The sequence below is a fragment of the Salvia splendens genome, chromosome 3 (genome assembly GCF_004379255.2).
Source record: "Salvia splendens isolate huo1 chromosome 3, SspV2, whole genome shotgun sequence".
In the NCBI taxonomy this organism is placed as follows: domain Eukaryota; kingdom Viridiplantae; phylum Streptophyta; class Magnoliopsida; order Lamiales; family Lamiaceae; genus Salvia; species Salvia splendens.
The window spans coordinates 22,019,673-22,091,761 of record NC_056034.1 but is presented as its reverse complement, the minus strand read 5'-3'; the positions used below and the strand labels follow the sequence as shown (position 1 = coordinate 22,091,761).

General features: G+C 37.9%; 5 protein-coding genes and 4 long non-coding RNA genes across 10 annotated transcripts; 2 read left to right on the top strand and 7 right to left on the bottom strand.

The window, feature by feature from the left end:
* Positions 1-19,542: 19,542 nt before the first annotated feature.
* Positions 19,543-21,519, bottom strand: LOC121795470 (purine-uracil permease NCS1). The gene has a single exon (XM_042194009.1). It carries the CDS (start codon positions 21,248-21,250, stop codon positions 19,604-19,606), a length of 1,647 nt encoding a protein of 548 aa, XP_042049943.1. The 5' UTR covers positions 21,251-21,519; the 3' UTR covers positions 19,543-19,603.
* A 91-nt stretch (positions 21,520-21,610) lies between these two features.
* On the bottom strand, positions 21,611-23,522 carry LOC121795471. The gene is made up of 2 exons (XR_006049471.1): positions 22,641-23,522; positions 21,611-21,986 (listed from the first exon to the last, which is right to left on the bottom strand). It is a non-coding gene; the product is annotated as an uncharacterized LOC121795471 (long non-coding RNA).
* Positions 23,523-25,668: 2,146 nt separating this feature from the next.
* Positions 25,669-26,947, bottom strand: LOC121793679 (protein RGF1 INDUCIBLE TRANSCRIPTION FACTOR 1-like). 2 transcript variants are annotated; one of them, XM_042191718.1, is made up of 3 exons: positions 26,636-26,947; positions 26,322-26,537; positions 25,669-26,151 (listed from the first exon to the last, which is right to left on the bottom strand). In XM_042191718.1, exons 1-3 carry the CDS (start codon positions 26,807-26,809, stop codon positions 25,960-25,962), a joined length of 582 nt encoding a protein of 193 aa, XP_042047652.1. In that variant the 5' UTR covers positions 26,810-26,947; the 3' UTR covers positions 25,669-25,959. The 2 variants fall into 2 exon arrangements, with proteins under 2 accessions (XP_042047652.1, XP_042047653.1); XM_042191719.1 differs by having other exon boundaries at positions 25,669-26,136.
* Positions 26,948-35,783: 8,836 nt separating this feature from the next.
* LOC121796741 lies at positions 35,784-37,001 on the bottom strand. The gene has a single exon (XM_042195528.1). It carries the CDS (start codon positions 36,999-37,001, stop codon positions 35,784-35,786), a length of 1,218 nt encoding a protein of 405 aa, XP_042051462.1.
* A 7,220-nt stretch (positions 37,002-44,221) lies between these two features.
* Positions 44,222-45,365, top strand: LOC121793758. Its single transcript, XR_006049160.1, has 2 exons — positions 44,222-44,322; positions 44,947-45,365. It is a non-coding gene; the product is annotated as an uncharacterized LOC121793758 (long non-coding RNA).
* Positions 45,366-45,497: 132 nt separating this feature from the next.
* LOC121793757 (pistil-specific extensin-like protein) lies at positions 45,498-46,915 on the bottom strand. Its single transcript, XM_042191790.1, has 2 exons — positions 46,601-46,915; positions 45,498-46,463 (listed from the first exon to the last, which is right to left on the bottom strand). Exons 1-2 carry the CDS (start codon positions 46,755-46,757, stop codon positions 46,117-46,119), a joined length of 504 nt encoding a protein of 167 aa, XP_042047724.1. The 5' UTR covers positions 46,758-46,915; the 3' UTR covers positions 45,498-46,116.
* Positions 46,916-47,426: 511 nt separating this feature from the next.
* LOC121797256 (DEAD-box ATP-dependent RNA helicase 38-like) lies at positions 47,427-51,078 on the bottom strand. The gene is made up of 8 exons (XM_042196016.1): positions 50,840-51,078; positions 50,421-50,714; positions 49,871-50,098; positions 49,292-49,357; positions 48,436-48,852; positions 48,211-48,322; positions 47,807-47,892; positions 47,427-47,704 (listed from the first exon to the last, which is right to left on the bottom strand). The coding sequence occupies exons 1-8, from the start codon at positions 51,029-51,031 to the stop codon at positions 47,642-47,644; spliced, it is 1,458 nt and encodes a 485-aa protein (XP_042051950.1). The 5' UTR covers positions 51,032-51,078; the 3' UTR covers positions 47,427-47,641.
* Positions 51,079-54,292: 3,214 nt separating this feature from the next.
* LOC121795391 lies at positions 54,293-55,908 on the top strand. Its single transcript, XR_006049463.1, has 3 exons — positions 54,293-55,077; positions 55,526-55,698; positions 55,787-55,908. It is a non-coding gene; the product is annotated as an uncharacterized LOC121795391 (long non-coding RNA).
* Positions 55,909-58,665: 2,757 nt separating this feature from the next.
* On the bottom strand, positions 58,666-60,479 carry LOC121793617. The gene is made up of 2 exons (XR_006049134.1): positions 60,242-60,479; positions 58,666-59,348 (listed from the first exon to the last, which is right to left on the bottom strand). It is a non-coding gene; the product is annotated as an uncharacterized LOC121793617 (long non-coding RNA).
* Positions 60,480-72,089: the final 11,610 nt, after the last annotated feature.

The following is a 72,089-nucleotide window of genomic DNA, read 5'->3' as shown; positions in this document are numbered from 1 at the left end:
CTCTTTGCCTTTCTTTCAGCAGTTCGGCAGTCCAACCCTTAACTGTCGGATAGCATCTTGGCACCATTTTTTTTTGAAACACAATTCTGTCGACGTAACAGGCCTACATTAACAAAAACTAAATATTAGTTTTTCTGTAAATAGATTCATAGACAATGGAAAAAAAATATATTCTTACCACTACAAAGATGACTGGTCCGGTAAATATCTTTCTTGTGTTATTTTTCCATCGCTTTTGTGTTTCAAGCAATTTGGATATGACATAGCCACACCAATTGTATTCTTTGATCTTCTCCACATCAGCTTTGTAATAAAAAACTTGTGGGCTCAGATTTCCATCAGCAGGGGTATTGATCAAGGCATACTCAACCAGAATCATAAAATTCAATTTGAACCAGTCACCATCTTCTTCGTCTTTCATCATCTGTCCTACAACATAATCTGGAACCATATTTTTTTCTCCACCTTTACAGAATCTAGCAATTTCACTTTTAATGTTGATATTTTTCTGAAATTTGTTCCTACTCATAAGTAAAGGTCCAATGGGGAACCCAAGAGTAATATGAACATCTTCATCATATAAAAATAGTGATTCCCCGCTGTTCAATTTAATTGAACAACTATTATGGTTAAAGTTGTAAATTAGATAATAAGCCAATGATCTTAGGAAACTTCTTATTTTGAAGTGTAGGAGTGCTACAAACCCAATCTCTCTAACAGCTCTTCTTTGATTCTTATTTAGAGAATCGAGCATGTTAACGAAGAAGTCAGTATTCCTTCTTCCTGCCAAGGTCGGTGAGTCAATGGCTGTATCATCTTGAAGAACTATTTTCTTTGCAGCTGCCTTCTTCTTACTTGCATCATCATTCTTTCTTTTCTTGTTATTTTTTATACTTTCTATTTCATCAGCCAATATTCTATCATCATCATCAGCAGCATCACCTAATACACAAAAGATTTCAGTGTGTTAAACAGTTTATGTCATTATATTAAGTCAAAGTTTCATTTTATCCCCAGAAACTATAATTTTACCCCCTGAAACTATCATTTTATCAAGTGCAACTAGTAAGTTTATCATTTTACCTACTGAAACTATCATTTTATTTCAAGAAACTATCATTTTATCATTTTATGCAAAAGTATCATTTTATCACTGAACCTATCATTTTACACACTGAAACTGTCATTTTATCCCCTGAAACAATAATTTTATCCCCTGAAACTATCATTTTATTAAGTGCAACTATCATTTTACCTTCTGAAACTATCATTTTCAATGTAGAGATTTATCATTAATAAACAAAAGATTTATCATTTTACCTTCTGAAACCATCACTACTTGTCTATCATCATGATCAGCACCAGCATCAGGAAAGTTTGTTCCTAATACACAAAAGATTTCAGTGTGTTAAACGATTTATGTCATTATATAAAGTAAAAGTATCATTTTATCCACTGAAACTATCATTTTATCCCCTGAAACCATCATTTTATGAAGTGCAACTATAATTTTATCAAGTGCAACTAGTAAGTTTATTATTTTACCAACTAAAACTATCATTTTATTCCCAGAAACTATCATTTTATCATTTGAAAAGTATCATTTTATCACCGAACCTATCATTTTATCCCCTTCATTTTATCCCCTGAAACCATCATTTTATCCCCTGAAACTATCATTTTCAATTTAGAGATTTATCATTAATACACAAAAGATTTATCATTTTACCTTCTGAAATCATCATTAAGAGTGTAACATCATCATCAGCAACAGCATCAGGAATGTTGTTTCCTAATACACAAAAGATTTCAGCGTGTTAAATGATTTATGTCATTATATAAAGTCAAAGTATCATTTTAGCACCTGAAACTATGATTTATCACATTAAACTATCATTTTATCACCTGAAAATATCATTTTATCACCAGAAAATATCATTTTATCACCTGAAAATATAATTTTATCTTCTGAAACTATCATTTTATCACCTAAATTTCAATGACTTCAAAACAGGAGAGAGAGCAAAACTTGTCACTTAAGGTCAGGAGGTTAGAACAAAACACTACTCACAAAATCAGTACTCATATAAACTTCTTCGAATCTGCATTACTGCTGCATACATTGTTTTAAACTAAAGCGTTTTAATGAGGTCATGAGGTTAGGATATGGCTGCAGATACTGATAAACTAAAGGATCTCAACTATTCGCTTTATCAATATGAGTTTTGCCGATATAGTCACACATTTGCTATAGACACTGATAAACTTCTTCGAATAAACCGCTGATTTAGAATGTAAAAACCGCTGAGTTAGGATATAGAACAAGGTATGAAGTAAATTCGAAGTAATTTCATCATGATGTCATATGTAACTCTAAATCTACACTAAAAAACTATAGAATCTAAAAAAAAGGAGAATCGCAGGCAAAATGATAAAATTGAGCAAAAACAAAAGTAAAATAAGCAAAAAACTTCATCCAACCTTTCTTCGTTGATGCTTGAGCGTTTTCCGACGTCATTTTACAGAATTTGGATGGATTTACCTTCGAAACTGAAGAAACTACGGTTTGAATGCGATCGGAGAGTTTGGAAGCGATTCGGAGGGTTTGTAAGCGATTCGAAGGGTTTGAGTGTCAGAGAAATCAAATTTAGCGTCTAGTTAACGTTTTCTATCAACGCGCCAATTTGAAAACGAAATGACAATTTTGCCCTCATATATTTCTATCAGCTGCAAGTATCATTTTATCATTTTATAGGTTAGAAATATGATTTTAACTTATGCAAGTAACTTTTATCATTTTATAAACTCAGAGTATCATTCTATCCGTCAAAACTATCATTTTATACAGTAAACATAAAATACCATTTCTTCAGCTTATATATCATTTTATAAGGTTGCTGTCATTTTATCAGCTTATATTATCATTTTATCATGTTAAAGTATCATTTTATCGGTTGTAAGTATCATTTTTTTCATTTTATAGGATAGAAATATCCTTTTATCTGCTGCGAGTAACATTTATCATTTTATAAACTCAGAGTATCATTCTATCCGGCAAAACTATCATTTTGTCAACTCAGAGTATCATTCTATCGGCAAAAGTATCATTTTATCAACTCAGAGTATCATTCTATCAAGCAAAACTATCATTTTACCTATCATTTTATTGGCTGAAAGTATCATTTTATCGGCTGAAAGTATCATTTTATATCAAATGGCTTCAATCTGTCTTCTCATTGACTCTACCACAATTTCTTGAATCATGACGACCCATCTCATGACATTTACCACACCGTCGTAGAGGCTTATTTGTTTTCCTTATTGCCCTCTCCCTCTTTGATTCTTTGTCACTAGCTGATCCTTTGGTTCTAACAACGTCTGGAGGATGTACATCAATTACATCAGGTACTGCCATTCCATAAAATTCCTCAACCATCTTTTTCTTTTCAATGACTGAAGGTATTGCACAATTTCCAAATATATGCTCTCCAAATCATCAAGACCAGCACATAACAAAGACAGATGATCCATACTTCCCTCAGACTTTTGGACTAATCAATAAAAGTTGGAGAACAACTTTTTCTTAACTTCCTGCTTTTCATCCAAATTTGCAAGGTAAAAGATAACATTATTACAATAAATACTATCATTTCTCTGACTGAAAAAATAGAGTTTTTACAAATAAGGTTAAAAATGGAACACACGTTCAAATGGTTGTATCTGCTCAGATGGTAGACCATGTGCTGCCTTTAGTAAAGAACTCTTCAACCACCTTCGACCAAAATATTTCTCAGGAATGAGATTAGCAGACTTATTCTTCAACAAACAAAATATATGACAGCATAACAAACCAATTCTGGAAAACTTCTTACAACTACAGTCGAATGTGTCTTGCTTACAATCATACTTAACATCCCATGTTCTACCATATTGGTCCTTGACCTTATGCATCTTGATGTTATCCTCAACAGTTATCGAAACAATCTCACATACCATACTTATTTCCTGTTGTACATGTTTGAAAATATTATCAGTGTAGATTGTAGATGCATGCTTCTCAATAGGCAATTGGGTTGACAAATCAGGAATAGTTGAGTAATCCAAGTAGTTCAATCTTGAATTGGCATTCCTTTGATCTCCAACAGCACAGTTAAAAAATTCATGAACTGTACAAGATTTGCACGAGGCTTTGTGTAGTCTTTAAAAAAGATATTCTCTGATTCAGACATCGATGTAGTCCTAAGAAGTGACCCCATGGGAAAATCTCAAAAATAAGTAGGAACCCAGAATTCTCTATCTTCAAACATCGATCCAAACCAGTGGACGTCTTATAATCCATACCGTTCCATAATATCATTCCTTATTATATCAAACTCATCAGGCTCTAACAAATCAGACCAAACACATGCATTAAACTCTTTTTTGAAATATTCACTACCAAGCAGGGATTTGAGCAATTTATCTGACGCCTTAACCATAATATGCCACATGCACCATCGGTGCCTTATTTGTAAAAGTACTTGTTGAACAGCAAGTTTCATCCCCCAATCTTGATCAGTGATAATCATTTTGGGTGCAACCCCCATACATCGAACAAAACAGCCAAACAACCAACAATATGAGTCTCTGCCTTCACTTGATAACAATCTAGCTCCAAATGTAACTGCTCTGGAATGGTTATCTTTTCCAGTGAATGGAGCGAAAATCATGCAATACCTTCAAAACATAACATAAAACTGAGTTATATTTTCATGCATACAGAAAAGTATCAGTTTATTAGCTATGACTATCATTTTATCAGCAAAAAGTATCATTGTACTGAAATATAATTGTATTAGCAAAAAGTATCATTGTATCAGCAAAAAGTATCATTTTAGGTCTTTTAGCAACAAAAGTAATATACCTGTTAGTGTTGTATGTTGAATCAAATGAAATTACATCTCCAAACATATGATAATTTCGTCTTGAAATAGCATCAGCCCAGAAGAGTTTAGTTAACTTTCCATGAGATCCTACCTCAATTTCATAATAGAAGGCATCAGATAATTCCTTTTGAGAACGCATATAATCAAAAATCATTTGAGCATCTGAACCATCAATATTGGATATAATATCACGATAACCATTTCTAATATCAATAATATCACATCCAACATTTTCAGGTCCACCCATTATCTCCTTCAAAAGTTTGAATGTTTGAGTGGGACCAATATTACACCTGCCACAATCCTCCATAAAACTTCGATGGATAGGATCCAGACTGCGATTGGCCGTCATAAAATGCCTATGCTCATCCGAAACCATTAAGTGATTATGATACTCAACAAACTGATAAACCTCATACCCGCTGCTAATACCATCTGAAAAATATCTCAAGTTGAGCTTAGCAAGACATTCACACCTAAACGACCGACACCTACGCCTCTTAACAGACACTTCAGTTGATTTGGATGCATGACCAGGTATAAAACTCTTAGAGCCTTGTCTGCTGCAAGCCAAGTACTGCCACTTAATAATACCATGAACTGATTTGTTGCCCAGTTTACGAATGCCAAAACCAACTGAATGGGCATAGTGTTCATAGAAACCAGATGTTTCTACTAATGTATTGAATTTCATACGAATCATTGGCTTCAAAGCATCATCACAAACAGGAATGTACAAACCTACAAATCAGTAAAAGTATCATTTTATCAACTCATAGTATTATTTTATCAGGAAAATCTATCATCAAAAACTATCATTTTATCAGTTTTATGTCATTTTGTCAGTTTTATATCATTTTGTCACGTTAAAGTATCATTTTATCAGCTTATATGCAATTTCTCAGCTAAACTATCATTTTTATAAGCTTACTGTCATTTTATCGACTTAGATTATCATTTTATCAGGTAAAAATATCATTTTATTAAACAAAAATGTCATTTTATACACCAAAAATACCTATAATTCTATCGGCTAAAACTATCATTCTATCGGCTGAAAGTATCATTCTATCCGGAAAAACTATCATTTTATCAGTTTTATGTCATTTTGTCACGTTAAAGTATCATTTTATCAGCTTATATGCAATTTCTTCAGCTAAACTATCATTTTTATAAGCTTACTGTCATTTTATCCGCTTAGATTATCATTTTATCAGGTAAAAGTATCATTTTATTAAATAAAAATGTCATTTTATACACCAAAAATACCTATCATTCTATCGGCTGAAAGTATCATTCTACCCGGCAAAACTATCATTCTGTCGGTTGAAAGTATCATTCTATCCGGAAAAACTATCATTTTATCAGTTTTATGTCATTTTGTCACGTTAAAGTATCATTTATCAGCTTATATGCAATTTCTTCAGCTAAACTATCATTTTTATAAGCTTACTGTCATTTTATCCGCTTAGATTATCATTTTATCAGGTAAAGTATCATTTTATTAAAAAAAATGTCATTTTATACACCAAAAACTATCAACTCAGAATATCATTGTATCCGGCAAAACTATCATTTTATGATGCAAACCTAAAATTTATAAGCCAAAACTATCATCTTAACACAGAAACGGCAATACATAATTTAATTAAATAAGAATTTCAGTACATCAGAAACATAAACTAATCGACAGCTAATATTCATCAAAAATCAAATTCAATACATAAATCAAAACAATCAATAAAATAAAATATGAACACAATCAATAAGCTAAATAATATATAATGATTGTTACCTTCGTTATTTGCTACGTTCTCCATCGAAGCAAATTCTGACAACTATTGAACAGATAATCAATGAAAATCTGGAGATTATGGAATAATGAACCAAATCGGAAGGAAATCCAGAGTCTATTGAAATAATCGGAAGGAAATCTCTATGAAAATAATCGGAAGGAAATCTGGAGTCTATGGAAATAATCGGAAGGAAATCTGGAGATTATGGAAATCTGGAGATTATGGAAATCAGAAACCAAATCGCGGAGAATAGAAAAGAATCGAACTGAGAAAGAGAGAAAGAATGGAGCGAAATTCAGAAATTTAAATGAGCGAAATGACATATTTACCCCCGCGCTTTTTTTTATGAAGTAAATCTAAATTTGAATCTCAACCACAAGATTCGAAAATGTGTGGTTCAGATTTGGTTATAGGGTTATTACGATATTTACGGTTATCATATGATCACAACTATATATATATATATATATAGGTATATATATGATAACCCATGTTTATGGTGATAACCTAATAACCTATCATTCTATGGACGAAATATATCATTTTATAAAATAGAATATCATTTTATGGATTAAAAGTATCATTCTATGCATGCTGAAAAAATATCATTTTATAGTGTATAAATATCATTTTTAGTAAAAATGATATTTTTGACCCATAAATGACAGGTTATTAGGTTATCACCATAAATATGGTTATCATTTTAACGCACCCCTATATATATATATATATATATATATATGGATATATTCAGGTCATTACACTAAATATTTGTAAAACAGAAAACTAATTACAGCCATAAGATCTTGTTTATCTAATGGCCGAAATATATGCCACATGTAACTATATTATATGGTTTCTTTTCCTTAATTAAATTGGCATTCTCTTTCATGTATACAGTTATTCTTCTTAAAATTTCTTTTTTATTATGCAAATTTTTTTAGGAAATTGGGAATTTGCAGCTCGTAATGTACGAATTTATTGTTTCTTCATTGTGTAAACAGTAGTGTTTGTTATTTTTTATAATGTACAATTTTTTTTTGTTTAATGTACGTAAATATCGTCAGTCATGGAAACATGATAAGTTCGCAGTGTCTAATGTAAGAATTTCGTTGTATAATGTACATTTACTTTATTTTAATATACGAATATAGTCGTTTAAATGTATCTGTCTCTTACTGAGTAATGTAGATTTTTATTTGTTCGCTAAGGGCCAAAAGTTATCCATTCCCCAAGGGTTTAGCAGTCCATGGGGCTAGGGTGTAGTAGACTGCTTCGAAAGTGTAGGACATGTGGTACGATGTGCCATCATGATTCGAGATCATGTCAAGAAAAAGATACGGATATGGCAAGGAGAAGCGTAAGGGGAAGAAGAAATCTTGATTTTTTTTGGTTTGTTTTCCAAACATATTGTTTCTAATAGTTGATTTGAGATCGACATTATTTACTACTAAATGATTACATTATTAATAAGTTTTCGTACATTATTCACTAGTGAATGACTACATTAGTTATGTATTTTATGTACATCATTCGTTTAAGCAGTAAATGACTACATGATGTAATAATATGGCTTCGTAATGTACGAACGACTTAGTTTAATGTCTTGCAGCATGTTGCATCCATACCCTTTGGGTTTAGCAATCCATCGGGCTAGGTTGTAGTACCGACAGACTAACGAAAACATCACCAACTGCAGGGAGATAAATCTTTTCCCCTAGGGTTTAGCAATCTATTTGGCTAAGGCATATTACCAACACTTTCCTATAATTTCTATTTTTATCCTTCGGTTTTGGTTTCATACAGAACCTGGTGTACGAATATGGTTTTGTAATGTACGAAAGAATTAGTTTAATATTGATGTTAATGTATGAAAATGGTATTTGAAAGTATGAATCCCAGACATTAATGTAATTAAATTACTGAATAATGTATGTACATATATAGCTACATCTTATCGCAGTGAATGATATTTTAAAGTCATGTACAATTATGCACGTATAATGTATCATGGGTTGGGAAAGGTTGCATGTCCTCCTCAAAGTCCTCATCAATAAGATTTTTTGGGCGCTTTGTACCTATTCAAAAAATATTGACATTGAGGAGATTAGACTATAAGCAACATTAAACAAAAGTACATCAGACAATAATGTAGATAATAAACTATACGTAATGTACAGAACATGTTCATCAATGTAACTCAAACTACCATAGCACATATTAATGTAGAAGATATCAAAGACTAATCTAATGTTTTCCATCAATGTACTTCTGAAAACTATCCACATAATAATGTACAAGTTCAGAGGTAAATAATGTACATCTGGGATTGTATAATGTAGCATCCTATATCAAAATAATGAACAACAAGGTTTTGTTAGTGAGTCGGTTCTATACCCTAACCCCATGGATTGCTAAACCCTTAGGTGGATGGATTTAACTTTCGCAACACATTAAACCCATTATAATCTATATTAATAAGAATGTGACACATACATTAAACAATCATAATCGTACATTAAATTCACAGTAGTATTCACGGTGATTGTTTGATAATCGTACATTGAATAACCATAATCGTACATTACCGAATTAATGTACCAATTTGTTTGAATAATGTACACGATATTTACAGTTTACAGATTCAATTTTGTACATGCATTCACAGAACCAACAACCAATCCAAACAAGTACATCCGACTCAATAAAGACGAGGGCAGATAAAATAGTTTATAGTATGAAAACACAATCGACGCCCAACTATAAAACACCTACATTTTCTGGGAAAAATCGACGACTCAATCTCGTAGAAATCAAATTTACAATTAAAATGAAAAAAAGGAAACTTCCTTTGTTATAATGTAATCACTAAATGAAAATCAATTTTGTCGTTTTCAACACACAACGTAGTGAATCGCGTCAAAAAATTACCTTTGTTTCAAAGCTAAAACCGTCAATCGAGTTCAGAAACAGCCGATTCAAGATGGGGGCTTCGTTTTCACAACCTCAATCGATGTTGATTTGTGATTTTTCTTCAAATCTCAGACGGCTATGGTTTCAGTTTTGTGGGAAGGAAGTGGAGGAGTGATCGACGAAAATGGGGAAAGTGATGGAGAGAGAGATTTGAATATTGATTGAAAATAAAATCATAATCGTTGTCCAAAAATTACGTTGATTTTATGGAACTTCCATTTTGTAATGTAGATAGTAGTGTTTTTTTCCAGTTATACCCTTATGATATACCAAATGGCCCTAATAATGTATTGCTGATAACAACCTCGGCTTTTAACCTAATCCGTCTATAAAGATACGGATATAGACCTATTTCCACTGTTATTGTTTTCTGGTTTGTTTGTTGTTATTTAAAAAATGTTAATCCATTGTAGATTCATTATACTACTTTCATTTCATATGCTAGGGTTTAACAAATAGAAATTGATATACATGACTCATGCTTGTTTTGTATTGTTACTTTTCCCTTTGTCCCAGCCTAAGTAACATATTTTTCTTTTTGGGATGACACCTTAAATGACACATTTCTTAATATAGAAACACCATTTTCTCTACTTTTTCTCACTTTTACTTTTTTTTCTTATCTTAACACACAAAACAACACTAAATAAAATCTCATGCTGAAAAGAAAATGCTCCACTTAGGGTGGGACGAAGGGAGGTTGTTGATAATAATTAGTGATGTGATGATCGCATTTTGTGCACTTTGGTTCATGTGAAATGAGGAAAGAAATGAATGACAACAAAAGACCATTCATCGAACTGATGATTCATCGTAATGATCAATAAGTTCCATGACTTCCATCACGTACTAATAATGTTTTCACATGTAATCCTCCAAAGGATCGACGTGGCTTGCTCATTCTCCACGTGGAAAATCTTGACTCAACCTCAGATCTTCTAATATATTCTCTTGCTCTTGATTAGCCATTTGCGTGGGAAAATTTTGGTTAATCACAATAAATCTGGATGTTGATGAAGACAAATGCTCTAGTGATTTGAAGAACTAGGAGAATTGGGTCTAGATCTACACAAAAGAGAACTAGAAAAAATCTTCTCTCTTCTCACACAATGTAGGCGCCGAGTTCTAGCTATGAAGGCTAGGGTTAGGTTTTTATCTTCATTCTGTCTCTGTTTTTAGAGCTATGTATGTGTGGGCAAGGTTAGATATCGATGAATAAATTAAATTGGGCCAAATCATGTTAATTCCTTACCAAGTCAATACTACTGAAGAACAAATTCCTACTTGCATCCCTTACTACCAACTTTTTCTGCGTCCGCCCCTAAATCCGATTCAACCGGTAATTGAATCGTTTAACCAGTTATATCATGAATCAATAATTTCGTCAATTTACTTAGACTCTTAGAGGTCCACTTTTTTAAAATATTAACTAAAAGTAAAAGTAATCACTAATGTAAGTCAACACTAACTAAAAACATAATCTTAAATTGGTTCCCGTGTAATACCGTATTCTAATATAGTAGAGTAGTATATTATTGTGGCCGCAAAAGTGATACAATTTGTTTTAACATGTGTGGGGATGGTGAGTGACTGAGTGGTGACCTATAAAAAACAATTACTAATGATGAAAATATTAAGTATATATGGTTAGCCAAACATTTTTTAGCATGGATTTTATAGCAAAGTCGTGAACGGAATGCGTTAATTAAACAATGTCAACGGTTTCGGATAATATGAATAAATAGAAGATCCATATCTGCAAATTGCATAAAATATTATGACTGATCTTCGATGCAACAATCCTAGTGGATCAATAAAAACTAATTTTAATATTTTAAATTTCACCTTTTGACCAAAATTTTTATTCCTTTGGTTCACCAATTATTGTCCACATATAACTTGGTAAAGATTCAACTTTTATATATTAATTTTATAATAAGATATGAGTGTAATGAATTAGTGGAAAATAGAGTCATTAACCAAAAAACAAAAAAAATAAAGCAAAATAGATAATATTTTATAAACGGACCAAAATGACAAAAGTGGACAATATTTGGTGGACAGAGGAAGTAGTATCTACATGATATTAGGAAGATGCTTCAAATTATTTATTAATTATAAAATATTAACTTTAAAAGGACCAATTTGATAAGGCTAAAGTGCATAATTTCAAATTTGTTGAAAATATTTTTAAGGATATGTAGAGACGCAATAACTTGCGTCGAAAAGATTTTTAAAATAACAACAATTAAGGACGAAAAAAAACGTTCTTAAATTAATAATAAATTAACTTAATCTGTACTTTTTTTAAAACGCTTTTATTTGCATCCTCTAATTTTAGTTGGGACACCAACAATAAATACGTTTTTTGAAGCATTGCTAGTATATTTAGAAATACAAATTAGCGTTCTTTATACATTAAAAAATATTTTTAAAGGACCAAATTCGTATTTATTGATAATCACATCTCACTTCCTCATTATATTCTTCCCTTTAACTTGAAAAAATAATAAAATTGATCAGTTCCACACAATCGCTTGAAACGATAATCACATCTCACTTCCTCATTATATTTCACGTCAATTGGAACGACATACAATTATGTATTTATAGATGGTGTTCGATTTTCAAAATAAAATAATACCAAGATACAATCTAGGATTGAATTGTGAGATTATTTTAGTAATAGGGAGTTAGCTATGACTAATTATCTCATGATTATCTATCTAGGATTGAGTTGTGGGATTGAATCTCATGAACCAAACACGATACAAATTTAATCCCGGAAACAATCTTGCAAACCGAACACCCCATAGACAATAATGCCATATAAATTTTAATGTATAGAGTTAAGGGCATGATAAATATACATGTATTTATATGATACCCTGAAAAAAAGTCAACCTAGACCCTACATTTCAATTTAATTTTCTTGGTTTATTACTGAATCTAGCTCAACTAAATTAATACTATAAACCTAACAAGTGACTCCCAACTAATATCCGAGTATTAAATTTCCAATTTATTTTCTGTTTATTTAAATAACTATCTTTGTAATGTTGCAAGAAAATGGTTACATTCCATGAACCGAAAATAAAAAAATCGTTTTATAAGAGGCACGAGAAACAAATTAGATACCGCCACATTCAATTAATTTATTTGAAAAGAAAAGCTCAAAGTCAACCAATTAGCAGTAAAGGAGATATCGCCCCATCCATATATATCGATAGCGAGTGGTTTAATTGAAAACTACGAGAACTTAGAGAACTTATTAGTTGGTAGTATAAAACATATTTTTTCTATTTATGATTAGAAGTTTTATTTTTCTATTTTGGTCTGTTTACCAATAAGAATCTCAATTTACTTTTACTGTACATGTTTAATAAGTTAGTAATGCCTAGATATAAATACTTATATACTATTTTCAAGTATTTGGTAACATAGTTAACATATCATATAAGTCTGTGTTATCCTCTATGGGCCATCCAAGTCTGCAGTTTTTTCCTTAAAATTCAAGGATATGTATCTCACAAATTTGGTGGGATAACATTTCTGCCTCATTTCTTGTCTATCAAATATCAACGAAAAAAAATTATCATCTAGGCTTATCTTAACACGAAACCCACATTTCTTATCTTAGTTTGCAAATCTTCTTATATCTCATTTTTCTTATCAAACGAACCCTTTAAATGTTATGTATGTTTCACATTCCACTAATTTTTCTACTCACATTTAATTATAAAATTAACGTATAAAAGTGAGACTCACATTCTACTATCTTTTTATACCTATTTTTCTTTATATTTCTTAAAATCTGGGGAAACCAGATTAATTATACCTATGTTTATACCTAATTAATTAATCAATGGTCTTTTTGAAGTCTTAAATCACTATTCCTTTTATTATAGAAAGTGGGGGAAACCTCACTTTCTACTATTACTATAGTATTTTATTCTTTATTTACACACATGAGTTCGTAAGCACTAAACTAAGTCAAATCTAAAACTCGTAGAGCACTGATACTTAAATTAATTATATGAATGAAAGCCAATAAATTTGAAGAAATTGATGAGAGTGATGTGTAACATGTGTTGATGGGGTAGAATAGGTGTTTGCTGATGCATTCTTGTTACGTTGGGTGTTTTTTTGTTTGTTCTTCTCAATACATTGCATCTTTATTATCTACCTCTTTTTCCTAATATTCAATTTTTAGCCTTAGGTAACCAGCTATTTTGTTTCCAAGGAAATTTCTAGCTAACAAGGTATAGAATTGATCAAATGCATTTTCAATATACTATTAGAGCACTCTCAGAGCAACATGAAAAGGGGCAGGACCGCAAGCACGGCCCAAACAGAAAGATTGCGAGGGAGCCGCGACAGAGGCGTGAGACACGACCCAAGCCCCACCTGCCGATGTCCCCCTTAGTAATGGAACCAGAAATTTGAATAAGGTGGTGTTGAAAATTTGAAATAATAATAATACTAATTTAAAATTATTCAAATTTTACTTATAATCGAACACTATAGAAAGAAATTTGATTTGCATAACATAGAAAAGGTATATCTTCTATTTACCCTTTCAAAAAGGAAAATATACTCTTTTAAAAAATAACATATTCCAAAGAGAAAAGATATATAAAAAGATAAATTATTTTTCTAAAATAAAAAATAGTATAAGATGCATTTCAAAACATAAAGGTATAATACCTTTTCATTTGGAGAATGATTTTTCATGAAAGAATGTAAATATGACAGTTATAAGATTTTACCTTTTCATTGATGGAGAGGTACAAATACCTCTGCAAAATGGGAAAATATATAATACATTCTCAAATATCTTTCCCTCTAAAGGATAATTTCTCATGAAAAGAAGACAATATGATAGTTAAAATACTTTACGATCTCCCCTTGGAGATGCTCTAACGCATTGTCTTTGCAAAACCTACTATTACAAATTAGGAGTAGCCACACATGGCTAACATGACAAACCTAAAATAAAATACTTATTGTGGACAATTTTTTTTGGGTAGAACAATTTTTTTGGGTAGATGATGTTGATAGTCAATTACAAATAATATTTTTCTTGCCGTGAAAAATTTTTTATATCCTCAATAATTTTCTCTCCAAGAGGCATGATGCCTTAAATATGAGACATGTCCTTTTATAGTGTGGAATGGCTTGAATAGCTTATGATTGATTAAACAGAAAAAAAGACCAAAAATATCATAAACCAAAATCTGACATAACACCCTGAATCCAAAAGCTTTCTTGTATTGTTGCGGTTAATGCCATATATTCTGCATCTGTTGTTGATAGAGCAACAACACTCTGTAAGCCTGACTTCCAACTGACCACTGTACCAAACATAGTGAACAAATAACTAGTTTGAAACTTTCTGTTATCTAGATTTGTAGCATAATCTGCATCACAGTAGCCCACCACTACTTCCTCACCCTCCTTATCACAACCATTGAACACAATACACCAGCTACTAGTGCTCTTCATATACCTCAGAATCCACTTAAGAGCATTCCAATGCTCTTTCCCAGGATCAACCATATATCTGCTAGTAACTGAGATAGTATGGGCCAGGTCTGGCCTAGTACAGATCATAGTGTACATTACACTTCCAACCACACTAGCATAAGGAATAGACCCCATCTCTTGTGCCTCTTGCTTAGATTTAGGAGCATACTCCTTAGATAGTTTAAAACTCTGTGATAGAGGTGTTGTAGCAGCTTTAGCATTATCCATGTTGAACTTTTTCAGAACTTTCTTAATATAATCAGACTGAAACAGCCACAACCTCTTACATCTTCTGTCTCTCTGAATATTGATGCCAAGGATCTTCTTTGCCTCACCCAGATCCTTCATTTCAAAGCTAGACTTTAAATCTACCTTGACTTTCTGTATCTCAACCATAAATGGTCCAGCAAGGAGCATATCATCTGCATAAAGCAATAGATAGGCTACTGGAGTGTTGCCTTTCTTTTTTATGTAGATGCGATCATCAAACTTAGATCTTGTGAAACCAATCTTCATCATCTGCTCATCAAACTTCCTGTTGCACTGTCTAGGACTTTGTTTTAGCCCATAAAGGCTCTTTTTTCAATAAGCAGACCTTGCCTTCATCTCCAATTTTCACATATCCCTCAGGCTGATCCATGAAAATAGTTTCCTCAAGGTCTCCATTGAGAAAAGCAGTCTTGCCATCAAGCTGCTGCAATTCCCAATCCAATTGATTCACCACAGCAAGTAAAATTCTGATAGAAGTGTGCTTCACAACATGGGAAACATCTCATTGAAGTCCACACCTTCTTGCTGTGTAAACTCCCTAGCCACCAAACGAGCTTTGAACATGATTCTGTCTTTATCAGTAGTTTCAACCTTTTTCTTGAACATTCATTTGCAGCTTACTAACCTCCTTTCCTTCCCATCAGATTTCAACTGAGATTTGTCCACCAAAGCCAAGGTTTTATTCTTGAGTAAAGACTCAATTTTTTCATGTATAGCTTCTATCCATTTTTCTCTGTCCTTATTTCTCATAGCTTTCTTATAAGTAAGAGGATCAATGAGCTCAATATTTTCAACAACACATAGGGCATAGTAGACAACATCAGAGAACTTCTCATGAGGTCTCACATTTCTTCTACCTCTATCTCTAACAATCTGATATTCTCTGGTTATCTCTGATGTGCCTCCACCTTGAATAGAAACACCTTCATTTTCAGCCTCTGACTCACTCTCAGAGTCACTAACTCCACCTACACCTTGGCTCATAGCACCTAACTCCACCTTAAAGAAGTCACTGTCTGCTTCATCAGGAATAGCATCCTTTCTTAGATATGGCATTTGAGTTTCAGTGAACACCACATCCTTGCTAATGATCACCTTCTGGTTACCAAGCTCAATACACCATAGCCTATACCCCTTAACACCCCGCTGATAGCCAAGCATTATACATTTCAGAGCCTTGGCTCCAAGCTTACTTTGTCTAACATGTACATATGCTGCACAACCAAACACCTTGTACTTTGAAAATTCACTATGAGCTCCATACCACATGTAATCTGGAGTTTTTGACTTTAGAACTGTAGCTGGGCACTTGTTGATTAGAAAGGCAGCAGTATACACTGCCTCTCCACATAACTTGTTGTTCAAACCAGAGCTTAGAAGTAGGCATCTCACCCTTTCCAGAATAGTTCAGTTCATCCTCTCTGCAACCCCATTTTGTTGATGGTTGCAAGGGACTGTCATATGCCTCTTCATGCCCTTCACTTTGCAAAACACATCACACTCAGTAGAGAGATATTCTAGGCCATTATCAGTCCTAAGGCATTTCATACTCCTGCCTTTCTCTAACTCCACCTCCTTGCAACACATTTTAAACTTTGCATATGTTTCTGACTTCTCTCTCAGAATATAAACCCACAACTTTCTAGTATAATCATCAATAATAGACAAATAGTACCTTCATCCACCAACAGAATTAATAGGAGAAGGACCCCATAGATCACTGTGTATGTAGTCAAGAGGGGATGTAGATGAGTGTATACCTGTAGGATATGGGGCTTTCTTTGCTTTCCCCAGAATACATTGCTCACAGGGATCCAACTTGATGCTGATATCTCATGGGATCAAACCCTTTTTCATCAATTCTTTCATGTTTCCCTCAGCTGGATGGGCCAATCTCATGTGCCATAGCTTCATATTTTCAGTAGAGATGGAGTAGCTTTCTCCATCAACAGCTTCAGCAGTTAGGTAGTAGAGTGTATGCTCTCTTTCAGCCACCATAACTAATTGATTCCCTGATTGCACCAGAATTTTTCCCTGACTCATCAAGATATTAAATCCCTTATGTTCCAGTATCCCCAAAGAGATCAGATTTCTCTTAACTTCAGGAATAAATCTCACTTCTGTCAAGATCTTGATAGAAACATCTTGAAGCCTCAGCTTCACCTTCCCAACTCCTCTGATCTTGCAGATGTGATTGTTTCCAAGAAGAACTGATCAATCTGCCACGTTGAGATCATGAAACCAGCTCCTATTGGGGCACATGTGAAAACTGCACCCAGAACCCATGATCCATTTCTAACTTACCCTATTTTTTAACACATTCAGAAGCTGGGCTGGTGGATCTACACACTCTACACAATCTAGAGGTGTTCTTCCCTTTGCCCTCAGAGGCCTACTTCCTCTTCCATGCAAAGCAATCTTTCTTTAGATGCCCAGGCTTCTTGCATCAGTGGCATGGCCAGGTTTCTTTTGGGGTATCAGAGGTAGATCCCTTGGAATTTTCTTCATACTTCTTCTTGAACTTATGCTTCTTGAATTTCTTCACATTTAGAGCCTTTGGGGCTTGTAGATCATACCCCTTGCTGTTATTTCTCTGTAGCTCTTTAGCCATCAGAGTTGAATAAACCTTTGTGTAAGTAATAGGCTTGTCTCTGCCATAGATGATGGCATCACTCAATTGATCATTGGAACTAGGCAGAGCATTGAGTGTCAAGATAGCCTTATCTTCATCAGAAATCTTGACATCCACATAGCCAAGATAATCAATAATCTTGTTGAACTCCTTCAGCTTCTCTATGATGGATCTGTCAGTAGCAAAACTATAGGAGTAGAGCCTCTTCTTCAGGTAAAGTCTATTTTCTAGAATTAGCCAAATTGACTTCATTCAATTTCTCCAGAATCTCCATTGCTGTATTGGCTTCTTGCACATCTCTCAGAACTTTGTCTCCCAAACACAAGATGTCTGCACTGTGGGCCTTGAGCTGCATTTCATCAAGCTTGACTTGGGATTTCTCATCAAGAGCTGGAGCTTTCCCTTTCTCACTTAGAGTAGCAAGAACTGCTGCCAAACCTTGCTGGATCAAAAATGCCTTCATCTTCATCTTCCACAGGCCATAATCATTTTTGCCTGTGAACTTCTATGCATCTAGCCTTGCTGCCATCTCTGAAACCGTCTAAACTTCTGCAAACCTGCTTCAATTTCCCACCGGAAGGCGCCACTTGTTAACTCAGCACACAAGGCTCACACACTCTTTGGTATTCTCTATGTAATTCACACAGAACACACATACACACCGAGCACACAGAGACACACACTAATCTTGATGAAGAAAGGATAGTTTCTTGGAGAAAAGGAAATCTCTTTTTATTGATTGACTCACTAACTAACTAGATACAAGAAAATGAGCTATATATGTAGCTCACACAATCTGGAAACCGCCACTAACAGAAAAGAATTAAGAAACAAGAAACAAGAGCTTCCAACGGCTCTTTGCTAACCAACTAACTCACCCTAACTGTTAGTTCCTACTTGCTTCTTCCTTTCCTCTTTAGCCTTTATATCTTCAAGATTAAGAGCTGAATGTGGACTCACTTCTTACACACTATTTTCAAACTTCGTCATGAAAACAAATGCCTAAATTAACAAGGAATATATTATTGGGCAAAAGTCAAAACTTCGGTATGCCACTAAAATAGGCAGAAATAAGTGGGCTTTACAAATCACGATCCAAACGTGAAAGCCGGCTTAATTGGAGTTGTACAAGAGAGCCAGCTTAATTGGAATTCTACAAGAGTTAAGCCCAATATATGTTGAGCATTGCCTCATTGGCGAATTGCTCTCCCATTTTACGAGCAATAACATAATTTACTAAAAAACAAAATATGCTCCTGATTATATTCTGCAAGCAGCATAAATTAATTTTTATTGATTTTCCTGTACAACGATATGTAAGCCATGATTTTTAAGTATTCAACAATCACATTTTTTCTTGTTATCTTTAAATAGATTCTTTATCAATTTTTTATATTGAAATGTATAAAATTAGAGCAGATTTGTAGAAAAATGATACTCCCTCCACATAGGTTTTATTTAGAAACAGAAATGTGTGAGAATTAGGCAGCTGTGAGTCTGATCATCAGCCAGTACACAAAGGCAGCTAAGAAGAAGCTAATGAACCAAGCATTGTTGTAAATGAGCACAAACGGTTGAGGAACGGATTTCAGCATTCCAAGCTTATTCAAGAAACCAGGAACCACAGGCAAAACCCCAACCACCAACGCCCCAATCGCAGCCACATTGAAGCCACCAGAGTAGTAGTAAGCCCCTTTCGGGCTCATAGTGTACAAATCCCCCACGCTCAACTCAGCACCCTTGATCAAATAATAATCCACCAGAATCACCCCCGCGATGGGCCCCAGAAACGCCGAGTATCCCACAAGCCACGTGTACACGAAGCTCTCACTGGACTGCAGCAGCCTCCACGGCTGGAACGCTATCCCCAGCAGCGCCGTCAGCAGGGCCCCCCTCCGGAACGTGAAGGCGGAAGGGCTCAGATTGACGAGCGCGTTCGCTGGGGCGACCACGTTGGCTGCCACGTTGGTGGTGATGATGGCCAGGCTTATGCCTAATATAGCTAAGATCTTGGTCCAAATCCCACCTATTCTTCCAAGAAGCTGGATTGGGCTGGAAATGACTTCTCCGAATATGACTTTGGTGGATGAAGTCACTGCCAGCCCCACAAATGTGAATGCTCCCATGAACAAGGGGAGACCGGCTTGGCCTATGATTTGATCATTCTGGCTCTTGGCGTAGCGAGTGAAGTCAGGGATGTTTAGCGCTAGAGTAGCCCAGAAACTGATGTTTGCTGTCAGTGAAGGGAAGAACAGAGCCCAGAATTCGGAATTCGAAAGCTTTGATGAGAGGGAGAGCATGTGGCCGAAGCCGCCAGCTCGAACATACGACCACATGAGGAGGGAAAGAGTGAGCAGGCTAAGTACCGGAGCTGCGTATTTCTCAATCTGTTGGATTCCTTCGATCCCGTTCCAGAATGTTCCCAGCTGCAGGAGCCAGAACACGATGAAGCACCCGAACGCCAGCGGTGAAGTTCCAAGCCAGTTTACTGGCAATGCAAGGGATGACGCTTTCACGCTTTCTGGAAGGAGGAGGAGGATTGCTTCGCCGCCGATCCATGACTCGATCCCGTACCAGCCGCACCCTACCAGGGCTCTCAAGAGAGTGGGGATATGAGCGCCTCGGATTCCGAAGGAGGATCTGGCTAGGACTGGGAAGGAGATTCCGTATTTGGTGCCCGGGTGGCCGGTTAGGACGAGTGGAAATAGCAGGATTACGTTGGCGGCCACCACGGTGGCGATGCCCTGCCACCAGGCCATGCCAAGGTCGACTAGGCTGCCGGCTAGGTAGTATGATGGCACCCCCACCACCAGCCCTACCCACAGGCTAGCCATATCCACCCCAGACAGAGTCCGGTGGGCCGGCGGCGTCGGCTTTAGATCATCGTTTATGAGGGTGGGGTCCGGCTCCGTGTCTCTGAACTGGGAGAGTAATTGAGATTGATTTGATGATGATGTCATTGAGGGATCGGGGTAGCGTTTTTTGTGGAGGGGGGAGGATTTTCTAGTTAAGTTGGTTGGGTATATCGATGATTTCTTCAAGAGGTAGTTGGGTTTGGGGTTTGAGAAGAGAAGATTTTGGCGGTGGGGGTGGAGATGGAGATTGAAGCTCAAAATTGTGGACACCATGGGATTCTTGGAGTTTGAGATGTGTGGTATCTCAGAGTGTGGCGATGATTTGGTGATGAAATATGAATGGTGGAATTAAAGTTGCACGTCGCATCAATAACAACTTATTTTATGAAATAAGTTTGAATCATTTTTCCAATGTAGAAGCTGACCAATGAGAGGGGTTTCTCACTTTAGTATCTTATTGTGTCACTTTTGACAGATCGGATAACAGCTGGACTAGAATCAGATAAGTCTGGCTCAGATCTGATTGCTATACTATATTATGAATTTATGATTGTTTGATTCCCCACATGCTGCACATGCAACAAGAATATTCAAATCAAAATGAATCATGGTATTTGGATAACTCAAAGGAAGTGGCAATCAATAATACTAACAGCATCATTTCATTTTTTCTATTCTCCATTTAAAGATGAAAAATAAAAAGAGACAACTCGGTAAAAGAAGAGGATTTATTACAAGAAAAAGCAATTTCAATGGATGATTTTCTATTTACTAGTAATTTTATAAATAAGGAGAAGGAGCAGACCTTTTTTCCTGCTTTGGCTGCCATAGTCTATTGGGTTGGGTGTATCCATGTTGGCCTAATACTAAATCTTTTGAAAAAGGTTATGATAATGATTAACCCAATTTTCAATTAACAGCAATTGAAATAGTGGTGGCAGCCCATTTGTTTTGTATATTTCCACTGTCTCTCTCTTTCTCTAAGATAAACTAAGCTCGATCGATGGATCTGCAATATATTTTAGAAAATAAACAAGTATAACCAATCACATGTAATTAATCCAAATAAAATTATTTTTACAATCATTAATGATTTTTTTAGTTCCACAATGATTGAAGGAAAAAATCTTGGTTTATTCAAAATTCCGATATGCCAACCATGCATGCAGATTAGCAGAAACCAAATGTAAAGATGTTATAAAGTTTTTCGGGACTAGTTCAAGTCTACAGTAATTAACGATTAGTATAATCTAGTAACTTAGAGGAGCAAGCAACATCACATGACAAATCATCCATCCACGATTAACCATATCATAAATTGCACCAAACTCTCAACAACTTAATCGCCTTATCACCCTATATATTCAACTTTTTTAAACACACTTTTTCGACTAAATTACTGAATCAACGCCGTAGCCCAATTCCTCCTCCCACTTGTCGCACTACCAACCCTACTTCTCTCGCCCTTCCTCTATTTTTGTAACAACATTTGCCTCTTTCAAAGAGCTCCAAAATGTAGGTGAATATACATCATTTTTCATTTGGATAATAGTATTAGCACCTTATATATATATATATATACACATTGATTGAGTTGATAGTAGTAGCATCTGCTTCTTTCAAATACACAATCAACCGTTAATCCAGAGAAGAGAAAACATACCTGGACTGGAAATTTCCGTACAGTACATGTGATGAACGATGGAGGGCTTGAGCTCACCGTCTACGGTACAAAGTGCCACTAACGCTTCTTTCTTCAATCCCTTACTCATATCTATGCTCGGCATAGTTGCCACAGTTATCGCTATAATGACCTACCATCTCTTGCTCGTCAACTACTGCATAAAGCGCCGCGCCGGCACAACCGCCGCCTCCGACCGGCGTCGACGAGAAATTCGTCAAATCGATTCCGATCCTCGCCTTCTCCGTATGGAAGCGCCGCCGCGGCGTCAATCAGGGAGGAGAATGCGTGGTGTGCTTGGGGGAATTTGAGGACGAGGACTCCGTGCGTCTGCTGCCTAAATGCACACACGCCTTCCATGTTTCCTGCATCGACCAGTGGTTCGCGACGCACACCAGCTGTCCGCTCTGCCGGATGCGGGTGCTCCGCCAGGAAACAGATTCGGCACCGGCATCTCCAGATCTAGCCGTGGATCCAATTAATCGTGGCGAGAGCAGTAGCGTTGAGCCGTTTTCGGTGGGGCAATCGGTTTGTTTGCTCCGTAATTGCGCGTCGTTGATGAAGCCGATGGAGCGGAGGTCGTCATCGGCGCGGCTGAAGCGGTCGCTGTCGATGGATCCGTCGGTTGTGGTGATTGTTCTGCAGATGACTAATTGTTCGGGTGCGACGTCGTTTTCATCTTCCTCCACAGATATTACTATAAGGAGGAGTGGGTCGTTGAGCCACTTCGATCACAAGTGGCTCAAGTCCATCTCATGCTTGCGGACTAATCACACAAATTCAATTCTGCCATTCTAAATTAATTATTCATTAATATTAATTATTAGTGTGAGGAAAGCTTAGGATGATGTTCAGTAATTTCGAATATCCTAACTTTATTAACTCTGTTGGATTTTAAAAAGAAATAACTACTGTATTTCAAATTTGAACCATAAAAAAATGCATTTTGCACCTTTTTAGATCTTCGAATTAATATCAAAATATTGAATATTATTTGAAGTCATTTTTTTCATAATAATTATTGTTAATTTTATAACTCCGACCATAATATAATTTATATAAATAGAATAAATCTGAACCATAATAATTTAGGGTTTGCGGGTACCTAATTAGTCGGGTTTGGGTATCCGAATTCACATACGGGTTTGACATTAGGTATAATATTTTAAAGATTTCGGGTTCGCGTATCCGAATTTGCAGGCCGAATCCTATTGTTGCTCATTTTCAAGCGAATTCACCGTGAAGTTAAACGTAGTCCATCTTTGGGCTTGTAGCTCTTGATTTACTCTTGTTACATATATTCAGAATTTCTGATGCTCATTGAGTCCGTTTTGTTTAAAGTAGATGATCTACATCTGTCTGTCTATACTACATTTCTTGGAGCACTGTAAAACAATCCACGATCTCTCGTCCTAGCTGTGTATCCAGCTCTTGCAAATGCACCATGCGACGACGGCACACGCGTGACAACAAGGGATCAAATTTGGAATTAATACAACACACTTCTCTGGGCCTCAAAATTTGAAAATTAAATTTGACATCCCCCTAAAGCCTGCTAATAATGGGCCCACATTTTATATGTCTGACTATTGACTGGCGAATTGATCTAAAATTGGGCCTAAATAGTAGAGTCATATTATTAATATTGAAACAAATTTTATCTGTCATTTCTTCATAATTCAAATATTATAACTCCAAACTAATCTTTTTATCCAGTCAAATCAGTTGTTTGAAAAATATATAAAATGATTGATGGCGCTATGCAGCTACTATATTCTACTTAAATAAAGAGATGATACATAATAAATAGGATCACGATGGGCAGGCACATGGGCAATGCATCATTGCCAAAATAACTGGTCCTAATTAAATACGATAACATGATATTGATATAAAGAAATTTAAACTAACATGATTCAAACAGTTATGGAAAAACCAAACTACCATCATGCATCACAAACCTTAATTATTCACCAAATTCAATCGAATTTGGTATATATTCAAGTCAAAATAGCACATTTTCCCCTTTTAGATGTCGCTCTTGAAATAAAGTATTTCTAAAAAAGAAATTCTAATTTTTCTATTTTATTTTGTCTTATAAATAGAGGTTGTTAGATGGATTGATGGATATAGCAAGCAAATGTGCCAGAAGTGGATTCGCCTCCTATAAAATCAATAAACGGATTGAATAAATAGAGGTTGTTAGTCAATTTGATATCAGCACAAAGGAGTTGTAAAATCAAAAGATATACTAGTAAATGATAATTTTAATTAAGTGATTAATAGAGAGAGCATTCAATTGACAACTAAAGCCAATAGAAGTGCATTCGTCCATTAAATACTACTCTCTACGCATGTCTAATAAACGCACTATTTACGGCCTATTTTCCACAAATTCATTATCAAATTAAACGTAAAAATTCAACCACCTATATCAATTCTATATTTCACTTAGGACCATACATGTTGCTGGCCTATGTATGTAGTATTTATATTCAAAGAGTGGCCCCCATGGCCCTAGTGAGATTAATACGTTTGAATTTATCAATGCTACTTAAAGGATTAATTAGTTGGCTAATCATAATTGCTACTAATTAATTGATTGGTTGAAGGGAGTATTCATTGCTTCAAACCACGATAAAACGAACCTTCTCCCTACCTGTTAAATTCATAATTTAATCCTTCAAAACTCATTTTAAATTAACAATAATCTGTCGGATGAATAAAAGAATTGCTCTCTTCGTCTAAAAAGACTAAACATCAAACCTCGATTTCTTCGAATAGAACTTTCCTTACTTCAGATTGTTGAAATATAAAGACTAAAATTTTGCTTATATTTAGAGATTAAGTAAAGGGCAGGAGAGAAAATATCCAAATCGAGTAACGATAAAAGAAAGGTTATTTGCCTCATTGCATGTTATAATGTTAATAATCAGAAAATAAAGGGTGTTTAATGAAGCATGTGAGTTGATGACCCCATGAAAACTATAGTATATGAAACGGGACGGACTTTTAAATGGCCAACTTTACTTCTGTAAATAAATTTCTTTGTTAATTACAATAATGTACATAATACACCCTTGCAAACAAATTCCAATAACAATTCTTTTGCATTATTAATCATCAATATCATCAACACATTTTGTTCTCTTTTTTTTTATTTTTATTTTGTGTGAATTAAATATTGGTACGTACAATTGCTTTTTTATGGAGGGGGACAATGACCCCAAAATGTGAGTTGTATAAAGTAGTGTAGGAGTAATTATCTTAATTAAATTTGTAAATAGGAAAAAAGAAAGAATTATGACCTAAAAGGTGCCCTTTGAGGAATGCCTTTTCTTCTTGATCTTGGAGGTGGAGGGGGCGTGGGCGGGTATATGTCTTGTTGTGACCCCTCACGCAATTCTTCCTCCTCTTGATTTGATGATGATGATGACGCCGATATTCCATGGATAATAAAGCTTCCATCCCCATTTCCCTTTATTCCAACAAGCTAACATTCATATAATATATACATTCCAATGTCAATTTTGAATTATTATAACAATAAATTAATTAGTAGAATTGCGAATTGTGATTATTGATGAGCATAGTCGTCATCTCATTAATCATCTATCTTGGTTAAGATAATTGAGTAATTAAGTAGAGAGAGAGAGAATCAACCTTGCATCCGAGAGAACAGAAGCGGAATGTGTCCAAGAGGTTTCTCCCACAGATTTGGCAGAGATGAGAGACGGCTTTCCCACCTTTAGGCTGAGGCCGCTCGTTGAGGAACAAAACCCTTGCGCTGTTAATCACATACGTCTGGACTCCGCTTATATCCAAAACCTTCTGAATCTCGGAAACCCTCACCACATCATGATACGAAGATCTCCGTATCTGCAACTCAAAATTAACAATCGGTGGAGAAACACAAGAAAGCTCTCAAGCCCCCATCTCAATTAACGTAACGTACGCTACAATCAAATTGGAAAAACCTGAATAACTTGATGATCCTCGTGTTTGGAGGAGCGGCAGTAGAAGCAGAAGGCGTCGGCATTGCAATCCAAGCAGAACATATTGCATTCGCTCCGGGCGGCGTCGCTGTGGCTGCGGCAGATGTTGAAAAAAGAGGTGCTTAGAAGCCTCTCTAGCCATGGAGGAGCCAGCATTGTGCCCAATCAAATTCACTGTATTTAATTTAGAGAGAGATTGTGTGCCATTCTCAAATTTGGATTCCGAGAGGGAAATTTTTTGCAGAGAGAGAAAGAGAAGGGAGGAGAGAGAGGAAGCCTACCAGCAACTTAAAAATCAACAACTACACTACAACAAAGCAAAGCAAGGGACAAAAGCCTAATGTTATGAAGAATCAAGGGCCAGGATTGCGAGGGGCGGCTCATGATTTCCTTGGGCCGTTGGATGGGTTTGGCGTTTGGCGCAATATTTTGGATCTTCATTGCGTTTGGACGTACAAGTTCGGCCAGCTACGATGTCGTTTAGTTTGCTTGAGTGATCTACTCTAAGTTCCGATTTGTCCGAAATACCCTCGAGATCTCCCATTATTCACGCTCCCCCTTCACTTCTTCTAATTAAAAGAGTGAGATTTAGGCAATATGTCACGTCCGGAATAATCAAACATAAGCTACGGAATTTTATTTTATTTTTTCACGATGTCACGATTTTGATATCTGACTGCTTTTTTTTTGGATAAATTACATTAAAGATAACCACTTCAATACTAATATTATACTATTCCCTCCCGTCCACATTAAATATCCTATATTTGATCGGTGCAAATTTTAATAAATTTTTTGACTTTGCGAAGAAGAGCAAGTGAAAAAAGTTAGTAGAATGTGAATTTCACTTTGATATGAATATTAATTTTGAAATAATTTATAGGTGTAATCAGTTAGTAAAATATGTGAAGCACTCACTAAAAATAATAAAAGTGAAAATAAATATTTATTGGAGACCATCCAAATAAGGAAATATGTTTAATTATATACAGCTATTCTTGATTTACAGAACTGCTAGAAAAATATTTTAATTATTAGGATAATGATCACATTTCTTCCGAAATTATTTAATTTATATTGACCAACTGAGATATGGGCATAATTTCGCCATAGTATTTTTTAAAATATAACATTAATACTTTAACGAATATGATACCGAATTTTTTAGTTGTTACTAGACTACATCAAAAATTATGAATAGCTGCACATATATGTGGTAGAGTTTGGGTACAATTATTCTCCATAACAAATTAATTTAGAAAATATAGTTTATATAACAACCATGATAAATCCAAATTAAATTTGCAATTAAATAATATATCAGGTGAATGTAATTTCCACCATATCCAACGAGTGTTTCAATGCTCTAAATTTGTTCCAATATTCGTTCTATTACGTGTGAAAGTCAACGTAAATCTAAGTGTACACGATTTACATATTTTCGGGCCAACCCTATTCGGGTTGCAGGTTAATCGGGTGCGGACTAATCGGGTTGTATTTTTTTGGGTTATAAAAGTTCAATCCTAACACTAAAAGGTCGGGTTGCTACCGATAAAATTAACATGCGATCAATCCAATAAATAATGGTGAAAATTAGTTATATTTATAAAATGTAAAATATTTAATTATGATAAATTTGAGATATATGCTTAAACTCAAGCATAAACATGATCAAATACTAATATTTGAGATTTATGCAAAATAAAACATAAACATCAAGAAATTTTAAAGCATGTTTAGAAATTTAAATATATTTTTTTAGTGAATTTTAAATTTCTAATTCATTTATCTATTATTATATTAATAAAAACTTAATATATAATTTATATATTTAATATATAAAATGGAAAGTTATTTTTTCAGTAATCTATATTATAAAATAATCAATGAAGTGTCGAATTAGAATTAAACAAATAGAATAATATAAATTTTATCGAGTTTTCGGGTCTGGCCCTAACGGGTTGCAGGTTAATCGGGTGCGGGCTAATCGGACTGTAATTTTATCGGGCTGAAAATTTTCAGCCCTAACCCTATAAATTTGGCGGGCTATTCGGGTCACCCCACACGTTGAGGGCTAAATTGGCATCCCTAATTAGTATCCAAACAAAGTTTGTGAATCTCAAACAATTTGTATTAAATACTATGCATTAGATATTTGAAATTGAACTAATCTTAATGACGAAGAGAGAAGACATTAATTATTTCGCACTAAAGATTTGAGGATGAAAAGAAAAGGATAAAAGGAATCTATTTGATTAAATTCAAGAAACAAGGAGTATGAAGTAATGAATAGGAAAGAATACATCTTTATTGCTGGCGGAACAATCAAGTTTGGCACAAAACTAAGACCATTGCGATTAACAATCTATAAACAAGTAGAGAATATTAATAAGCGCACACTTGAATCTTCACCTATAGCGATCTTCACTCATCACTATGCCTTATATGTTAATTAATTACTGAAAAATTATGTTTTATTATGCCACTCCTGGTATAGGGCAAGACTATAAGAGACATACTTCCCAATGTGGAAGATAGCTTTGTATTTTGTTTTCAATGGAGTATAATCATGGGAGGAGCCACATGAAGCATTGGTGGGGCAAATGCCCCTCCTAAAAAATTTATAACCATGCTATTTTTTATCAAATTTACAAATTTATTTGAATTTCTCATTTAAATGCCCTTTCTCAATACTTCAAATTTTTGTTTATAATATATTTTGCCCCTTCTCATATCAATTCCTGGATCCGCCCCTGAGTACAATATTTGTGGTGGTATATTATTGTTACTAGTAATTTATCGCGTTTGTTTCTTCGTCTTCAATGGTAATATTGTGCATATATGCAAACATGATGTCGGTGATGACGTCCATAAACCAAGAATGACTCAATGCTTTGACAACCGCTAAGAATATGCACTCTTTCATTTTTAGCTTGTCCCACAAGAATATGCACTTTATAATTTTGAAACTCTTTTCATGAATAATAAAATTGAATTTCTAAACAGAACCACTCTTAGTAAAAGATACTCACTTCGTCCCTAAAAATAGACATTATTTGAAATGACATAAGTCTTAATTATCAATTAGTAAAGTAGAGAGAGAGAGAGTTAAAACAAGTGATTAGAGTATTGTTAGTAGAAAATGAGACCCCCTCGTTATTTGAAATGACATAAGTCTTAATTATCAATTGGTAAAGTAGAGAGAGAGATAAAATAAGTGATTAGAGTATTGTTAGTAGAAAATGAGACCCCCCTCATTAGAGAGAAAAATGTTTCCTTAAATAGAATTGGTCTATTTTTAAAGAACGTCTCAAAATGACAAATGTGGTATATTTTTAAGGGACAGATGGAGTGTTAATTAATATAAGTCTGATAGCAGACTCGAGTATTAATTAATGAATATTTCTATCTTTAACACATGAAATGCTATAATTAAAGAGGAAGTCCCACATTATGATTCACTTTGACTTTTCTACACTCATTTTATAAAAATGATACTCCCTCCCTCTCACTTTAGCAGCCCCGTTGACTTTTCTGCACTCATTTTATAAAAACGATAATAAATAATTAAGTGAACTACATAAATGATACTTGTTCTTTCACTTTCGCACATAAATGATACATGATCTTTATTTTATACTCCCTCTGTCTGCGAGTAGGAGTCCCGTTTTTCCATTTTGGTCCGTCTGCGAATAGGAGTCTCGGTACATAATTACTATAAATGGTAAAGAGGCATCACATTCCATTAATTTACTCCACTCACATATCATTTAAAACTAGTATATACAAGTGACAACCCTGTCATATAAAATTGACGGTCAATGACTGGATTAGGAATTTTGACTGAATTATGGTTTTAAATTAAAATATTTAACTTTTTTCTTATATTTTAAAGACATTAATTTTTACTCTCTGTCACAACACTCTCGTCTCTCCTTCTCTATCTCTACTAGAAGCAAAGCGCTGCACCTTCAATCCACCCTCCCACCGCTCTTGGCTGCCATCGAGTCCCCCTTCTGCCACGCCCACCAAAACTTGCCTGGAGTCCACGCAATTTTCATCCTCTTCAACTCCCTCACCGGTCAGCCCCTCTTGCCTCCATGGACGCCATCGCTCTCACCCTCTACCGCACCACATGCGCCTCTGTCCTCGCCTCATCGTATCTATCGAGAGAGGACGCCGAGATTCTCGTCATGGTCGGCGCCGGATCCATGGCTCCTCACTTAATCAAGGCTCGTTTAACCGTCAGATCCAAATTAAAAAGGGTGATAGTGTGGAATCGAATTGTTGAAAAGGCGAGGAATCTAGTTGATGAAGAGACTGGTTTTGAACGGGTGTGTTTTGAGGCGTATTAGTGTTTGACGATAAGCTGCGCCACGAATTCGGAGGTGGCGTTTGTGAAGGGGGCGGAGGTGAAGGCGGGGGCGAATCTGGATCTGGCAGGGTCGTTCAAGCCGTCGATGAGAGAGTTCGACAAGGAGGAGGTGAGTGTGAACTCAATTTTATGATTTTTTTTTACCGGAAATATCTGGATTCCGAGGCCAAAATTTAAGTTTTTCTCTTCTCTTTTGAAGAGACAAGAAGATGCAACCTATCAGACCATTCGAGATGTTGGACGCTACTGTAACCTTCAATATTACTCCTATTTCCTTCATTCGTGTATCTCTACTTTTCCAAGGAAGAGGAAAGCGTTGTCGTGATTAAGAGAGAGAGAATTTTGTCCGTTTTAAAATAAGGAAAAAAAACAAAATATTTTAGTCTAGAGTAAATGTCAATTTTGGTTTAATACATACGACAAAAATACGAATTTGGTCCAAAACATTCATTTTTTGAAAAAATAGGTCCATAACAAATGAAATCTTTATCGGAGTGGTCCTTTATTGACAGTTCTATCAAAAAACTAACTGTCATATCACTGTGCAATTAACATTGACCATTAATTTTTCGACGGAATCGTAAAAAAAAGGACTACTTCGTCGATATTTACATTTGTTATGGACTTGTTTTTTAATTAGTAAATATTTTTTAAAAAGTAAATGATTTGGAAAACCCTAATCATTTTGGAAAGCTAAATCACGGGACGAGGTGATGCGACGTCACGCATAGGGAAACCCTAATCTTGCGTCGTCGTACTCCCACTGAAATCTGCACCTCCTGCTGCCCGGAACTCCACCGAAACTGCATGTCGGACAGCGCCGCTGTTGCTGCATCTCTGCAGCACACACACCGGCGCGTCGAGCTGCCCGTTGGACCGACGTTGCTGCTTTTGCTCCGTCGCCGTCGCTGCTGCGATGTCGACTTCGCAGCAGCTGCTGCACCGCTGTTTCTGCCGCCGCCAGCGTTGCTGCGTCGTAGTCACTTGTGCGACGTCGTCTCTGCAGCCGCCTTGCTGCAGCGTTGCTGTCCGTCTGCTGATCTCCGATGCCGTTCTTGTCCCCGCTGGATCGCCGCTGCTTCTGCCTCGGTGTAGTCGCTGCATCAGCGACGTTGTCACCGCAGAAAGACCAGCCGAATTCTCAACCATGAACAGCCATCAAAGACAGCCGCCGCCATCGCGAATTAACCAAGTGGTCGGTAATTGATGCAATGTGACGATTTGATTCTCCATGAACAGATTCTTAATATCAAGTGCATGTCGCCGACTCATTCAATCAGCCAAAGTGATCATTCCAAGTAATGATTACAAACTAAAATGATAAGAATAGATTCTGGAGAATTAATTCTCCCAATTCGATGAATCAAGGCAGATCACAAGAGTACGCAGAACTAGGGTTTTCGAAGTTTACATGTTCTAAAACAATCATACCACGAAAACACATTTGGTCATGCATTCAAGCAATTTACATAACATGAAATTAATCCACATAATCAGAGCCAAAAATTGGCCCTGATACCAATTGTTGGGGTTTGGTGCCCCTTGTACAGCGGAAGTCATGCATTCACAAATAAATCATACATATGGATCTACTTGACAGATTATGAGATCAATTTATCACTTGTTAAACAATCAATTGCATGCTAGAACGCAAATAATTCATGTAAAAGGAATTAAAACCTAAAACATGAATTTCCTACGGTTTAGAATTACCGATCTGATTCTCCAAAGAATCGACGATTGCTTGCGCCTTCTCCACGTGATGTTCTTCGTACTCAACCACGAATCCTCTAATATGTACCCCGAACTCAGAATCTGACCTTTGGGTGGGCAAAGCTCGTCAGAATCAAAAGGACTTGATTAGAGAAGGAGACAAAAAATCAGTTCTGGAGAGAACTGAAAAACACATTCAATCTGTGAGAGGAGAGAATAAAATTAATTAATTTGTCTTCTCCCTAATCTCCTTTATATATAGAGTTATGATGGGCCAGATTAGGGATCCAAGGAGGTAGGACTTGGGCCAAACCTGTTGAACTTTTACTAATTAAATTGAGACCCCAATTTAATACAAGTCTAACAGAATATTATTATCAGCCACTACAGTAAAATAATATTGATTGGGGTGGTAAGGCGTGGACAGTCGGTGGCGTCTTGAGGATGCCCAGAGCGCGTCCTCCAATCGACAGCTCCAATCCTTCCTTGTGGGGTTCGCCGTCTTCTCCAACATCACCTTGATCTCATGGTTAGACACCTCAGCTTGGCCATTTGATTGGGGGTGGTAAGGCGTGGACAGTCGGTGGTGGACGCCGTATCTTCTCATTAAAGCTTCAATGGTCCGGTTGACGAAGTGAGTTCCTTGATCAGAGATGATTGCTTGTGGCACCCCGTACCGGGTAAAGATATTTTATTTTAAAAATCTTGCCACCTCCTTGGACTCACACGTCCTTGTCGCCTTAGACTCTATCCACTTGGACACGTAGTCCACTGCCACCAGAATAAAAAGATTCCCTTCCGACGATGGGAAGGGTCCCATGAAATCCACCCCCCACACATCCAAGATTTCACACACTATTACGGGGATCTGTGGCATCTCATCTCTAGCAGAAATCCCTCCAGTCCGTTGGTATCGTGGGCATCTCTTGCAAAACTCATAGGCGTTTTTATGAAGGGGGCCAGTAAAACTCGTTGTCAAGCACTTTCCTCGCTGTCTTCTTCGGACCGAAATGACCGCCACAAGCTAGTGTGTGGCAGTGGACCAATACGTCCTCTAGCTCCCACTCGGGTATACAACGGCGGATGACTTGATCGGCTCCCATCTTCCACAAATAACGGTCATCCCAGCAGAAATAGCGGGACTCGCTCTTGAGTTTCTATTTTTGCGCCCTTGTGACTTCATCATTCCTGGGTAGCTCGCCCGTCACCAGATTGTTGGCCATGCCAGCAAACCATGGCTCCTTCTGCCTGTGGATCTCTCTCCATTGCTCAACTTGATTTATCCTCTCAACTTGGTTAATAGACTGCAGACTGGACGTAGACCTGATCAGGTACAAATGCTCTTCGGGAAAGGCCTCGGAAATGGCTTCCCCATTTTCCTCTTGTATGATTCGGCTTAAGTGATCAGCCACTCTATTCTCACTGCCCTTCTTGTCGACTGCCTCCCAGTCAAACTCTTGTAGCAGGAGTACCCACCTGATCAAGCGCGACTTCGACTCTTTCTTCGCCATAAGGTATTTGATAGCCGCGTGATCGGTATAGACAATCACTTTCGAGCCCAACAGGTAGGGTCTGAACTTCTCGAAGGCATAGACTACTGAAAGCATCTCCTTCTCTGTCGTATCATAATTCTTCTGCACTTGATTGAGAGTCTTTGAAGCGTAGAAGATAACATAGCTTTTCCCATCGATCTTTAGACCCAGGACCGCCCCTACTGCATAATCGCTTGCATCGAACATCACCTCGAAAGGGTGACTCCAGTTGGGGGCGTGGATGATCGGAGAACTGATCAGTCTGTCCATCAATAGCTGGAAAGCGGCCTTGCAGGCATCGAAAAATTCGAACTCCATGTCATTCTGGAGTAGCCTCGTCAAGGGCTGGGCTATCTTCGCAAAAACTTTGATAAACCGCCTGTAAAAGCCCGCATGACCCAAGAAGGCCCTGATCCCCTTTTGATTTGTTGGGTACGAGAGTTTTGCAATAATGGCCACCTTTGATCAACATCTATCGCTCTGCTTGACACCACGTGGCCCAGGACAATGCCTTCAGTGACCATGAAATGACACTTCTCGAAGTTTAAGACCAGGTCCTTCTGCCGACACCTCTCCAGCACTCTGTTTAGGCTATGTAGCCCTTGATCAAATGTGTCCCCATAGACGGTAAAATCGTCCATGAAGATCTCTATACAATCCTCCAACAAATCAGAGAAAATGCTCATCATGCATCTTTGGAAGGTGCCTGGGGCGTTGCAGAGGCCAAATGACATTCTTCTGTAGGCGTAGGTGCTAAAGGGGCATGTGAAGGTGGTCTTTTCTTGATCCTCGGGATTCACTGCAATCTGAAAATAACCACTGTATCCATCGAGAAAACTAAAGTATTATTTCTCGGCTAACCTCTCAAGCATCTGGTCAATGAATGGCAACCGAAAATGATCTTTCTTTGTGGCCCGTTCAGCTTCCTATAATCAATACACATCCTCCACCCAGTGACGGGCCGTGTTGGGATCAACTCATTCTTCTCGTTCTTTACCACCTGGATTCTGCCCTTCTTCGGCACCATATGAACTGGACTGACCCAGTTGCTATCAGGAATGGAGTAGATAATTTCTATGGAGACCAGTTTGACTATCTCCTTGAGTACCTCTTCCCTCATGTTGGGGTTGAGTTTGCGTTGCTGGTCACGGTGTGATTTAGCTCCTTCTTCCAACCTGATATGGTGCATGCATAAATCTGGGCTGATGCCCACCAGATCTGTCAGCTTCCACCCGATGGCCTTTTGATTTTGCCTCAGTACTTCCAGCAATTTATCTTCATGCCCCTGGGTCAATTGACTGTTGATGATAACTAGCATTGTTTCGTCTTCCCCCAGATAGGCGTACTTCAAATGTGCTGGAAGGGGCTTTAACTCCTTTGCGGGTGTCGGCACTTCAGTAGGCATATGGTTTTCTTCAGTTTCTCTTCTCAGTAGCGTGCCTTGATCAGGTAGCTTCTCGAGGCTAGACACTTGAGCGATCTCGCTTGACCCAGCTGGCCAAGGTCGCTCTCAGAAATCCATCACTGCCTTCGCTATGGCTTGATCATCCATTTCACCCACTTTCATTGCCTCATACCAGTCTGCGATTTCTCTCTCAACTCCCTTGTCCGCGGCGGAGTCTGTGAACTGCCTTTGTAGGAACTCCTGCACCAGCGGCTCGGTCACATCCACCAAATACACGTTTTCACTGTCTGCTGGTCTCTTCATTGCTTTGTCAATATTGAATGTAAACTGTTCTCCATTGAAATCCAAACTGATCGTCCCATTACGGATGTCGATTATAGTGCTGGCCGTAGACAGGAACGGTCTTCCCAACAGGACTCCACTAGACTCTTTCGCCGCTGGTTTTGTCATTTTTATGACGAAGAAGTCGGCTAGGTATAGAAAATCATTCACCTTCACTATTACATCTTCCAGAATTCCCTCCGGGTGAATGCAAGACCTGTCAGCCAGCTGTATTAAGATGTCAGTATCGACGAGCTTGGCCTCTCCCAGCTTCTTATTAATGGAATACGGCAGAACATTGATAGACGCCCCCAAATCACACATTGAGTGCTCCACTTGAATCTCTCCGATCGAAATTGGGAGTGTGAACATCCCTGGGTCGGTCTTCTTTGATGGGAGGTCGCTCCGCTGGATCACTGCAGAGACATTTTCCTCTGTGATCATTCTCCCTTCTTCATTGACCTTCCCCGCCAGATAGTCCTTTATAAACTTGCTGATTGGGAGCATCTTTAATGCCGTCAAGAGTGGCACCTTGACTTCCACATCCTTGAACAGAATGGCCACATTGATCATGGCGTCTCTCTTCCTGGTGACCATTCCACGATATGGGTAGGGCTTGACCTTCTCAGCTTCTTCTCCTTGACTTTCTCCTAAGGTCTCGCCGCCCATTTTCGCTTTGCATTTGTCTCTTCCTTTGGCTTGATCAGGGGGACTGGACTCTCCTTCTTCTTCTTGGATTGATCCAGGCATAGATACTGGGGGTACCGCAGGTGAGCTGGGGCTCTGGTATACCTTCCCTGATCTCAGGGAGACTTCGCTTATGTTCTCCCGCCCAGGTGGTTGCACCGTGGCATGGATCTTCCCTTCATTTCCTCTCAGCTCTCCCAGCGACATGGCGACCTGAGATAATTTCTTTGTAAGCATGTCCAGTGCTGCCCTATGCTCCTTCTGAGCCTCCTGAATCTCACGCATCGCATCATTAGAATGGTGCGAAACCATCATTTCTCCCGGACCTTCATTAGGTTACCGGTTATATCTTTGATTCGAAGGCCCTCCACCGTGGTTAGGGTGAGGGTAGTTAGATGTCCCATAGTGCTCTGGCTGATACTGTGGCTGATGATGCTGTTGATTCCCTTGGGAGTATTGTTGGTTCCCCTGGTGCTGTTGGTTGCCTCTTTGATGCGGCGGGACATAGCTCACCACCTGATTATTGGGTTGACTTGCGGTGTTGCTCGACTAGGGGCTTTGATGTCAGTAATCCCAGTTTCCTTCCTGCTGTGTGCCTGATCAGTTAGGCTGTCCTCCACTAGACCAGTTGCCCTAGTTACCCCTTGACCAATTGCCTTGTGGTCAGCCTGACCAGTTCGCTTGACCACCTTGCATCCTGTTTCCTCAATTATGTGGTCTCTCATGATTTCGAGCGGGCTAATTGGGCTGCCCCTCGGAGGGTTGTATTTGTTGTGTGGATGGTTGAGGCGGTTGGCCTTGGCTCTGGTCACTCCACCTGAAATTGGGATGGTCTCTCCACAGAGCATCCCTCTGCTTTCCCTAGATCCAGTTGCCATTTGGGTTCCAATGGCCGACGACATTCACCTGAGTTTGCGGCTCTGCTTCAGGAGGGAACTCGCAATAATAGTAATTGTGCTCCTCCGGCAGTGGTGGCACATATGGCTTCTCCTTAGGAGCAGGAGGTTGAGGCGCTCTGGATTTCTCCACTACCTCTAGCAGCTTCTTTGCTATCTGCTCGAATCGAGCCTCCAGTTTCTCGTCACTACGTGCCTCTGCTGCGTGCGCTGCTCCTCGTCTGTATTGGCCGCGAGAGGTCTCATACGATCTCTTTGCTTTGATTAGCCTTTCCAGAATACTCTTCACTTGACTGAATGGGGTTTTTAAGAAATCCCCTTGGGTTGCTAGGTTGAGATCATTCTTGCTATCCACTGTCAATCCACCATAAAAGGTTGAATAGACCTCCCGCTCTCCCATCTTGTGATTCGGACACGTTTGAAGCAGTCCTTGAAATTTGTCCCAATATTGGCCCAAAGGCTCGTCGTACTCCTGCCTTGCCTCTATAATTTCTCTTTTCAAGGCACTTGTCTTTGACGATGGGAAGAAACAGTCCAGGAAGATCATGCGAAACTCCGCCCAGGTTCTAATTGAGCCTTCTGGCAGCCTTCTCAACCAGATTCCTGCATCACCCTTCAAAACGAAGGGTATCGCCTTGAGCCTATAATTTTCTGATGTGGACCCAGCCGGTACGGGTTGAATGTCACAATATTTGCAAAATTTTTCTAAAAAAGCATAAGGGCATTCCTTCGAGAGTCCATAGAAATTTGACAACACCGCGAGCACCCCTGATTTGACTGCAATTGCCCGTATTCCTGGGGTAACTGTGATGGCATGAGTGGGCTCCTTCTCGTCATGAGCGTGTAGGGAGCCAATTTCCCCATCGTTGTGTACGACGGCCATCTGCTTTTCTACTTCCTCGACTATTGGTGGTTTAGGCGGCGTGGTCTGTTCTCCTTCCTCCTCACTGGTCAGTTGCTCAGCAGTTGATGACGAAGCGGCTGCTGCTAACGCGGCTCTGTAATGAGTGGTTACTACACCGGCCTCCTGTACTCTCCAATGAGCGTTTGTATTTCTGTGGATGAGAGGATGATTCCAATGTCCTCCGCGGTGATACCTTCTCATAAAAAGAAAGAAAAACAAATTAAAAACACGGAACAAAACTATTTACACCTATGCACTAAACACATCCATGTAATAACACCATTCCTCCCCGGCAACGGCGCCATTTGGCGAAAGAGAGGTTTTGAATTTCCGCGGATCAAGTTATATGGGGAGATAACTGACCGGGTGGATCAGTTTGAAATAGAGTCGTTGCAACTTGATCAAGGAGGTTTCTCTTTCACGAAAATATATGTAATTCCCTAACTTGCACTACTTTAACAGTAAAGCGGTAAGTACGGGGTCGATCCCACAGGGAAGCTGGTGCGTTGAGTGTGTGTTTAGTGAACAGGGTTCGGCTGCTGCCATGCTTTAAATTGGGAGTTTTAACTACTGGGTTAAGCTAGGCGGAATGTAAACTAACTACTGGATCAAGTTACTCATCATGCTGGAAAACAAATAACAGACCAAGTAAACGACAGATTGAAATAAAGACTTAACTACCTAAACATGCTACGAAACTACAAACTACTTCGTTATTCAACATAATGAAGATTCAAGCACTCAATCTAGGATTTCAAAACGAAACTAAGCTGGAACAGTAAACAAGAATTCCGAAAGCAAACAACTTTGATTTTTATACTCAGAACTCAAAACAGTACTGTGAACATGTGAAACACAAAACAAGAACTATTCTTTAACTACGCAACAACACGGAATTAAACTTAAACAAGTAAAACTATAAAGTAAGAAAGCGAATAAAGCCGAGAAGCTCTCAGTCGGAAACTTGAGACGGCGCCGAACAGATCTGGGTTTCTCTGTCGCACTCCCTTCGGTCGCTCTCATTCTAACTGACCATTTCTACTCTCTAAACTATGTTATTTTGGAATGTGGAAGAACTTGGAACCGGGCGAGAACTAAACTAAGGGCCGGCCAGAAGATTCTCATTATGGTGTTGCGTCTTCTATTTATAGGCTCGTCGCAACAACCTCCAGCTAGGATAACAACTTCGGCAGCGAATATTCGTCCTTGCTGGGATTGCGCGCCTCATCAATTGATACGTGCCCTCCTTCTAGAATGCAGTGGTTCTTCAATAACCGAATGAGGATTTGGCTTCGTCCTTGCGCGTTTTATCCATCGATACGTGTCCCCTTTTTGTTTAACGGCTGTAGTTCTTGGTAACTAATTGAGGATCGCTTTCCAGCGCATCAGCCTCACGTGTCCTCCTTCTAGAATGCAGTGGTCCCCCGCTAACTACTTGATCACCACCTTGATCAACCCACCCAGTTTTGGCCTTTTTCGCCTCCTATGCCAGCTTGATCAGCTTGGCCTTGTTGCCCTTGGTCAAGCGGCATTCCTGCACAATTAACACTCACTTTGCACGTTAAACTGATCAAGTAGCCTTCATTTTACCCCTAAAACGATGCATGAAATAGGCCTTATCAATATTATATTAAAAAATTAAAAAAATTATACCAAAATTTATAATTTTTCATCCTCTATAAATAGAGACCACATTTGCTATAGTTTTACAAACAAAAAAATCTTATCTTTTTCCTATAATCCTTTCTTTGGTATAATTTCTTATTTTTTAGTCCTCTTTGTTGTTCATCATGGATGATGATGAGAATAACATATTCTTTGATTCTCAAAATTTCTATTCAACACAAAATTTCAATCCTTCCCAAACTTTCAATCCTTCCCAAGATTATTTCCATAGCTTTGATGATTTCCAAATTCTAGCCAATTTCATACTAACATGAATGCTTCAAACGCTCCACATGGTTGGAGTGAGCAAGAAGACATCGCACTAATGTCTGCTTGGTGTTTCATCAGCACAAATGCAGTTGTTGGCACCAACCGAACTAGTGTGAATCTATGGGAAAATATTCTTAATCAATATGAAAAAACAAGAAAATAGTTGTTGGCACCAACCGAACTAGTGTGAATCTATGGGAAAATATTCTTAATCAATATGAAAAAACAAGAAAAGAAAATCCAACACTGGGCGAACAAAGGAGTTTGGAGTCATTGAGACAGCGCTACAGACGACTCAACACAAATATCTCCAAGTGGATTTGTGCATACAAGCATGCGCATGATCGAGCTACGAGCGGCCAATCTAATGAGGACATTGAGAAAGCCGCTCAACAAATCTATGGTAAGAGTAAGTTTACTCACCATAAGGTGTTTGAGAGCGTGATGCGACATAATCCCAAGTGGGAATTGAAGATGAATATCACCGGTTCATCGCGATTCCAGCCAGATGGCGACAGCCTTGAAGAAAGTCGTGGAAGCTCAAAAAGGTCGAGGACTAGTGAGGAGGGAGGACTTAAATCAACTCCACACCTGTGAGTGTTTCTTCAACATTACAACGTCCTATTGGAAGAGATAAAGCTAAGGCTAAGGCTAAAAGAAAAGGCAAAGAAGTTGCAACACCATCATATACAGTTCCTAATGATTCCACTACAGCACTACGTGAAATGAGAGTCACATGTAAAAAGGAATGTGATATTCAGGAACGGAAGATCAAGGCAGCTAGTGATATTCAGGAACGAAACATCAATGCAGCTATCCTTACTCCGTTGTTGGCTAGAAGGGACTTAACTCCAGAAGAAGAAGATCTGAAACGCGATCTAATAGCAGAATTGTTTGGGAAGTGATCGTAGTTTATCTGTTTTCAATGTATGTTTCTTAGTATGTAACTTTCAACTTCTATTGCTTAGTATGTAATCTTCAATTTTCGTTGCTTAGTATGTAACCTTTAATTTCTGTTGCTTATGTAACTTACAGTTTATGTGACAAGCCATTCAATCAAAGCATGAATAGATGAAATGTGCTCACAAGTCATGAAGGAATCCAATGACATCTCATGTGATCACGAAAATCAATGTTTGACTAGATGACAAGTCACACTCTATCACAAGTGGTGGCGGAATCCAATGACATCCCATGTGATCACGAAAATCAAAGTTTGACTAGATGACAACTCACCCTCTATCACAAGAGGTGGTAGAATCCAATGACATCTCATGTGATCACAAAAACCAAAGTTTGACTAGATTACAAGTCATTGTCTATCACAAGTGGTGGTAGAATCCAATGACATCCCATGTGATCACAAAAACCAAAGTTTGAGTAGATTACAAGTCACTCTCTATCACAAGTGGTGGTGTAATCCAATGATATCTCATGTGATAGTGGTGGAATCATATGCTCAACAAATAACTTCTATATATTTACATATATGCTTCATGAAAATTACACACAAATCCTCTCACAATTATTGAGCCAACTCTCCCTAAAAAATGTCATCAAGTTCTAATTTTGAAGCTTCCAATCTTCTTGAAGACAATGAATGGTAAGAAAAAATTGTTGAACAAAATCAGCAACTCGATCAACGAATCGAGGATATAGCTATTTGGCCAACAACAATGTCTTCACAACCTACAACCCAGACGGTTAGAGCTAGAAGGAGATACATTGAAAGGAGACGCGAGGAGGGTCATGATACTATTTTCGAGCAGTACTTTGCTGAAGATCCAATATATCCTCCACATTTTTTCCGAACAAGGTATCGCAAGTAGGGGTGTGCATTCGGGTTTCGGTTCGGTTTTTTGCCAAAACCGAACCAAAACCGAAAAACCGAATTTAGTTCAAAATCCAAACCGAACCGAACCCGAAAAACCGAAAACCGAACTTAAAAAACCGAAAAAACCCGAACAAAACCGAAAACCCGAAAAAAAACTAAAAAACCTGAAAAAAATAAATATAATATAAATATATATTTATATATGTGTATTTTATTTTATTTTATATATACTAATAGAATATTTATATATAATATAAAATTAATAATACATATAATATATATTATATAGTAGAATATATTAAAAGAATATATATATTACATATAATATATTATATTAAATTAATAGAATATATATAATTCGGTTTTTTGATTTTTTGGTTTTTTTCTTCGCCCGAACCGAACCGAACCGAAAAACTGAAATTTTTTTATTTTTAAAACTGAACCGAACCGAAAAATCGAAAAAACCGAACCGAATTTCAAAATTTCGGTTTGGTTCGGTTCGGATATTCGGTTTCCCGTTTTTTTGCTCACCCCTAATCGCATGCGAAAAAATAATGAAAAAGCTCGTCGAGACCGACAACTTTTTGTGCAAAAGCGTGATGCTACTGGTCAGCTTGGTATGTCTGCAATTCAGAAATGTACAACAGCGATGAGGATGTTGGCCTACGGGACGGCGGCCGACTTACACGACGAATATTTGAGAATGAGCACACAACTCATTTGCAAATCTCCCATCAAGTTCGCGTAAGGTGTAATTTCTAACTTCAGAGATGAGTACTTGCGAAAGCCCGCCAAAGACGACTTGGCAAGACTTCTGCATATTGGAGAACAACGTTTCCAGGCATGTTGAGTAGTATTGACTGCATGCATTGTGAATGGAAAAATTGTTCCACTTCATGGGCTGGAGAATATGCCGGAAGAAGTGGGAGTTCGACAATCATCTTGGAAGCAGTAGCATCTCAAGATCTGTGGATCTGGCATGCTTTTTTTGGAACTCCGAGTTCGAGAAATGATATTAATGTGCTTGATCAATCTCCTGTTTTTTATGATATTTTGGAAGGTCGAGCACCGAAGGTCAATTACATAGTAAATGGCCACGAAAAAAATATGGGGTATTATCTTACTGATGGCATATATCCTCAATGGGCGGCATTTGTCAAATCTATTCAAGGTCCATAAACGATGAAGCACAAGTTGTTTGCTCAACATCAAGAGTCCGCGCGAAAAGATGTTGAGCGAGCTTTTGGTGGTTTGTAAGCTCGTTTTGCTTTTATCAAATGTCCATGTCTTATTTGGGATCGTGATATTATGGGGAAAATAATGATTGCTTGCATAATCTTGCACAATATGATAGTGGAAGACGAAAGAAGCACATATTCGAACTATTGTGATCTAGCAGAATTTATTCAAGATCGACTTGGACAAGATAGTTGTGAGAATGAAGATGGAGATGAAAATAATGATTTCATATATTCTACGAATAGGATTGCGAGTCTAGCTTCTTACATGAAAAATAAAGCCCAACTTCTAAACATAGAAGCTCACAAAGATTTGCTAAACGATTTGATTGAGCATATATGTGCAAAATTCGGCAATTGCAATTGAATGTCTAGTTTTTATCTTATGTATGAACACCAATTATGTATTTTCAATTTCGTATTTCAATTATTGTAATTTATGTTTTTTAAGTTTGTCTTTATAATTTTTAGTTTGTCATTTATTGTATTTTTTATAAATTTTATTATGCAATAATAAATGCTATTCATTTAATAATAAAAAAATAATATAAAACAAAATATATAATAGTGTGGTTGGGTGGTCATTGATAAACAATGAAAATGAGTGTGGTTGGGTTGGATGAATATTAATGATGTGGAAGATGAGGTGGAGGAGATATAAATAAATTAAATATTTAAAAAGTGGATGGTTGAATTGGGTTACATTGGATGGTTGCTGATAAACATGGTCTACAACTTGCAACATCTGAATCTCTTTCTTGTTTGATATTTTGATCAAACCACCGACGACTTAGACTTACTTCTTCAAATTCATGTTCAAGAATTTCTGGTAATCAGTCCTTTTCCAATCTCTCTCTTTTTTTTCTTTTCCTAAAATGAATTCAGTGACCTACCAATTAGTGAAGCATGTTAGATGCCATGATTGTTGGATAATTCCCGATTTTCTTATATTTATCTGCCTCTATCGATGAAAAAGAACGGTTTCAAGGCCAATCATTTAGGAATTTTTAGTCCCTGATATCATAGAATTTTCGATTTTCTAACACGTAATTAGGATTATTTCATTTTATTTTTTTTGTAATATTGCTTGTATAGATTCTCAACAAAATTATTATGATTACTGTTCTGTCCTTTTTTTTTTGAGTTACAGTGTTTGTAATGTGAAATTGTCCAATTGCAGCATTAGTTGTGATGAATAGTGTTTGTAATGTGAAATTGTCCAATTGCAGCATTAGTTGTGATGAATATTTTCAAATTAACTTACAGCGTTAATTTTGTTTGAGATGATGTGTTTATTTATCCTCAACTTTTGTTAAGCAATAATATAGTGGATGGAGTAATCAAAGCATACTGCTGTCTCTTCTTACTTGATCCGTATCTATTTGTTGATTTATGTGGGCTGCAACTATATATTGAGGTATAACTTTGATATGTCGGTTCCGTCTTCCTAAAGGGGCTCTCAGGAGCCGCAACCTCAGGCTCGTCCCCAGGAAATGTCGACAGACTCATGGTATCCATCTTCCGTCATTAGTTCATCCAGCTCCTCACGTCCTTACAACGCCTGGATCCAGTACCTCTAGCAGCTTTGGCGTATCGAGACCGACTGACCGGCCAAATTCTTGGTCAAACGTTTCACCTGCAGCATCATTGCTATGCTAAAAGATAAGAGGTGACCACTAGTTTTCTATTTATTTTCATAATATGTTCTAGGTCCCTAGTTGTGACCTTAACCCTTACGATGACTTTGAAGGAGCATCCTATTTTTGATGGAAGATATTATGTTGCTTTTCGAATTTGGCACGTGTATGAGCTACTTGCATACAAATGTAACTCTAATATACAAATGTTAATGAATGCTTTAAATTTATAGCCCGGGAAAGTTTCTCGCTGTGATCTTTGTTGCCTAAAAATGTCAGTGTTGATGCGCTGAGAAAGCTTGCGTATCAGAATCTGTTGCATTCACTGGAACCTGTCAAAACACAAAATAGGGTGAGTTGCAGACTTTTTTTTCTAATGCCAAATTCTATATGTATTTAACTATGCTGCTCAAATTTTCATTTAATTAGCTAGAGTATAGAACGCTGGCAATCGCAAGGTAGTATTTTTTACAATTGAAGCATCACATCTCGTGCTTAGAATTTTACTCTGTGTATGTTGCTATCACCTTGAAAATTATAATACTGTTTGCTATTTTGCATTTAATCATGTGATGTTTTCTTCTGAAATCTCTTCAATAGGTAGTTAGTTTTAGAGCCTATCTATTTCTGTTTCTGATTTCCTTGAGTTTTATTAGTCCCTCCTGTTCTTGAAAGTGGCAGATCTTTACTTTTCACTTGTTGTGCTTATAAATGAGCATATGGATTCTCATGCTCCACTCTATTTTGTGTGTAGTAAGTTAGTGTTCGTAGCATGCTACTGCTGAGATATGAAGCTTACTTATTAAAAGGTATGCCATTTTGTTTTCCTTGCTTTCTGTAATCTGCCGAATTGGACTTGTCTCTTAGGCTTTGTTATTTAGAATAAGATTATTAGTAGTATGAGAAGAAGATCATGATTTGAAAAGAAAAAACATGATTAAATACATTAGTAAAGCATAATAAGATGGTTAAAATAGGAAAAAGATCTAGTAGTTGTTCTGTTCAGAATCGTCTTGATCATTTGTATCGGGGTCATCGCACATGGGAGTCGTGTAGTAGAACGAGCCAAGCGCGTATTTAAGAATGTCCCTATACACAACACTGGGGCGGTGCAGCTTGACCCCGGTCTTGCCACCGGCGAAGTTGGTTGCCACATTGCAGATGGGGTCCGGCGACGACACAAGCCTCACGTAGCAGTTTTGCGGGTTCAACTTCTTTCCATTTACGTATTTATTACAAGCGATGTCGAAGTTTCCGGCTTCGTCAGTTAAGTCACTGGCATATTGCACCACCCTGCTCCTCTCGTCCAAGCACGTGACCGACACTTTGGACCCTACAATCAAAACACACATACATTTTATTTCCCATTTTGTTCTGTGAGTTAATGAAGAGAGTGAAAAAAGTAGAGATGGTTGTGTTTCCCATTTAAGAAACGTTTCATTTTTAACCGACAGAGGGAGTATGTATTACCTTGGATAGGGTTGGCGCCATTGACCCATTCATTCCACCCCTCGCCGCACTCCTGGCAGAGCACGCTTCCGGTGACGTGGAAGATGTCGCACTCCGTGGCGGAGCCGGCCAGGAGTAGCAGTGCTGCTGCGGCTGTGAAGAGAATGTGCGCTCCCATTATTTATGTTTTTGCTTAACCTTGTGTGGTTGGAATGAATGAATGAATTGGATTGCATTGTGTTGTACATATGTATAGAGAATAGAGTGAGTAGAAGAATCGGCGTCGTATATCTTGTGGGAGGGCACTAACTGTGACGTGCTTTCCATCAAGTTGTTTCTTGACTATACTGCATTAATTAATTAACAAGTACGACTAATTCATAAACCCTCCTTAATCATATGAATGAATACTCAAACCTCTCTTGTACCGCATTTATATTGCGACTGGAACATTTTTTTTATATCCATAATTTGCTAAGGTATCGATTTTGATTCGTAATATTTGAAAATATTTTTTTTGTTCCATTAACTTCTATATAATATCTTTTGAGTTACTTATTTACTATTTCAAACCTTTTTACATAAAAATACCCTCAAGTTCAGTCTATTCATTCTCCTTTCGATATAAAAAATATTTTAAAAAAAATGTTCCCTCATATATAACTCCCTACGTTTGGATTAGGACAGTAATTTCTAAAAATTCCGTGTCATCTTTGTGGTCTCAAGTCCTCGCAATATTAAGGTATGTTTTTTAGATTGGTAAAAATTAAACAAATGCGAGCTTTTAATACCAACATGCCTCATTGGAGCTTATGCAGAGCTTAGTCGGAAGCATGCAATCCCGGTCGACTATCAAAGCAGAAATATTTATTTATTTTCAGTCTTGAGACAATATTCAGGAAACTAAGTAGCATGTTTTGACAAATTTAATACCACGCAAAACATGACAAACAGAAAAACATTATTCTATTCGACACAAATTCACTATGAAAATTGAGAATAAAACTCTCCTCGATGATAGGATAAGATAAGATGATCTAAAGATGTCTGCTCAAAACATAATCACAATAGCCCAGCGCGCCGTAGAGCATCCTCGAATGCTTCCCGACTATTCCAAGGATCCACCTGCATTGAAAAGGTTCAAGTCATACACAGAGCCATCAAACTATTATCTAGAAAAGTTATTAACAAGTCAAAATCAAGGCAAATTATGTGGATGTTTTTTACCTCAGTAATCTGAGAGTTGAAGTGTTTCTCAATCTTGTCCATAATCATATCATCGCTGTCAAGACAAAGCAAGTTGAACACAGCACCTGTCCAGCACAAAATAGAAGTTTTATCCAGCAGGTTAATCATAATCATGCTTCAAACCAAAATAATCGGGCTAAAACACACAAAAAGTTTTTGAATCGTGAGTATTGTTTCAGATCCTTAAAAATTCCAAGCAAATACCATTTCAGATGATGAAATGACAAATAGTCAGCCACACACATCAAATGGGTAAACAAGCAAATATTGACACTAAAAACCACAATAATCCTCCATTCTAGTAACCACCCCAGGATTTGCACTGCATGATTGAAGTCAAAGGGCATACCAGAAAACAATGTGCATAATTAACAATGAAATACCTTTGCGGCCAAAGCGCCCAGCTCTACCAACCCGGTGCAAGTAAACCTCATTGTCAGGCTCAGAATACCGACCATATTGCACAGGAAGATCAAAATTGATAACCACATTAACCTACATAAAAATAATATGGAATTATTATAAGAGGTTAAGATCCAAGTTAAGCAAAAAACTGATATTATAATAGACGTTGAAGCAAAATAGCAAAAAGAGATGAGCAGCAGCACCTGGCTCTGGTCAAAACCTCGAGCCAGAACATCAGTTGCGATTAGAACTTGGGTCAGACCATCTTTGAACTCTTTTATGATTTTGTCCCTGTCCTCTATATTCAGAGCACCTTGGATCGTAGTCACCCCATAGCCAAGTTTGACCAAAGCTTGGTGCAACATAGATGCAGCATTCCTGGATTTGACAAAGACAATTGTCTGACCCACTTTCTCTCCAAGTTCAAGTATTTGGTCTTTAATCACCATGATCCTTGAAAGCTCGTCAGGACAATGAACCTTGTACTGTTTTACAGAATCCAGAGATAGTTCTTCCTTTTTGACAAACATTTGATTAGGTTGTCCTTTAAAGATCTCTCCAGCTATTTTGGATGAAAAGTCCTTCACATCATCATCAAAGGTAGCCGAGAATAACAGGACCTGACCAATATTCCACAACACCACAAAAGTTCAAAATATAATTCAGTCGCCAATGAAGATTGAATCTGAGATTATATAATTTCCATTTTCGGCATCATAAGCTCCTAGATATAACTTCACTTCTGTACCAATGTCCCTCACACCAAACATGACCAATAGGAAGGCAGCATATGAACAGATTGCATAATGTGTTACAAAATTAGGTATGACACTAGTGGAAATATATAACTAGAAAATGAAGTAAAAGATTCATAGTGAAGTAGAGAGATAAAATTGACAGGGAACATCTTCTGGGAACTTGCATTATGTATTTTACCATATAATAACTATAACTCCAAATTCAGTAAGCAATGTAAAGTGGTTAAAACGCATCCTGTCTTATAAGCAACAGAGAAGTATATTCATAAAAAACATGATTGTTTTGTACTAAACAACCAACCTGGCAATTGGAACTGGATATAGCAATAGCCTTCATTATCCTGATTGATTCATCTCGGAATCCACTCTGCATATGATAATAAATTCACTCGATAAGCTTATAATATGAGATCATTATATGCTTCACAAATAACAAATCAGAATATACGCAATATAGTGAACTCAATTTCAACAGGGCACCATAACACAAAATACTTTATGCATAAAAGATTATTTCTCAATTTATGATCCATCCATTTATTTGGATGCATTAGAAATGGATCCAGGAGTGCACGTATCATTAATTTGCATATGATATAATCAGACAGATAATTTCCCTGTACCACAGCACAGACCAACATACAAGACCAGGCATTGACATGGATAGATTGACCTAATTTACCAAGATAGTCAATTGGATGGAAGAATCTAAGTGAAAAATGGAGTATACAGGTCAACCAAAAGGAAAAAAGAAAAAGCATGTGACTACACAGACGGTTACATACAGTGCACCAAAATAAACGTAATTGTGCAATTAACAGTTTAACACCATAAGAACAAAAACTCAATAAGAACAGGCAAATGAAATCGCACAACTCACCATTGCCAACATGTGGTCTGCCTCATCAAACACAAGAATCTTCATTTTACTCAAACCCAATTTCTTGTGCTGCAACCATTTAGAGATTGTGCCTGGTGTGCCGATGATTACTTGCGCTGTAATAGGTGGCCTCTTTTGTATTGGCATGTAGTTTGCTTGATCAGATGGTAAGGCTAATTCTGAGGTTATCCCAGTGAACTTCCCCATCTTCAGAAGCACTTCCATATTCTGCACAATTTAATCAGTGTGTTGCTCAAAGACCATAACACAAATATGAAACAAGTCAGGATTGCAATAATTACATAATTATACGCACTTGACCGAATTAATTAAGTGGAAGATACAACTATGCAGCCATAGCAAAACAGCAGCCGTTTTACTACATAATCTATCATTTACAATACTCATTAATAACATGAACTCGATTAATAGTGATCAGAGACGAGTTCACACTCAATCTTGCAACGATTTTTTCAGCTATGACCATAGATTAGCAAAAAATCCTAAGTTATAAAGGGTGAACAACTGAAAACAAGCAAGCGAAACAAACCTGAATGGCTAACTCCCTGGTGGGGCAAATGCAGAGAGCCTGAGGTTCACGGACATTCGGATCAACTCGGCTCAACATACCAAGCACAAAGCAAGTGGTCTTCCCGGATCCATTATGAGCTTGAGCTATTAAATTCTTGTAAGGAGGAGTTAAGATCATGGCTAAACTGATTGCCTGAATCTTGCTAGGTTGCTCAAACTTCATCTCAACATAAAGCCCCTTTAGCAGCTCAGGTGACAAGTTCAAGTCTTCGAATCTCTTAGCTGAGGTATATGGAGTGTCCCCGGACGTAACCTATGATTCAACACATAAAGCAGGAAATCATAAGCACGAAACAATGAAAAGCCCAATTAAAACCCCACAATTATCATCCATTGCAAAATAGCAATAAAATCGATGACAAATTAGAGAGCGCTTACCGCTTCAATGGTGGAATCCTCGGGATTTGTAAGGCCGAGTGCTCCTTGTTTGGACTCATCGACAACCAATGAGTCCAATTTTATATTGATATTGGACGATGAAGCCTCGTTCTCCTCATCGGCGACATCCGCCCACGATTTCGTCTCCAGCGGGGTAATCGTGGCGATGGTACTACTCATGTTGTGAGCCATGGCGACGCTGCCGGCGAGGAAAGGCGAAATTGAGTGAGATATTAATTTATAATAACTGATTTCCTTTTATAATCGGTTGAATTCTATTATTATTTGGAAAGTGTATGGAAAAATTTCTTATTATAATTGATTTACTTCTTAATTATTTATACAGTATAATTGATTTCCTTTTATAATTGATTGAATTCTATTAGTATTTGGAAAGTATTTGGAAAAGTTTCTTATTATAATTGATTTACTTCTTAATTATTTATACAGTATAATTGATTTCCTTTTATAATTGATTGAATTCTATTATTATTTGGAAAGTATTTGGAAAAGTTTCTTATTATAATTGATTTACTTCTTAATTATTTATACAGTATAATTGATTTCCTTTTATAATTGATTGAATTCTATTAGTATTTGGAAAGTATTTGGAAAAGTTTCTTATTATAATTGATTTACTTCTTAATTATTTATACAGTATAATTGATTTCCTTTTATAATTGATTGAATTCTATTATTATTTGGAAAGTATTTGGAAAAGTTTCTTATTATAATTGATTTACTTCTTAATTATTTATACAGTATAATTGATTTCCTTTTGTAATTGATTGAATTCTATTAGTATTTGGAAAGTATTTGGAAAAGTTTCTTATTATAATTGATTTACTTCTTAATTATTTATACATTATAATTGATTTCCTTTTATAATTGATTGAATTCTATTAGTATTTGGAAAGTATTTGGAAAAGTTTCTTATTAAAATTGATTTACTTCTTAATTATTTATACAGTATAATTGATTTCCTTTTATAATTGATTGAATTCTATCAGTATTTGGAAAAGTTTCTAATTATAGTTGTCTAAGTACCACACCCGTGCTATTCACGAACCATTATATTTTCTTTGAATTATGAAATAATATCATATAAGCTAAATAATTTAATAATTAATAATACATTCATTAAACTCCACATTAACAGCATAGAGATTTAATATAGGATTAAATAAAACCACCGCTAAAAGTCATATAAACATAATCAAAAATTATAATAAAAATATTTGTATATAAATGTAAATTTTAACTTAAATTCAAAATACTTTATAAATATATTATTTGTATCATAATTATAAATCCATATAGTATTGAATTATATATAATTCTAAATGTTTAACACAATAATTATCTAGGTCACTTTAAATATGCAAACCAAACCCACTTTTAGATTAAGCCGTCTTAATTTACTTTTTCTATACTTAAATAACATGAATGTTGTTAATAATTTGTTTATTAAATGTTTAACACAATAATTATCTAGGTCACTATAAATATACAAACCAAAATTTTAGATTAAGCCGTCTTAATTTACTTTTTCTATACATAATAATATGAATGTTGTTAATTATTTGTTTATTAAATTATTTTGAATTCTTAAGAGACACTATTAAAAATAGAAAGGGAAAATAAAAGAAAGCTAAATTCATGAGATTAAATATTTCCACTTCCTCAACTTCATTATAGTAGTATCCAAAATGACATGTGGAAACGAATGAAAATTCAGATTTTTAATTTTTAAACATCAACACATGCAATTAAGAGTCAAGTCATTACATTGACGTTTCAAAAAATAATGGTGCTATAAAAAAATTGTCCAGCATTCATCAAGCACTGTAATGCTAGGTAAAATAAGCTCTATAATCATCACTAATTGACAAAATTACTAAACACGTCATTGTGCTTAGGAAAAGAATGACCATTTTTAGATAAACTCTATCCATGAGGTGCAACAAAAATCAAAGTATATTACACTTTAATTACTAAAGTCGTTCATAGCCTTGGGGCATATATTTAGCATGTATTTTACGCACAAATTTGACGAAATCGAAACCTATAGGCTGTTGGGTCCTAAGATCTTTGACAAGCTTTACTGCAACATTAACACACACAAACCAAATTTATCTAGAAACATAAGAAATGTGTTAAAGAGAAACAAAACAACGACCATTTCTTCAAATATAAGTTTAACACTACAACAACAAAAACAAACCCAAATCAAAGATCATTTCTTGAACCTCAATATTATCACCCAAATATCAAAGATTTCTGAAACATAAAAAAATTAACAGTCTAAACCAACATTAAGAAAAACAAATTTTACCTTCTTCATTTAAGCCAAAGGGAGAGGATATCTGTTACGTGAAGTGCAACTTGAATAAGCGCGGAAGATGGAAGCTAAATAACGTAGTGCATGGGTGCACGCAACACACAAGAAATACAGGATCAAATGGCGATGTGCGTGAAGTGTGAGAGAATGTAGTTAGTTAGATTTGTTATGAGCATTGTTGTTCCGTACATGCAGCGTATATGAGCTGTCATTTCATTCTAATTGGATCATTTGTGAATTAATGCAAAATATTTCTTCCCCTTCTTCTTCTCGTAGTGCATTGCACATAGGTACTCTCTCGGTCGGTCGTCGTCCCGGTCACCGGCCACCCTAACTTCGTACCAATAACCTCTCCAATTCCCAAGTATCTATGTAAAACAATGGTTTGGCCTCTTTTGGAAAACTTATCTGATGTGAATCCAGGTATTCACAATCATAGATTGCAACGATGTCGAGGGTCATGGGTTGATTGGGGTCCGAGAATAGGGTGGAGACATGGCAAGGAGCCTAGCCGGATTGGGAGGTCTGATTAAAACTGGAATTTTCCTATGAAGATAAATTCCAAATCCTCTCCTCAGACCATCATTGACTTCATCGTCGAAAGAGCTTCGCGTGGGTATCTTGCATGCCTCAATCGGAGCCCGAATGAGGAAGTTATGATCGTTTTAAGAAAGCCGCGCAGTGCAGAACAAAACGCGCGGGCTTAGATTGAATGTTAAGGTATGCAATTCTAGTCCTTGTGTTGCTAGTTTTGTGGAGCCATTAGATTCTTGCTTTGGTGAAAGTTGTCTTGGGTTGTCTTCATTGTTTTGTAAAAGGTCCATAGGTTCCAAGCATCTATCTAAATCATAACACCCTCACCTTCTCCCTTTTCCACCATTTTTATTGTTTCATTTCTTGTTGGGTTTGTTTGGGTTATTGAAATATTTACAAGAGCAAGTCCGGGGCAAACATATGTGTCTTGAATCCTTAAGATTCACATTATTTGGTATCAAGAGCCATTGGTTCTTGTTCTTGTAATTGTTAGAAACTTATCAAAAGAAAAAAAAGAAAAAAAAAAGAAAAAAAGAGATACTTCAAAATATATCCATGGGTTTTAGCTATATATCGGTATATAAATTGTTGGGTATGTCAAATTGATTATTACAAAGTTGTAGACCAAAATTGCATCAATTGTTGGGTCTATTGTTGTTGGGTGAAATTGTGCACACAAAGTGTTTGTTGATTTGTCCCATTGGCCTAGCACCTTACTTTCACTTATCTTTTGGCTTCTAGAACTAGTAATTACTTGCCTAGTTGCATATTTTGTTTGTGAATTGTGCTACCCTTGTGGATTATCATCCTGAGAGCAAGTGAGGGAGAGTATCCTAGCCACCAAAATTTCTAAGCCCTCCGAGTGACATTGGGTGTGTGTTTTGGGGAAAAGGGGTACAAAATATAGGATGTGAGCTCCTCACTAAATTATCAATTCTCGAGTGTGTGTGTTATTTGTGTTACTAACAAAAGGGACTTGTCCCTAGTTTTGTACATTTTGTTTTGTAGGTACATCAATATGGGTTCGTATGCCGAGTCCTCAATTGAGGAGATGTTGGCCACTTTGATAAATAAGGTCGACAAGATTGATACACGTGTGTCCACAATGCAAGCTAGTACATCTACCATGCTTAAAGATAGTGTCTCTATAAACAAGCAAGTTCATCCAAGAAACACTACTTTGAGTTGGAAAGGCTTTAACCCCCGACTTGGTGGTGGTGACACGAGCCAAAGGAGTATTTCCCCAAAGAAGGTGGACGTATCTCATTCTAGCTATCGAACGAAGGTTTCGTCGTGGTTGTCATCCAATTTCACTCCTTGTGTTGCATTTTAATCTATTGCCGGGCTTAGATTGAATGTCAAGGTATGCAATTCTAGTTCTTGTGTTGCTAGTTTTGTGGAGCCATTAGATTCTTGCTTTGATGAAAGTTGCCTTGGGTTGTCTTCATTGTTTTGTAGAAGGTCCATAGGTTCCAAGCATCTATCTAAATCATAACACCTTCACCTTCTCCATTTTCCACCATTTTTATTGTTTCATTTCTAGTTGGGTTTGTTTGGGTTGTTGAAATATTTACAAGAGCAAGTTCGGGGCAAACATATGTGTCTTGAATCCTTAAGATTCACATTATTATCCCTTTAAGCCTTTCCACTTTTTGCTTGTATTGCATGGAATATTTGGAAGAGAAGAAACGAATTTTACTTTGAGCAAAAGGTTTTTAACAGGAAAGAAATCCTTTATTTGCATACAAAAATTGGATGGAAATGTCTAACACTTTTGAAAAGAATGCTGGAAATAAAATTGAATATTGTAGTTTGCAGAAATGGGAACCTCCTCCATCGGGCACTCTTATGATGAATATTGATATAAATGTTATCCAGAATGGTCGAGTTGGATTGGGGGTGATCTTTAGAGATGAAAAGAGGATGGTTGTCTTCCCTTGTAAGACTGAACTTAGAGTGGATGGGTCAACGACATTGATGGAAGGTATCGTAATTCGATATGGTTTGAATATGGCCCTTTTGCAGAATATCTCTAAGGTATATGTGCAATGTGATAACCAAAATTTGATTAGGGGACTACATGGTGATGTGGATCTTGATTCCTACAGTGAGGTTGTGAAAGATGACATCTTGGCTATTGCGAGAAGAGTTGACGTCGTCGATTTTCAATTCATCCCTAGAGCTTGTAATCGTGTTACCCACTTATAGTCTACAAGTCCAAACTTTGTAGGAGTAAACTTTATTCCCAAAAATATTTGTAGGTAGTATCCAAAGAAACATCTTAAATTTATAAAATTACCTTATTTCTAAAAAAAGTTAATGACCCTGATGACCAAATTAACATCACTAACAATCACATAAAAAAGCTGTAGAAAATTGCTAAATAAATTAAAATTCAATATTGTCCAATCAAATGATAGAACAATCTAACTTCGAGCTAGAATTTCTCTGCGCAACCAATGTATGATCAAAACTCATAATGGATTCAACTAAATTGGAGCGAGGTTTGGTGAATGTTTTATAGAAGCTGTTCTCATACCTGAAACAGACGTCGTCCTAATAAGAGATCCATGGGAAAGTCTCTAAAATAGGCGGGGACCCACATCTTTCTATTATCTAACATGGTTACAAACCACTCGACATCAAGAAGCTCATAGCGCTCAATTATACCCATCCATTAGGTTTAGTATACTGAAAAGCATGTTTCGAGCAAGTTCGCGCGAATATAATCTTGCTTGTATACGAAAAACTCTACAATCCACATTTAACCCGATTCAATATTATTCGAGCAGTTTGCACGAATAGAATCAGTATATTATTACATTGTGTTTGCTTGTGCGTTTATAAGATGTTTTATAAATATTTAAATGCATAAGTAAACAGAGCCTAAGTCTTTTGCTTAGTAGACTGGTTGTGGGCGTCGTCCACTTTAAGGTAACTACTGTCGGTTCTATGCAATGCTTTGCAAAAGAAAAAGAAGAATTTCACAACCTAGATAGGCTTTGGCTACCTATCGCGAAAGGTTGCAATGTCAGTCCGATTATTTCTAAGCCTTATTGAAATAAGATGACGTTGGTGTGGTATAGCACTGAATGGATCTAACAGCAAGACGTGTCTTTATGCTATCTACTGAAAGACTAGGTCTTGATAAAATACTATTTCTTAATCTACATACGTTAGCATTGAGCATACGGTATTGATTATGCACTACTTTTACTTATCAAAAGGTGCGGGTTTTTCGCAACCCAATAATCCTGATATATTGGGTAGTGGTGATTAATATCTAGCGGTGCTAGGATTGCTATTATGTTGAATCATGCGCGAGGTGAGTCTCGTTTGATAATGTCCTCAAGAGGAGCTTGAACAAGGTTTTATTATTCGGAAACTGGCCAGTTGGAATTTAATTATTCCATGAATAATAAATAAGTGTTTCTTGCTAAGTCCACTCTTGGAATTGATAAGATGTTAATTAATTAAGTCCATAACAGACTTTAATTAATTAATGGATATTTATATCTTAAGCGCGGGAAATAAATAATAAACAAAATGGAAACCAGGATTACTTGTAATTTCGGATTTGGTTGGGGAGGTCAATATTACTTATGTAGTGGCTGCTCGTAATATTCCAATATAAACTTGTATTAAATTGTGGGTTCAATTTAATTAGTAAAAAGCTAATTGGGGGAGCCTATATCCAAAACCTTCCATAGATCCCTAACTGGGTCCAATATGAACTTAATATAAATAGGAGAATAAATTAGACAGAAAACACAATTTTTAAAGATGAAATTTTCGTCCCTTCTCTTTTTGAAGAAGGACGAAATTTTCTAATTTTCTCCTCCGTGAGTTTTTCAGCTCTTCCTCCGTGAGAAAGTTCTGGCTCTTTATTCGTGTCCTAGTATTTTGATAAGATCAGCCCACCCTGATATCGAGATACAGTTCGGGAATCAGTCAGAAGATCTGCGGTCTATATTGAAGATCATCGTGGAGAAGGCGCGAGCAATCGACGATTCTTTGGAGAATCAAATCGGTAACTCTAAACCGTGGAATTCATGTTTTAGGATTTATATTCTTTAAGCATGAATTATTTGCGTTCTAGCATGCAATTCTGTGTTAACATGTGAATATATTAATCCCATAATTTGTCAAACAGATCATACGTCTGATTTATTTGTTTTGTACAAGTCTTCCGCTCTGCAAGGGGCTCCAAACCCCAATAATTGGTATCAGAGCCAATTTTTTGCTCTGATTATGTGGAAAAATTTCATGTTATGTGAATTGCTTGAATGCATATTTTTATTCGCTATGTCTGCTGCGTGAATCAATTCTTCTATGAAGCTTTGACTTTGTTTAGCATTTAATTCATGGTATGTGATCATTACATCCATATAATGATTGCAATGTTTCAATTTGTGATTTCTTGGCGTGCAATTTTTATATGTATTGTGCGAATGCAATTTGCGACTTGAGAATCACGGCATTCAAATCGCGGCGGCGAATAGATGGATGGCTGGGCAATTCCGAGGGGCAGCTGCTGCAACGCAGAGACAGCAACCCCGACGGTGGGACATCGACGCAGCAGCGTCAGAGATGTCCAGCAGCAGCGGTGTCAGTTCAGCCGCGGAACAGCAGCTCCGGAGGAGCGCGACAGCTGCGGAGTTCCGGGCTGTAGAGGCTGTGCTCAATGGCGGTAAGCGCGCAGCAGCGCGATGCCTTATGAGGCGTCAGGCTCGGTGAGCTCGCGAGATGAGTGGGAGCCCAGTTTTTGACATATCATTCTGACAGTTTTTTACTTTATATACCAATCAACACAATCTATAGTTTTTGAAATAATCACTTCACTTTGGATCATTTAGACACATATCTTCTTTGAATCTCATATAAATAACACATATAGCTCAGTATAACACATAATCTCTGTCACTTTTTTCATCGGTCAACGCAATATATATACTACAAGATAATCATAACCATTTAATTAATGTTAAAGAACAACTATTGTTTCTCAAATAGATAACACATTCAACCCCTAGTTCTGCTTAGTGGTGGACACGAGTACACAGACACTATAAGTAGCCCGATGAGGGCATCTGTCATATACATTTGTATCGGATACTATCAGATGTTGTACATCTCCCATATGGCCTATCATAAGACATCTGTCACATATAACCCATATAGGGCACATACTCTCTATCAACATATCATATGGATCATCGCTTCGGTTATCCAGAAGACGAATGATCAACCATGTGTGCAGTACTGCTGTCCTATGGCATGCCAACTATCTCTTTTCACATTGCTCAACACGCATAATCCTTTAAATCACTTTGCATATCATATGCCTATTCACAATTTCAATATATTCAATATATGAAACCGACAATCTCCACCATCTTACCTTTCAATATCCTTGTTCATATCATATCACATTAAATTAAACACTCCACAAAAACTTTGATCACTATTCAACTATTCCACATTGTCACATAGAATTTAAGAAGTCTCATATATTCCAAATATTTTCTTAAGCTTAAATTATGAAATACGCGTACACTACCTGTACACGTCAACAAAAACTCTTTTACTTGCTTACTCAACCATGCCTTTTTTGCCTGCTCGCACCAGGTTCGCCTAAGTTTTCAAGCAACCACATTTTCGATCCATAAATAAACATTATAACACAAGTAAAAACCAAATCATCACATCTATCCATTTCTATACTATTTCCATCATCACAAAACAAGTTATTAAAAGCATATATACATGTTAAAGCATCTTGAACTACTTTTATGCGAAAATGGAGAACAATAATTTGATAATACTATACAAAAACTCCGGAAAAAGGAAGCTATAACCGGCTGTCCCAAAAAAAACCTCATAGTTCCATTTTCTTCCCATAAAACATACGTATTTAATTTTGCAAATATGAGACAACCACTTCATTTTAAAGTTAAACTCAAACTTTTGACATTTTAAAGCTAAAACTTCCATTTAAAACATTTTGATAACAATCAACAACTAAACCTCTTTCACCATATCCTTTTTAAGAATTTTCAGTTTACATAAGCATCAACATACAACATCAAACTTCACCATAAATCAGCCCCAATATTATATAGTATAAAAATTGTCAATTGAATAGCTTAAAATCCATGCCAAGAGCATAAGATCGCATTTTATCCTCAAAACTATAATTTTTCCTTCATTTTCATACAAACTATATCATAACAAAACCTCAATTACATAATTTCAAAGCCAATTTACACCAAAATATCAAAACTATAAAACCCCCAAATCCAAGAACCCTAAAATTCGGCTCCCAACATAAAACCCCAATTTGATCAATTTTCATGCTTAAAACATATAGAGAATCAATAATAAGATCCTATTTCATCAATACTTTCTATCAAAATTCGAAATTCAAAAAGACAAGAATGGTTCTTATTCCTATTTCACTTGAGCAAGAAATTCAAATCAAAACTATACTTAGAAACAAGATTAAGGAAGCTGTGGAAGAATCTAACCTCTAATTTACAACTATTTTGATAATTGTGTGGATGTGGGTTAGAGCATATGTCCTAAAATTAAGTTAATTTAGTAGGAGTAAGGAGTTCCGGTTGGGGGCGTGTGTTACATGCTTCACGGAGGAGTCGCCGTTGCTATCTCGGGGGTGGTGCGGTGGCTGGACGGAGGGAGCGCAGGAGCGGCAGTAGGGAGGGGGAGGAATGACGTGGAGAAAGAAAGAAGGGTGAGAGGGATAAACTTTGGTTCTAATTAGGACTGGGAAAAAATACCTAAAAAATGATATATCGCTAGTATCGTATTGAAAAATATCAAAAAATTATCGAATTTTCGGTATATCGTAAGTTTCGATACAATACAATACCGTATCTTAAGTTTTCGATACGATAACAATATGAATTTTCTTATACCGCAATATATCGTTTTATATCGAATATACGATATATATCAATATTTTCGATGTACTGAATTATATTGAAAATCAATACATATTGAATTATCGATATATATCGTATATGTCGAAATATATTGAAATTTCGATACGATATTCAAGTATCGATCTTTGATATATCGTTGTGAACGGTATATCGAATTTTGGTACGAAATATCGATACGATAATGATATTGTTATTATCCATATCGAAAGTTCGATATATCGAAACTTTCGATACGATACACGATACAACGTTTTCGATACGATATATCGTATCGACCCACCCCAACTTCTAATCTCCACTATTTTTTAATTATCTTTCTTTTTCCCTTAACCCACTTAAGACACGTCTCTCTCTCTATTTTTCTTTAACCCATGTAGGTCATCCACATCCCGTTCTTTTTCTTCTCTATTTTTCTTTATCACATATTTATCTTCTTTGCAAATTTTCTATTTACTTTTACCTCTAATCTAAATAAGTAAAAGCTTGTATAAAACCTCTAATTTTAATATCTAGTCTTCTAAAGTTGGAATATTGCAACTTCTAATTCTTATATTTATTTCTATTTTCTATTTCTATTATGTAAATTTGGGGTATTACAACAATAAACAATTAGGTGAACAGCAACATGCAATACATAAATCAACAATTATTGCATACAAAATACGAAATACAGAAACAGAACACTACCATAAAATTATAGGTCAATATTATGCATTACACCTTATGAAAAAGAACACTACGCAACCATATAAAAAAAACATAAGCCGAATTAGTTCAGACTGCAATATATAATTGTATAAACAGCAAAATGTAATACGTAAAATAGCAATTACTACATAGAAAATACGTAATACAGAAACATAGTATTGTCATAAAATCATAGCCTACATATTCTGCATAATTCCTTAAAGCTACAGAAACGGAACAATACTCAACCAAAAACTTCTCATCATTCAAAATCACAAACTACTCTTCAACCAATATAAAAAAAAAACTCGCAAACCAAACATAATCAAAACAATCTAAATAGAAAAATCGCTACAATCTGACAAAATCGGCAAACAATCCATCACTGAATCTTACAATAATCCATATCATGACAACACATGAAAAATCGATCGAGAATTAATAATATAACAAAGCTCACCTTCTGCAAAAGCATCCAGATCAAAGTTGATAATCGATTCACCCATATTCGAACGAATTTGTGGTGTGATTGTAGAGAAATCTCTGATTGTAGAGAAATCAACGAATTCGATCTCTTTCTTTCGAGATAAATCATATTTTTTTAGCTTAATTAAATTTCCTTTAGAAGGCGTGTGGACGAAGAATTTCTATTGTAATTTCCGACATTGGAATAAATTAATTGAAGTGCGAGGAAATTTTACTTCAATGATAAGAGTAGAGGAGATATTTATAAAAAAAAGGGCTTGGAGGAAAATTTAAATACAAAGTAGTACATGCCTCGATTCCCACACAGTGTGAACGAAATAACAACTCACCCTACTCTAAACTTTGAGAGGAGCTAACATCAAACTAGTAGCTAAATTGGGACTTGGTCAAAAGCTACTCAAAGTCTAATGCTTAAACAGTTGCTAAACTTAGCAATAAGACAAAGTGAGTAATGTAGTAAATCCCTTCTCTTCTCTTCCTTTATCTTTCTCGATTTCCACCTCCACCAAAACTCCAATAGAGGCAGCCCTAGACCTACAAATCAACACAAAATTGGGGTTAGAAAAATAGGCACACAAGAAAGGGAGAAGGAGAGGCAAGCTCGATTAAGATGGTGGAAGTAATAGGCAAATAGCACAGCCAATAGGCTGCAGAATTTGCTTTGAGATCAGCCACAGTTGCCCATCCCTAACTTGCACCAATATGGAATCAAACCCAGCTGCCACAAGGTAAGGGAACCCAACCACAAGCCAAAAAGGATGGAGGAATGGAACCCTCTTATTGAGGCTTGAGAAACAGCCAAGGAGGGGCTGTTTTCTCCCAAGAATTTCACCATTATAGCATAATCACAGAATCACAGCTCAAAAGGGAGCAAGCTGGGAGCCAAAAATAAGAGAATTTGTCCCCAAGTTTTCAGGCACAAGCTGCCAACAGTTGAGAGCTATATAAGGAGCCACAACCTTCCCCTTCTCCCCTACTGATGAGTCCGCGAATTTCTGGTGGTGATGAATGCAGGAAAAACGCAGATCACGACACAGAGAATTTACGTGGTTCGATTTACTGAGGTAAATCTACGTCCACGAGAAGAAAAGAGGGCAGAGTTGTATTGCTTGATCTGTTTTCTACAGCTTACAATACAGACTTGCTATTTTGTATTTTATCTCTAGAAAGCGAGACAGTCTTTAGAAGCTAACCCTATCTATCTGATCTAGGTTCTATTTATACATTGAACCAGATCGTGGCATGCAGCATCATTTACTAGGTAGTGGATGTCGTGGAGATCGTGGCGATCTTGCATGGGTCCACTATCCTGCATGAGTTAATGACTGCTTGACACCACTAAATAGATCGTGGGTGTAGTGGAGGTGGAAATCCTGCATGAGTCCACTATCTCCTAGTTCGGTCGAATACTGAGACCGAACTGCTGAATTATTGCCGAGCAGCTTTTGCCGATCTGAGAGTAGAGCTTGATGCCGACCTGAGAGCAGAGTTTGATTGGTTGGCTTTTACCGAGCTGTAGGCTGGGGCCGAACTCTTTGGTTGTGCCGAACTGAACTTCTTTAGTCATGCCGGACTGATACTCTTTAGTCATGCCGAACTGATACTCTTTCTTGGGCTTTAGGCTGATGGGCTTTACTGCTGTTGGGCTTGTTTAGTACGTACTCCATCACTACCCCCCCCGGAAAGCGAAGTGAATTACTTCGGCATTCTGGATAAAGGTACGGGGTAAGTTGATGTTTGTCCTCGGTCTTATGAAGTGAACTCTTCTTTGACCGGACTCGTCTTTGGTCTGATGAAATAAACATCTTTGACCGGACTCGTCTTTGGTCTGATGAAATAAACATCTTTGACCGGACTCGTCTTGTGTCCTAATTCGGCGAGTTTTATCGCTCGGATCGGACTTTCCGTTGTCCTAATTTGGGGATCGGACTTTCCCTTGTCCTAATTCGGCGAGTTTTATCGCGTGGATCGGACTTTCCCTTGTCCTAATTCAGGCAAGTTTTATCTCGAGAATCGGACTTTCGTTGCAGTTCGTTTCAGACGAAGTGCTTGATTCTTAAGCTGAATTGCGGTCTTGTATCTTCTTTAGAAGCTTTGACTTCACAATCGTTAGCTTGCAGCTCGTTTCGGACGAACTGCTTGTTTAAGCTGAATTGTGGTCTTGTATCCTCTTTAGAAGCTTGGACTCACAATCGTTAGCTTGCAGCTCGTTTCGGACGAACTGCTTGTTTAAGCTGAATTGTGGTCTTGTATCCTCTTTAGAAGCTTGGACTCACAATCGTTAGCTTGCAGCTCGTTTCGGACGAACTGCTTGTTTAAGCTGAATTGTGGTCTTGTATCCTCTTTAGAAGCTTTGACTCACAATCGTTGGCTTGTATATGTTCTAAGAAGGGGATCAGCCTTCGAAGAACAAGATACCTCAGTAACATTTGTAAGAGACGACACGCACATAGACAGACAAAACGCATATAGACAAATAAAAAGCACATAGAGACAAAGACCAAGCAAACCAAATAAAGCACATTGACCGAACAGGACTCAAGACTGACTGACCGGACTGTCTCTTACAAATGGAACTTTTTGAGGTTGGAAATGTGCCATGTTCGGGGTACCTGTTCTCCTGACATGTGAGCCAATTTGTAAGACCCTTTGCCGAGGACTTCTGACACCCGATACGGACCTTCCCATGTGGGTTCGAGCTTGCCCAGCTTTTCTGCTCGGCTTACTTCGTTGTTTCTCAAAACGAGATCTCCCACTTGAAATTGCAGCTTCTTCACCCTTTGGTTGTAATACCGGGCTACTTGCTCCTTGTACTTGGCTGCTTTTATGCATGCCAATTCTCTTCTTTCTTCGGCAAGATCTAGCTCGGCTCTCAGTCCGTCGTCATTCATTTCTGAGGAGAAATTTAGAGTTCGGGGACTGGGTACGCCGATCTCCACCGGAATTACGGCTTCAGTGCCGTACACCAGACTGTACGGAGTTTCACCGTTGGAGGTTGTGGGTGTAGTTCGGTAGGACCATAGGACTTGAGGGAGATTTTCTACCCATTGTCCTTTGGCTTGTTCTAACCGAGCTTTTAACCCTTTCACCAGGATACGATTTGTTACCTCCGTTTGTCCGTTTGCTTGTGGATGAGAGACCGAAGTGAACCGCTGTTGAATATTCAGCTCTTGGCACCAATTCTTGAACGTCTTGTCGGTGAACTGAGTCCCGTTATCCGAGATGAGGATGTGGGGTATGCCAAATCGGCACACTATGTTCTTCCAGACGAAATCCAATGCCTTCGAGCTCGTTATCGTAGCTAATGGTTCAGCTTCCACCCACTTCGTAAAGTAGTCCACGGCAACGATAAGGAATTTCATTTGCCGAGGAGCTTGAGGAAGTGGTCCCACTATGTCTATGCCCCATTGCATGAAAGGCCAAGGGCTTTGCATAGTGGATAGATCGGTCTGCGGCATCCTTGGGACATTTGCATGGATTTGGCACTTCGGGCATGTCTTGACGAGCTGCACTGCTTCTTGTACCAAGGTTGGCCAATAATATCCCCATCTTAGAACTTTTTTAGCTAAAGCTCTAGCTCCGATGTGGCTGCCGCACGATCCTTCATGAACTTCTCTGAGGATGTAGTCCGTCTCTTCTGGTCCTACGCACCGCAATAACGGCTGGAGGTAAGACTTTCTAAAGAGGACTCCTTCATGAAGTTCGTACCGAAGTGCTCGGCACGTGATCTTCCGAGCTTCTCTCTTATCCTCGGGCAATTGTCCTTGATCCAGATACTGCAAGATCGGCGTCATCCAGTTCGGCGAGCTGGATACTGAATGTACCTCGGCTTCATCAATGCTTCGATGCATTAATTCTTCCGCCTTTGAGCTCGGATCTGAGGCCAACTTACTTAAAGTATCTGCTCGGCTATTTTCCGCTCTGGGAATGCGGATTATCCGAAAATAGGAGAAACTTCGGCTGATGCTTTGCGCTTTGTCCAAATACTTCTTCATTCTCTCGTCACGAGCTTCACTTGTACCCAACATGTGATTTACTATGACTTGTGAATCACAATGGACTTTGAGAGATTTGACGAGCAGACTTTGCGCTAACTGGAGTCCGGCCAGGAGGGCTTCGTACTCGGCTTCATTATTAGTGGTGGGGAATAGGAACCGAAGTGAATAGGTTACCTCGTGTCCGTCGGGAGCGACGAGTAAAATACCAGCTCCGCTTCCCATCTTGTTTGAAGCTCCATCTACGAATCCGCTCCAGCAGTCTGGCGGCTCTACTTCGGATTCCAAGGGCTGTGCTAGTTCGGCATTGGCAGAATTTTTCTGTTCGGCAATGACAGGGATTGCTTGATCGAACTTGGCCTCTGCAAGAAAATCTGCCAAGGCTTGTCCTTTGATGGCTTTCCGAGGTAGGTACTCGATTGAGTGTTCTCCCAGCTCTATGGCCCATTTGGCGATTCTGCCTGATGCTTCTGGCTTGGTCAAAACTTGCCGAAGAGGCAGATCGGTTAAGACGCATACCTTGTGAGCATAGAAGTATGGCCGCAGTCTCCTTGCTGCATTTACTAACGCCAGAGCAATTTTTTCCAGAGGTTGATACCTTGTTTCTGGACCTCTTAATGCTCGGCTTGTAAAATAGATGGGAAACTGCTTTAGGCCTTCTTCTCGTACAAGCACCGCGCTGATGGTTTGATCTGATGCCGCTAAGTATAAGAATATTACTTCGGCTTCGGTTGGAGCAGAGAGAATAGGAAGCTCGGCTAGATAACTTTTGAGCTCGTCAAAGGCCTTTTTCTGCTCGGCTCCCCACTCGAACTTTGGTGCCTTTTTCAACACCTTGAAGAACGGCAGTTGCTTTTCGGCTGCTTGGGAAAGGAATCGATTCAGTGCGGCTAGACATCCGGTTAGCCTTTGCACGTCATGTATGGACTTCGGCATTGCCATGTTCTGAACGACTTGAACTTTTGAGGGGTTTGCCTTGAGTCCGTCCTTTGAAACCCAACAACCCAGAAACTTTCCCGAATCTACCAAAAAGGTACACTTTTGGGGATTAAGTTTGAGGTTGGCTTTCTTGAGCACGTTGAGAGTGGACTTGAGGTTGTGCTCGTACTCCGAAGTGCTTTTGCTTTTGACGACTATATCGTCAACATACACTTCGACCTCCTTTCCAATCAGGTGCCGAAAAAGCTTGTCTACCATCCTTTGATAAGTGGCTCCGGCATTCTTTAAACCGAATGGCATCTTTTTATAAGCGAAAATGCCGAAATCGGTAATGAAAGCTGTTTTCGGAGCGTCACTCTCATCCATCAACACTTGGTGATATCCTTTGTATAAATCAAGAAAACAGAAAATTTCGAAGCCGATCAAAGCTTCTACTTTTTTATCTATATTCGGAAGGGGATAGCAATCTTTAGGACAGTGCTTGTTTAGATCGGTAAAATCTATGCACATCCGCCATCCTCCTTCTTTTTTCTTGATCATCACAGGATTGGCTACCCAAGAAGGATATTTCACCTCGAATAGTACATCCGCTTTTAGTAATTGGCGGACTTCGTCATGGATGACTTGGCTTCTTTCTGCCGCAAAGAGTCTTTGCTTCTGTTTTACTGGCCGGATTGAAGGATCAATATTTAACCGATGAGTGATTACCTCGGGGGGCACTCCGGTCATGTCCAACGGAGACCATGCAAAGACATCTTTGTACTCCTTGAGGAGCTGAATGGTCTTTTCCCGGAGTAGAGGCGTTCCTGCGAAGCCGATCTTGACCGCTCTGGATGGATCATCTTCGTATAACTGAACGGTCATTGAGTTCGGCTCTGAAGTGACTTCGGTCATCTCGCTTGCCTCTGACTCCGGTTGCTGTGATTGCTATGCTTGATGGTGCCGAACTGATTGCTCGGCACTTTTAAGCGCAATCTGCAGACATTCTTTTGCTCTCTTTTGATCACCTCGGATGACCGCTATCCCACCTTTAGTGGGGATCCTGATGGTGAGGTGATAAGTAGAGCAAACGGCCCGAACTGTGTTGAGCCAGTCTCTCCCCAGGATGATGTTGTACGGGGACCGAGCTTTCACCACAAAGAACTCGATCATCGTATTGGAGCTTGTAGGCGCTTTTCCCACCGTGATCGGAAGGCTGATAATACCTTCAGGGCGGGTGTCCTCCTGGGCGAAACTTTTCAGAGGAAGTGGAGCCGGACTGAGCCGAGCTGGATCCACTTCCATTTTATCGAAACATTCTTTAAAAAGAATGCTGACTGACGCTCCTGTATCCACAAATACTCTGTGGATCAGTTTGTTTGCCACTCCGGCTTGAATGACAATAGCGTCTTGGTGAGGAGAGATGGCTGGGACGGGATCGGCATCTGAAAATGTAATCACTTCGTCTTTCTTCAGCCTTTTATGTGTTGGCTCCTCTTGATTGGAACCTCTGCGTTCTGCTTTTAGGGACGACTTAGTCTTCCCGGCAGGGAGAGCATCAATAGTCTGGATTACTCCATCATATTGCGGCTCGTCGTCGTCTTCGGGATCCTCATGCCTTTTCGGATCCTGAGGATTGCAGTTCGCACCTCTCTGCCTTTTGTTCTTTTTCGGCTGCTTGCTTTGGTATTTTTTTAACGTTCCTGTTTTCACAAGAACATCAATACCTGCAGCCAAATTTCGGCACTCCTCGGTATCGTGACCGTGGGTTTGATGGAAGGAGCAATATTGATCCTGAGGTCGCCGCGCGGCTGATTTCGTCATCCGCTTTGGTCTTTTGAACATATCGGAATGTAGTTCGAAAATTTCCGCTCTTGACTTGTTCAGCGGTACGAACTGAGCGGGCGGCTTCTCGGGATTGAGACGGGGTCCTAATCTGTCTTGCACCGGAGCCCTTTGAATTCTTTCAAATGGAGTCCGGCGAGGATGCCCCTGATCGCTATGATCGGGCTTCCTTCTGTCTCCTCGGGACGATGAGCTGTCTAACGACCGTTTGCGACGGTCTGCCTCATCGGCCCGGGAGTACTGGTCCACAATGTCCCACATTTCCTGAGCTGTCTGCGGACCGCACTCAACGAGCTTCCTGTAGAGAGCTCCGGGCAGGATTCCATTTTGGAATGCCGAGATGACAAGCAGATCGTTGAGATCGTCTACTTGTAGGCATTCCTTGTGGAATCTTGTCATAAAGTCGCTGATTCTTTCGTCGCGACCTTGACGAATGGAAAGCAGCTGAGCCGAAGTGATCCGGGCTTCCGCTTTCTGAAAGAACCTCCTGTGGAAAGCATCCATTAGATCTCGGTAGGATCTAATGCTGCCTTGAGGAAGGCTGTCGAACCACCTTCTGGCGTTCCCGATGAGCAGCTCGGGGAACAGCTTGCACATATGGACCTCATTGAGACCCTGGTTCGCCATGTTATACTGATAGCGTCCCAAGAAGTCATGAGGATCCACTAGCCCGTCATAAGTCATTGACGGTGTCCGGTAGTTCCGCGGCAAAGGAGTTCGGGTGATATCGTCCGAGAACGGAGTCTTTAATGCTCCGTACATGGCGAACCCGACATCTCTTCGGTACGGAGGAGATGGAGTTCTCCTGTGGTTCCGGTACCGAGGAGGAACAGGAACATGTCGGGGTTGAGGATTCTTTCTCCTGGAAGACACGTCACTACTGCGGTAGTGACTTTCATGTCTGGATGAGGAGGGAGAATCCGCCGTTGTCTTCTCCGGCTGTTGGCTCTTCTGCAGGAAGGTTAAGAACTCCTCCTGCTTCTCGGCCAAGAACAGCTTGACAGCTTCATTTAAATCGGGCTGCTGGGAAGACTCGGTGCGATGACTCCTGGAGTGGCTTGTTCCTTCTTCGTGAGAACCGGAGGTAGATGTCTCCCGAGGCCGTTTTTCAGACCTGCGAGCTGGACTAGCTTCCTCACGGTTATCACGAACGGTATTATGGGTGTTATGTGATCTGGTATGCATTTTTTTGGGGTGGAAAAAGGGTCAAAAATTCGCTTTATCACAAATTTTGGTTTTCTGTTTCCCACAGACGGCGCCAGTGATGAGTCCGCGAATTTCTGGTGGTGATGAATGCAGGAAAAACGCAGATCACGACACAGAGAATTTACGTGGTTCGATTTACTGAGGTAAATCTACGTCCACGAGAAGAAAAGAGGGCAGAGTTGTATTGCTTGATCTGTTTTCTACAGCTTACAATACAGACTTGCTATTTTGTATTTTATCTCTAGAAAGCGAGACAGTCTTTAGAAGCTAACCCTATCTATCTGATCTAGGTTCTATTTATACATTGAACCAGATCGTGGCATGCAGCATCATTTACTAGGTAGTGGATGTCGTGGAGATCGTGGCGATCTTGCATGGGTCCACTATCCTGCATGAGTTAATGACTGCTTGACACCACTAAATAGATCGTGGGTGTAGTGGAGGTGGAAATCCTGCATGAGTCCACTATCTCCTAGTTCGGTCGAATACTGAGACCGAACTGCTGAATTATTGCCGAGCAGCTTTTGCCGATCTGAGAGTAGAGCTTGATGCCGACCTGAGAGCAGAGTTTGATTGGTTGGCTTTTACCGAGCTGTAGGCTGGGGCCGAACTCTTTGGTTGTGCCGAACTGAACTTCTTTAGTCATGCCGGACTGATACTCTTTAGTCATGCCGAACTGATACTCTTTCTTGGGCTTTAGGCTGATGGGCTTTACTGCTGTTGGGCTTGTTTAGTACGTACTCCATCACCTACTTTTCGGTCACCACAAGTTTCACATTATATCATAAGAAGAGAGCAGGAGGGAGGAGCAAGGAGAGGAATTGGCAGCAAGAACACTGCAAGGATTCACCAATCAAGGTAATCTCCCAACACAAACCACGCATCATATAGGAAGCTTCGTACAGCCACAAGATCGATTTTAGAACAAGCCAATATATAGCATGAGAACTTAGAATTTCATTAGGATCTTCACATCAAGATGGGCCAATTTTAATTGGCAGATGGGCCGAGAATAATTGTTGGGCTTGAGAATTTATTTTGTTTGGATAAGATTACTTTAAGAATCAAGATGGAGCTTGATGAATTAATTCCCGAATAAATTATTTAGTTTCCGAAGATGGAAATGTTGAAGTTGGGACGCGAGAGCCGACCGACGTCGCCCTGCGACGCCATGGGCGGCCTTAAGAAAAATCCGAAGAAGAAGGAATTTAAGGAGGGATCTTAAGAATCCATATTTTATTAAGAGATAATAGAATTTCTCCAAGATAAGTAAAGCGAATAATTAAATGTGGCCGCACGATAAAGCCGAGTTAGGATTTAAGAAAAATCCTATAAAAGCTGAGACTAAGACGTAGGTGCTATCCTATAGGATGCATGCATTCTTTTACCAGGAAAAATAGTTCAAGTACTAATTAGCTTGTCACGCTATTTATTTCTAAAGGAGAAACTATTCAAGGGCAAGTGAGGCCAAACGAGGATTTTAATTGGAGATAAGCATACCAGGTGGGCTTCCTTTTAATATCCAGAACTATAGTGTGGATATAAAGCAAATACTTTTGAAGTTATGAAATATCATATTTTGTCAAAATGGAACTGTGATTATTTTTTTAAGTTGTTGTCATGCCATAAAATATTTGTTGTTGAAACCTGTCTGTTGGGGCTATATGCCATGGGTTCTGGCGATGCCAAACCATGAACTAATTCGGTGATGAACGAATTCGGTGATGAACGAATTCGGTGACGAACGAATTCGGTGATGAACGAATTCGGTGACGAAAAAATTCGGTGACGAAAGAATTCGGTGAAGAACGAATTCGGTGACGAACGAATTCGGTGACGAACGAATTCGGTGATTAACGATGAACGATTAATGATGAATGGTGAATGATAAAGGATGAATGATGAAAGAACATAGTCTGTAGATGTACTTTTAGCTCACAAAAGAACTTAAAATGCTCGGGCCTTTTTAAGAAAAACCCTCGTGTGATACTGTTGATGGATGACAACTTATATTTGTATGTTTTGTTTTCGGCACGTGTACACTGAGTACTCATGTACTCAGCCCTGCATGTATTTATAAATGTGCAGGTTGAACGTCAAGATGGAGAAGAATTGATCGGAGTCGATGCTACTAAAGCATGCGGATTTCTCGACGACTCGTGTCTTCATACACGAAGTCGTTTAATAGGGACCTCTTTTCCGCTGCATATACATATATTTTTTTGTTAAGTGAGAATCTTATAGTCTCGCCTTCGAACTCTGCTTTAGTTGCTATG

What these genes read in the sequence shown, in the direction of transcription:
- LOC121793757 (XM_042191790.1), bottom strand. Translation starts at nt 46,757, where the DNA reads ATGGGAGCGCACATTCTCTTCACAGCCGCAGCAGCACTGCTACTCCTG. An exon ending in TGGCGCCAACCCTATCCAAG is followed by an intron (nt 46,464 to 46,600) that starts GTAATACATACT and finishes TTTTGATTGTAG; the next exon opens with GGTCCAAAGTGTCGGTCACG.
- LOC121796741 (XM_042195528.1), bottom strand. Translation starts at nt 37,001, where the DNA reads ATGATGGTTTCGCACCATTCTAATGATGCGATGCGTGAGATTCAGGAG.
- LOC121793679 (XM_042191718.1), bottom strand. Translation starts at nt 26,809, where the DNA reads ATGCTGGCTCCTCCATGGCTAGAGAGGCTTCTAAGCACCTCTTTTTTC. An exon ending in AGGATCATCAAGTTATTCAG is followed by an intron (nt 26,538 to 26,635) that starts GTTTTTCCAATT and finishes TTTGAGTTGCAG; the next exon opens with ATACGGAGATCTTCGTATCA. An exon ending in TCTGTTCTCTCGGATGCAAG is followed by an intron (nt 26,152 to 26,321) that starts GTTGATTCTCTC and finishes TATGAATGTTAG; the next exon opens with CTTGTTGGAATAAAGGGAAA.
- LOC121795470 (XM_042194009.1), bottom strand. Translation starts at nt 21,250, where the DNA reads ATGGTGTCCACAATTTTGAGCTTCAATCTCCATCTCCACCCCCACCGC.
- LOC121797256 (XM_042196016.1), bottom strand. Translation starts at nt 51,031, where the DNA reads ATGGCTCACAACATGAGTAGTACCATCGCCACGATTACCCCGCTGGAG. An exon ending in CAGACCACATGTTGGCAATG is followed by an intron (nt 49,358 to 49,870) that starts GTGAGTTGTGCG and finishes TATCATATGCAG; the next exon opens with AGTGGATTCCGAGATGAATC. An exon ending in TGGGCGCTTTGGCCGCAAAG is followed by an intron (nt 47,893 to 48,210) that starts GTATTTCATTGT and finishes TGTGCTGGACAG; the next exon opens with GTGCTGTGTTCAACTTGCTT.